This window comes from Talpa europaea (assembly GCF_964194135.1).
Source record: "Talpa europaea genome assembly, chromosome: 7".
Lineage (NCBI taxonomy): Eukaryota > Metazoa > Chordata > Mammalia > Eulipotyphla > Talpidae > Talpa > Talpa europaea.
Genome location: NC_140074.1, coordinates 81,427,431 through 81,499,519, shown reverse-complemented (window position 1 = coordinate 81,499,519; position 72,089 = coordinate 81,427,431). Strand labels below are relative to the sequence as shown.

At 37.8% G+C, this 72,089-nt stretch overlaps 1 protein-coding gene across 6 annotated transcripts; it reads left to right on the top strand.

The window, feature by feature from the left end:
* Positions 1-12,344: 12,344 nt before the first annotated feature.
* RHOT1 (ras homolog family member T1) lies at positions 12,345-70,278 on the top strand (the record flags this gene model as incomplete). Of its 6 annotated transcripts, XM_084236805.1 has the most annotated exons (22): positions 12,345-12,420; positions 28,778-28,836; positions 30,456-30,537; positions 33,056-33,099; positions 33,326-33,379; positions 33,534-33,586; positions 36,525-36,633; positions 36,944-37,045; positions 43,395-43,493; positions 43,999-44,107; positions 44,868-44,988; positions 47,580-47,664; positions 47,987-48,132; positions 50,335-50,435; positions 52,878-53,008; positions 53,714-53,797; positions 54,499-54,618; positions 56,292-56,494; positions 57,533-57,628; positions 59,278-59,400; positions 68,643-68,786; positions 70,161-70,278. In XM_084236805.1, the coding sequence occupies 22 exons, from the start codon at positions 12,345-12,347 to the stop codon at positions 70,276-70,278; spliced, it is 2,259 nt and encodes a 752-aa protein (XP_084092931.1). The 6 variants fall into 6 exon arrangements, with proteins under 6 accessions (XP_084092931.1, XP_084092932.1, XP_084092933.1 ...); XM_084236806.1 differs by lacking the exon at positions 57,533-57,628; XM_084236807.1 differs by lacking the exon at positions 68,643-68,786.
* Between the last annotated feature and the right edge of the window lie 1,811 nt (positions 70,279-72,089).

Sequence of the window (72,089 nt, the reverse complement as noted above, 5' to 3'; positions counted from 1 at the left end):
GTAGCAGACCTCTTCTGCCTCACCAGCTGCTCCCCTCAGCAGTGCACATCAGTCAGTCTGCCTGTTCTGTTCCCCACTCTGTCTCTGGTGAATCCTCTCACTCCCCACACCTCTGGCCCATACCCCAGTTCTTGTATGCATAATTAAATAAAATCTTAAAAAAAAAAAAAAAGGCTTGGCTGAGTTCTGTGAATCCTTCCAGATAATCACTGAACCCAAAAGTGATTTTAGGGCTCCCCAAATGCAAGAGACATGTTAGCAATCACTGTGTATTATTATCACATACTTTGTAGTTTCAAAACACATAAATTTATTATCTCATAGTTTCTGTGAGCAGGAATCAGAGCACAGTTTACCTGAGGCTTCTGCTCTGGGGTCTCACGACCTAGAATCAAGGTACAAGTTGGGGCCATGATGACATCTGGAGGAAGGATCCGACTGGGGAAGGATCTGCTTCCAAGCACGCATGATGTTGGCTGCATTCAGTTCCTTGTGGGTTCCTTGGGGGACTGAGGGAATCAGTTTCTTGCTGGCTATCAGCTGGGGCCCATCCTCAGCTCCTTATCCCACAGGCCTCTGCAGCATAGCTACTATTCTTCAAAGCCAACAAGGGAGTGATAATCTCTTAGCTAGAGGGACATTAAATCTGTTTTTTAAATATGTCCTTTATGTCCTTTTTTTTCATTTTTATTTATATATTTTTACATCGTTGTTCATTTTTATACAATGTTTGATTTCTCCTCTCAGGTGGAATGCCCATAAAATTCCTACTACCAAAGTCACCTGTGGTGTCACCATAGTCTCTTGTGCTCTTCCCTCCCTTTTTGACCCCTCACCTCTCCTCCCCTGGTGAATGTCTCTGATTTAAAGATTGCCTGCTAGTTTTGTCTTTTTTTCCCGTGATCCCTTGTATGGTTTCCCTATGCTTAGAGGGACATTAAATCTTACAAAATGTAATCACATAAAATGAAATCACATGCCTCCTGTCTTCTCTCTTATTGTAATCTCTCTCTAATGTGCAAATCTGTTAAAGTTGGTGGCTGAAGTTATTCAGTAGTATCACCTGAAGTTCCTCCACACAGAAGCAGTAAAGGAAACAAAAAAGAGTAAAGGAACCAATTTCACCATTAGAGTCCACGTATGCACAGGCATGTGTGTATTTGTGCTTACACATACGTTTCTCTTAGTCCATTGAGATTATACATTGTGCAAGAACATACAAGTATATGATTACTTCTCACTTTCCATAGTGACCTCTTTTTTTTTAATTTATAGATTTATTTATTTTATGCATAAAAAAACTGTGGTGTAGGCCAGAGGTGTAGGGTGGTGGTGAGAGGATTCACTGGAGACAGAGTGAGGAACAGAACAGGCAGATTAACTGAAATACACTGCTGAAGGGAGCAGCAGGTGAGTAAGGAGAGATCTGCTGTGCCATGTGGGTTACCTCCCTGGCCGGGGATCGAACTCGTGCTGCAGTGGCTGTGGATAGCTTCATAGTGCTGCATCTTAACCCCTTTGCCACCAGAGACCACCACTAGGTGACCTTTTATATAGCCTCCTGGACTTCTGTTGAACCCTATAGATCTTACCCATAGAAGGCCTTGACATGGTTCAGATTACCACTTTATTTAATTTAGATTTAAGAGTACACATTCTCCAAGATAAAAATAATCTCTCAATCATTTTTTTCTTACTAAGTGTTCACAGCTACGTTATGCTGTGGTATATATCAGAGGTTACAGAAAGAATTGTCATACACTTTAGCAGTTGATAATTAGCAATATGCTTTTAAATTTCCTAATCTACCTTACCTTTCTTTTCCTTACAATTCATTTGTAAGGAATGTAAGACCTCAGGTGGGATTAGCATCTCTTTTGAAGATGTAGAAATTTCAACTCACTTAAAACGGGTTGAGCAGAAAGCCTTGTGATACAAACCAGCCAGGCAACCTTTGACAATACATTTAATTTGACTCTCTCCCCTGTAAAATGGAAGTGATTATTATCTTCCCTTCTTTACTTTCCTCAAAGGGTTGTTGAAAGAATGAAATAAAGTAATAGGTAAGGACGTTATGTGAATGGTCTATATCAAAAAGTCAGAAAATAATAACTGTTGGTGAGAACGTGAGGGGGAAGGAACACTCATTCACTGTTGGTAGAAATGTAAACTGGTACGTTTAGAAGATAGTATGGAGAATCCTTAAAAAACTCAAAATGGAAATACCATAGAATCCAGCAATACTAGACCTAAGCATTCACCCAAAGAATATGTAAACACTAACATGAAGACTTACACACTCCTGTGTTCATAGCAGTGCTGATCACAACAGCCAAGTCATGGAACCATCACCAGATAACTGGATAAAGAAGTAAACATATATACCTTTACTCAATAGTCAATGGAATTCCCTTCAGCTATTAAGCAGTGTTTTTTGGGACAAAATGGATGGATTTTGAGGTGACTGTGAATTGACATAAGTAAGAAAGTAAAAGACAATTACTGGATATTTTCACTCATTTGTGGAATACAAATAATGAAAAAAAAAAAATCCTGGCAAAACACAACAAAAATAGGGCCTCCCTGGTGGCGCAAGGGGTTAAGATGCAGCACTATGGAACTGCCCCCAGCCTCTGCAGCATGAATTCGATACCCAGCCAGGGAGCAACCCACATGGCGCAACAGACCTCTCCTAACTCTCCCGCTGCTACCCTCAGCAGTGTATTTCAGTGAATCTGCCTGTTCTGTTCCCCACTCTGACTCTGTTGAATCCTCTTGCCCCCAACACCAGTTCTTCTTGTATGCATAAATGAATCTTTGAGGAAAAAAAAATCAAAAGATAAAAATCTTTATCAAAAAAGATAAAATCTTTTGAGAAAAAAAAAACCAAAAACAACTCTTAGACTGTGAATAATACAGTGGTTACCCAGAGGGCCAGGGGGAGGAAGGAGGGCTGGGGGTGGTGTGACAGTGTCATGGCACTGGAGCTTGGGGACAGTGAGGAAAGCATGTGCACATGTGTTGACATGTGGCGTTGTACTCCCTGAATATAATCCTGTGAGTGAATGAAAATTACTTAAAGGTTGGTTTAAAAAAAGTAAAGGGTGAGGAAATTGGAAGAATTCTGGGGTGATTATAACCACACAAACAGTGACAGAGTGACATTTTACTTCTATGCACCTTGGCTTCTAACATCTTGAGGTTTATACTTTGTTTCCATACACAAGTCTCAGCAACAGGGGCAAGCGGAATCCTTCTGCACCATCTACTAATTTGTACTTTGAGCCTCAAGACCACATGATAGGAATAGTATTTTCCTGGCAACATACAAGAAGTAGAGGCCTAAACAGGTTTAGTGGTTTGTCCACGTGAGTTAGCTGATTCAATTATCTGTCCTTTGCGTCTCCATTCTCAAATACATTTTTTTTTTCTGGAAAAGTTTGACGTGAATACTTTTTTTCCCTAGCTGATTTTAGAAAATAACCTTAAAATCAAATAATCTGCTCTCTGGGCACCAAACCCTCTTGTTCTGGTTGAAGATGTCCCTTCTTCAGGGGCACTTGGGGTATCTTCTTTTGTGTATGTTCAGCTTCATCCTTTGCTGACCCCTCAGTCCCAGTCCAAATTCAGCATTTGTAGCTGCTCAAAATCCCCATCACTGCATGACTGTTGTCCATCCAGGGAATTGAAGTCTTTTTAAATCACACTTAGGGTATGAAGATTTCTTTTGATTTGGCATTTCCCTTCATAACTAGCTATATATATATACATATATATATTTTTTTAAGATTTATTTATCCATCGAAGAACTGAAGTATAGGCCAGAGGTATGGGGGGGGTGGGGTGGTGAGAGGATTCTTCAGAGACAGAGTGGGGAGCAGAACAGGCAGATTGACTGAAATACACTGCTGAGGGGAGCAGCAGGCAAGTCAGGAGAGGTCTGCTGCGGGCATGTGGGTTAGCTCTCTGGCCAGAGATCCAACTCATGCTGCAGTGGCTGCGGATTGCTTCATTGTACTGAGAACTTAACCCCTTGTTCCACCAGGGAGGCCCTAAGCTATAGATTTTAAAGACAGGGTTTCCCAAACTTTAGCCTTTCCTAACTCATGATTCTTGTTTCATCTGCATATCTCGTGTATATGTCTGTCTGTCTCTTTCTTTCTCTTTCTCTGTGTGTATGTGATTTTTTTTCTAAACTGACTTATTGTCCCTCAAGTACATTTATTTCCAAATAAACTTTTTAAAAATCATGTAAATGCAGACCAGGAACAGTCTCTTAAAATAAAGGGATAATCCCTAAATATATGTTTTGAGGGAAAACAAAACAAAGGTACTATCCTCTAAGACTGAACTTGAGGCTTGCTCTGCCTCACAGTCTCTCTCTCTCTCTCTCTCAATGAGATTATCAGGTGTTAGAAGAATTTACTAAGGCTTTCACCTTGACTTAATCAGGACAGAAAGATAATAGCAAAATGTTCTGGCCACACAAGTCACTGTTTGTCTCTGTCCCATTTACTTACCTCATGTTCCCCCACTTTGGAAAACAAGATTCTGAGAGATTGATCTGGTGCAGCATAGAAGAGTATGTTTTTTTCCTGGTACAATAAAATAGTTTCACTTTTCCAAAATAAATGCTTGAAGGAGAAAACCTTATGGCTTTGATCAGTGACAATCTCTAAGACAAAAGAGTCATCGCAGGATCTTTTCTCTTATCACCTTTCTCCTACAACTGGTCCCCAAGTTCTGAATTTGATTCAGCCTTCTCAAATCATCTGAATTCCTGTCCTTCCTCTTCCCCTTGCATCTAGGCTCCAGTGCAGACTTTCATTTCTTTCCCAGATTGTCTTAACTAGAGCCTCTCTATCTCCAGTCAGAACTCTCTTCTCATTCATTGTCCTCATACTGCTAACATGAACTTTCCAAAGTATTGATCAAATCATTTCGCCTGTTGGCTTCAATACTCACCATTCTCCCCAGTGCCTAAGGCAGTTCCACATCCTATCTCTGCTCTTACCTACTTCTAGCCAGACCCTTCTTCCCGTCACCTCCCACATACACCGGCCATCCCAGCCACCCTGTTTTACTTCACGTAATTACTTTTGCACATCCAGTTGGCTTTGCCTCTTCTCTCTTACCCAGACGGAAGTCAGAGTTCCCAGAGTGGACACGCAGATGTGGTTTCCGCCAGAGAGACTGGAGTCTTTTACTGTCTTGTCACTGCTAATGTGACAATATGTGCCCAGTGGGTTTAGCTTGGATCTAAGTAGACTTGCTAATATTGGAGCAGTTACAGGAAGGCCCCTCAGGCTAAAACCATGGTCATTTCCCTAGGAGTTTTCTGGGGTTATTTGTGTTTCTGCGGGGCCTAGGCATTGTGTTACCTGGAAGGGCATCTGCTCACAAAATCATGCAGGAAGAGCAGACTGCTAGAAGGAATGGGACAGAATCACACAAGTCTAGCTGGTTTTGGTTAGCAGTGGAGTGGGGAGAAGGTGGTAGAGAGACTGAGAGAGATTGATGCCACCCTCTCAGGGAAGCTTTTGGAAGGGGCAGATTGGGCAGGTAGATAATGATTTGGAGGGTCCGGTGAAAAGAAAGATGGATGGCTAAAGCCAAGCTGCCCTGTCCACAGCTGTCTTTAGGCAGGAGAACAAACTGTCATTTATTATGGCATCCCTAGCACCAGCACAGAGCCTTCCACGTGGTGGAAACAGTAAATACTTGTTAAACAACTTAATAGACATGATATCCTAGGGGCTTCCCTAGTAGCCTAGGGGTTTAGTCTCAGCCCTATTACTACTAAGGCTTGAGTTCCACCCCTAGCCAGGGAGCTACCCACATGACACAGCAGATTTCTCCTGGCTCTCCTGCTGCTCCCCTCAGCAGTGTATTTCAGTCAGTCTGCCTGTTCTGTTCCCCACTCTGTCTCTGGTGAATCATCTCACCCCCCACACCTCTGGCCTGCACCCCAGTTCTTCTACTAAATAAATAAATGGAAAAAAAATGATATCCTACACTAATGTCTCATGTAAAGCAGTTATTCTTCTAAATAATTCTATTAATTTAATTTCAAAGCTATAATTATTAAGTTTGACATTTTACTAAAGATGATTGTACTAAAAATTCATCCATTATCTTTATCACATCTTTTCTATTTTTTGCACTCTCATCTAATATTTATATACATCCATTAACTTTTAATTATTCAATGAACACATTTGCATACTTGTAGAAGATCAAAATTGCAAAAGTATAACAAATAAAAGTTGCATAAATGAGTATATCAGACTTACTTTTTATAGAGTTGTAAATGTATATATGACTTTATATTTCTGTTTTTCACTTATTTTGTAAATATTTTTTTTTCAAACAAAGCTTCCACATATTTATTACTGAGTCAGCTTAGTAGTGCAGAAGTTGACAGGGAGAAAAATAATTTCCTAAACAAACATGTCCAACTAGTAGCGATATTTGTCAGCATAACATAGCACAATACTAGTCGTCTCGATCAGCATAAATGTGTACCATCCCACAAACTATTCCCCTTAATCACCCAACTTGGTTCTCCAGTGTCACCTTTGGGAGTTGCACCTGTTTTCATTCTAATCCATTGGGGAATCAGACAATTCTGCTTTTGCTTCTTGGCCAGAAATCACTGGATCCTGAAAGTCTCTTGAGAAGACACAGCGAGAAACAGTCAACCATACACAACATGATGGAGGAGAAAAGGAGAGAAAGTTCCATATCTTGCATAGTTAGTAGTTTTATTATTTATTTATTCATTCATTCATTCATTCATTCATTCATTCATTTATTTATAAAGATTTATTTATTTATTTACACAAGCACTGGGTACAGTCAGAAGCACAGGAAGGTGAGAAAATGCACCGGAGCCAGAGCAGGGAGCAGAACAGACAGACCCACGAAGTACACTGCTGAGGGGAGCAGCAAGCGCAGCAGGAGAGGTCTGTGGCACCATCTGGGACTCTCGCCAGAGGCCGGGGATCAAAACAGCGCTGCAGAGCCTGCGGGCAGCTTCGCAGCCCAGCACTTAACCGCTGCGCCACCAGGAAGGCCCACTTAGTAGTTTTAATTACTACAAAAATCCCAGTGTTGTCATACTTAATTTAGCTATTTCCATATAATTGTACATTTTCCCATTTTTTACTACTGTATAATGTTGCTACATTCAGAGCATATTTGTATATATATGTCTCCCTTTGAATTATTGAGATATATTTAATTGTGGTGATTTTTTTGTAGAGATAAACAGAAACTATGAATTTAAAATTCTGTGGAACTTTCTGTTTTGCAGAAATGGCCAGTGGCTTAAATTTTTTTCAGTATCACAGTTTGGTATATATAATAAGTTGCCAAAAATTTTAATGTCCTTATAGCGATTAAAATTTATGTTCAATGCACTTTTGACTTTCAGAGTTTACAATTTGGATGGTCAGACTAATGAATTCACCCTTGGAAAGACAACACAATTCAGTAAATAAAATTCAAATTTCAAATTTCAATTGCTGAGAGTACTATGTGAACATGTACTATGTGTTAAGCAATGTGATAAATGTTTTGCCTGTATTATTATTTAGTTCTCAAAAAGCCCAATGAGATAACTCCATTTTATAGACAAGATTTATGTTCTTCGGAGAGGTTATATAACTTGTTCAATGTTGCACAGGTAGCAAAGTATTGGAAAGAGCATAAATACAGCAAAGAGATGGAATATAGAATCCAGATTCCCAATTTCTTCACCAAATGGAAGAAAAGGAAATTCAGGCCACTAGAGAAGAAAGATGGTCCCAAAGCCATCTCAGTGTTAATTCTCACTTTTAATTGAGGGTATTTGTTTTATAATATGTGTCTGAAAGGAACTTGAGGAAACTAAAATAAAATTGAATACAACCTAATCAATAAATGAGGCTCTTGTCTGGAAACTTTCCTTTAACAGTATTAGTTATAATCTAATGCCTTTTAATAAGTAATTGTGCTAAGTGATGCACCTTCTGGCCAACTCATGCAAACAGGATCTGTGTCCTCTAGAGTCCTATCATGTGACTATGCAAAGGACATGGATGTTTGAACATTGAACCACGAACAAGTACATTTAAAGTCAAGATAAAATATTTACCCTATATCAAGGTATTGGACTTTTCTGCTCCACCAGGTTAGATGTGGCAGGAAAACAAAGTCTTCCTGGAAGGAATGGTAGAAAGTGAAGTGAAGAATGGGAGATAATGATAGAGGCTACTTTGGGTTTAACTTGAGAAGCCAAAGATAGATGAGTCTGAAGAGTGGGATTGAAGCCAACGCATGCTTTTGGCCTCCTGCCCAGGACTGTGTCTAACTCACCAATCAGAGACCAGCCTCTAGCTCCACCCAATGTCACTCATTTAACACATGTGATATATCCTCTACCCAGCAGGCCTGCCCACTGGACCGGATGTCCACTGTCTCAGAGAGAGGCTGTGTTGTAAGTTAGGATAGGCATAAAAGTTGGCTCCTCATAACTCCTGACAGAAGTGCTTTATTTAGATCTCCCAATGTACCCTGCACAGTTGAGGAGACCTGCAGTTGGTCATGTGAAAGTAGACCTAGAGGAAAATGCCATTGGTGCTGTCTAGATACTTATCTGTCCTCTTGGCTTTATCCATGCTACCAAATAGACAGTAATCAATCTGCAATGTCCCACAAATCCATTCTCTGGTTTATGTCTCACTGCAGTATATTATCCTGTGGCAACATCCTCAGCCTCAGAGAGGTTCAAGAAGTCTCTTTCCTCATGATTTATGTAACTTCCCTAACATTTATATATCACTGACCAGATCACATACTGGGCATTAAGTGGTTTTGATTGCTTCATTTACTCATTTAGTCTTCATAGTAATCCCACATGGTATGATTCCCATTTGGCAAATGTGGCCCAGGTTAAGCAATTTGCCCAATGGTGCAGTTAGTAATTGGCAAAGCTAGGTTCAGACCCAGGCAGGACAACTCCAGAGTTCCTGCTCTTAACCAGGGAGCTGTTCTGTCTCCAGGAGAAGCACAGAGTGACCCCTGATGGATCACTAACATCATGAGAAGGGCACAGAGCTCAAGGAAAGGCAGGTCAGAATTTCAGAAGAATCGCTGTTCAGGAGCTGAGGAGAGATTCTACAAATGAATTTATATGCCTGGGAGGCTCTCTCTAGCAAGTCAGACTGCCCCAGCCCACTGTAATGAGTGGTGGTGTCTGTGGACCAAATCATTAGTCACCGCCAACTGAAGTTACTTGCTGCTTGCCTCCTTTCTGCAGCCTTTGAGTCTGGATTTTTATTTTATTTACTCCTTTACTTAAGGAATTTGCAATATGATCTCGGTGATATTCTCCCAACATAAACTTTTCCTCCTAGTTCCCCTTGTCTCTTCTCCCACTCCTGGAGAAGACTGACAGAAAAAACATGGTCATTAACTGGCAATGCTAATGCAGAGCTCCTGGGGTCAAGATTTTCTACACAATGTTGCTTGGAGCAAGTAGCACCCTAAAGAGTTTACTCTCCTATAAAGGGTCTTTGTCTTTTGTCCTGATAGTTGTGTGATTTATTTTTTTAAATAAAAGATTTTTACATGCAATATATTATTTCATGGGATTCTCCACACAACTCCATGAGGCAGGAGGCTGGAAAGAAATGATCTTCTTCCTTGGTAGAGGAAGCTGAGGCACAGAGAAGCGATGTGACTTGGCCAGAAAACCAGAGCTGTGTCAGTTGTGCTGCCTTTAACAGTTCACCATGTCTCTCCTGACCTTTTCTTACCCACAGAGGAAAGGGATTGAAATAGGTGTTCTGTAAGAGCCCTTCCAACTCAGCATTTTGTAATATTAAAATTTGGAGGACTACTTTTCTCCTGAAAGATCAGGTAATCAAGACTCCTGATGTTCACACTTCCATCCATCTTATATTTATCCAGCATCCATCCTGGAATTTGACTTCATTATCTCCCAGTGAGTAAGGAATATCTTTCCTGTCTTTCTCCTTATATCACAGGGAATATTTTTTGGAAGGGTTTCCTCCCTTGTACACCTTAGGGACATCATATACTGATGACATACCACTATAAACGTAATGTATTTGCCTCAAAACCTGTGGATTACAACTATTCAGTGAACTTTCTGATAATGATAGCTGAGATCAGTAGATCAGAGCTGTGAATCTGGCACTGTACCAAATGTTTGCCATTTATTGCTTTATTTATTCTTTATAGCCATTTGAATAATAATTCATTATTGCCATGTGTAGCGGCAGGAAGGGACGGAGCAGGATCTCTATGATTGGAGATGAGTGAGGGAGAGTCCTGGAGCCCTTGGTGGCTTTTGCAGGCTTTATTGGGATTTTACCCAGTTCACTGCAGGTGGGGGGGGGGAGAGAGGGGGGCTAAGCAGGAGGCTGGCTGGCCTCCCAGCTCCCCACAAGTCTTCACTCTTTCTGGGCTTTCCAGAGTTCTCTTGTGGCCTTGCTTCTCTGCTGTTCCGTTCTTTCGTACTTTTTCGCTCTGCTGTTCTCATGGTTCTGCTGTTCTGCTTTCTCTGCTCTTCCTCTCTTCTGCTGGCGTCCCCATGACGCTGCCCTTATAAGCCCAGTCTCTCAGCCCAGGTGTATCCACCTACGCATGCCCACACCCCACTCCAACTGCCCACCATCAGGCATGCATTCAGGACCACAGGGATCCATCACCAATCCTAATGGTGGGAGGGCAGAAAAGGCTTACAATTATTTACCCTACACCATGTTACAGAAGACGGGGTAGGTATGGAGAAGTAAAAGGACTCATTCAGGGTCACCTAACTATTAGGTAATGGAATCTGGATTAAAACCCAAACATTTGCCAGCATTTCTCATCTATTACACTAGATCACAAAGCTTCTCCTAGGAGAAAGGGGGTTGGTGTTATGCATATTTTATTTCCTTTAAACTTTCATTATGTAATATTTAAGATAGAAAAAAGGCACATCATGCAGTTAGTGTTTCATTTGTTCTATCTGTGCATCCATCCATCCATCCATTCATCTATCCACCCACAATTCATTTATGTGTCTAATATCTATCTATCTCCCTCCCACTGTGTGCCAAGCACCATTCTAGTATTAGGAATGTAGCAGCAGCCATTCCTCCAGATGGAAAGGATGAGAAGGAAACTATGTTAGAATAATCAGTGAGTTTATTATCACCTGTGTGACCAGCATCACTTAGGACAAGTCTGAGTAAAGTGAAAGGCCCTGTATGAGGGTTTAAAGTATGAGAAGAAGGCCTCCCTGGTGGCGCAAGGGGTTAAGCACCGCACTATGAAGCAATTGGCAGCCTCTGCAGCCCGAGTTCAATCCCCAGCCGGCCGGGGAGCAACCCGAGTGGCGCAGCAGACCTCTCCTGTCTCGCCCCCTGCTCCCCTCAGCAGTGTATTTCAGTCAATCTGCCTGTTCTGTTCCCTGCCCCTGCTCTGTCTCTGGTAAATCCTTTCTTCCTCCCCCCCACCCCCATCTCTGGCCCGTACCCCAGCTCTTGTATGCATAAATAAATAAATCTTTAAAAAAATAAAATAAAGTATGAGAAGACCCTGCCAGAAGTAAACCACATGAAGATAGAGGAAAGCCACTTAGTTTGGCAACAAAGAAATGAATCTATTTACACAGACAATGTAAAAAAGAACCTCATTATTTAGAATCATATTTTATAAGCATCACAGGCAAAAAAAAAAAAAAACCGTTAAGGTGGTGGGCTTTGGGTAGTGGAAAGTGCTTGATTCTGAGAATCTCTCATTGTTTACTCAGAGCATTTTCTGAGGGCTACAGTCCAGTAAGGTGGGGGCTCTCGGCCTCCTGGAGTTTATCATCTGATGAGTCGCCCTGAGTCACTGCCAAGCTCTAGCTGCGTGACCTTGGCAAGGAACTTCTGCCTCTATTCTGTAAAACAACCGGGGCCAGACTGGCGAATCTGCCGCTCTCGATTCCGGATCCAAAGCATTTCCGCGATCCCTGCGCCCGGAGGAGGGTGGGCGAGGCGCTCTGGCGCTGCGATGCCCCGAGCGGGCCGCTGGGGGCGCTGCTCAGGGGCGGAGAGCGTTCGCGTTCCGACAACGCTTGTCCCTCGTGACGACCCGTCGGCCCCGCCGCCGCCCGCCGAGCCGGAGGAGGCGGAGCTGGCGCTGTCCGGGCTCTGAGCGGGCAAAGCAGCGGGGGAGGCGGCGCCGCGGACCTGGGCGGCCGAGGCTCGGGCGGGGCGGCGGGGGAGGCTGGCAGGCAGCGCCGGCAGCGCGGGGCGAGCGGCACCGTGGGGTGGGCGCTCCCGGCGAGAGGAGTCCGCTCCATGCGTGCGGGCCGGGCCCGGCCCCAGCGAGCAGCCGACATGAAGAAAGACGTGCGGATCCTGCTGGTGGGAGAACGTGAGTCCGCGCGCCGGGGGACGGAGGCCACCGCAGCCCGGCCGCCTGGGCCTGCTCGCCCCTCGCGGTGCGGCTGCCCTCTCTCCACGCCCCGAGGCCTCCCAGCCCCTGCGCCCTTCCCCTGGCCGCCGGCAGACCACCCTCACCCGCTCACCGCCCCCGGGCCCCGCTGAGGCCGTGCGCCCCGCCGCCTCCAAGCCTAAGCCCCATTAGCTTCCGACCACCGGCCTCATCCCTGCAGAGATCCTCTCCTTTCCCTCTTCGAATCCTTTCCTGCTGGGCCACAGTGTTTCTGAGGCCGCCTTCTTTCAGACCCTCTCGTCTTGCGTGGAGATCCCCTTGTCACTGCCAGGCAGGTGCCGGAACAGGCTGACTGACCCCTGGGGATGGCGTGAGCCGGCTGCCGGCGAGCTAGGGGGAGGGGTGCACAACTATTCGGCTTGCGAGCAAGGTCAGGTTTCTGCATTTTTTGCGCTTGCACTCTTCCTTTCCTCCAGGCTCTGTCACTAAGGTAGGAAGCGTTTCATAGCGGTTTTTATAGGTTGCGGTGAAATAGCTCCAGGTACACTCGGTATTTCCTCAAAAATATATTCTGAAGTTATGCAAGTGCCCTGTGAATGAATAATTACTTGGGGGAGGGTCCTTAAATTGAGAAAATTGTTACTCGAATGCCTATTTCCCTCGCTTCTTTTTAGCTTTATTTATTCCTCCAGAGCTACTTGGTAATAAATAACAACAGGAACACTTGAGACCCAAACTTACACGTACATATGAGGCTCCTCCTAGAGATTCTTAGGTTTCACCTTTTGAAGACATAATAAAAGGAGAAATGCCTTCTGTTCACTGACTTGGGGGCCAGAACAGGAGTGACTTCTTGATGTCTCTGTTCAAGTTAGGTGACTCAGTCCGTGGGACTAAAATAAGAAGAAAGTGGGCTGGGGAGGACTGGATTGTTTGTTTTAAAGTACAATTAGTTAATACTCTGCAAACGCTCTTTTGAAGCATTCTATTCTAAACTCCGTAGAGTAACCCCTCCTGGTCACTGTGATGAACTTCCAAGGAAGAAAGCTAACAAATTTTCAACCTCTTCTGTAGTGTTCTGTCATGTTCATTGAAAACTGTCCACTTGCTATTTGGAGAAATCATTCTTTTGAATCAGAATTTAGAAGTGCACGTGTCCAGCCACAGTTTGCTTTTTGTTTTGCAGTTGTGAATTTTAGTCTTTAGTTATAACTGTCTTAATCTGCATTTTGAATGGACTTCCTTGACAAAGTTCAGGAAGGTATTATTTTACATAGGATTCATACTGTTGCATTTGGAGCAAGATAGGGAAAGTGAGTCAGTGATCCATATGTAACTGTATCATAAAGTAGGTTTGTAATATAGTAACTTCGAATAACTTTTTTCAAGCCAAAAAAAATATGTTTTGGCTTTAATTTTGAAGATCGGAAGCAATCACATGATTATTCTGTAAAACATGTAAAGAGAAATGCAATTCAGAGATAAGATATATTGTCAAGCTTAGACCACTTAAGTTAAAAAGTTAACAGTATTACTTTTGGGGGAATATGTAAAATAATTCAACGTTTGTAAAGCCTATTCTTTATTCATTACTTCAGAATGTTTTGTTGTCAGCTTTTGTCACTGAATCATGCAGCAGCAACTTCATTCTCTGAATCTCCAAAACAGTTGTGAATAGTTTCAACATTCCGTTAACTAAACCTGTATTTCACACTTCAGTAAAGTGGGTCTTTTTTTGACCTACTTCTTCTGATCCAGCCTGACTTTAATGTTTTTAATGATTTTTCAATCATTAATCAATTAATCCTTAAAAATGCCACCACATAAAACTTAGTTTTTTTGGTTATTATTGTTCATGATCACATTTGTTGGGAAGAATTTTGTTTTTAATTAGATTTGCATTGGTATGTTTTCCAAATGTTCTTGTTGCAATAAAATCACTAAGAGCCTTATATCCTTTCATTTAATTTATGTAGCTACATTAAAAAGCACAAGAGTTTAAGTTTTAGTGAAGTCTTATTTTTTTAAATTAAAATGAGATATATTTGTCTTTTGTTCAAATTCATTGAGAAAGTGGAACTGTTCTCTTTCTTTAGGAGAATCCCGTAGCTGTTTGTCTAAATACAGTTAGTTTTGTCATTGAACACTTTGACAAACTTGTTCAAACTTCTGTTGACTCTGGCCTGGACTTTTGTAATCTCTCTTTAACTGGTCTCCCTGTGTCTAATTTCGTCCATTTTCCATGTAATACATAGACTCATCTTTAGAAAATATCTTGGATCCTGTTACCCATTTAAAAAATTCTTCTATGATTTCTGTTTTACCTGAAAATATAATTCAAACATTTTAATACAGGCCTACAAGGTCCTTCACAATCTGGCCCTTATTTCACTCTTCACTGCTGTCTCCTTCACTGCTTTTTCTATGAGAAGCCCCTGACCCAGGCATTATCCCTACTGCTCTGAAAATTTGTTCACTTTTTTTATTGTCATGTGGGTTAAAAAGCAGACTTCATGAGGGCACAGGATTCATTGCTGTATCTCCAGTGCCTAGAAAAGGCCTGGTGAAAAGTAGGCACTTAAGTATTTGTTGACAGAATGAAGAGTTCAAGCCAGTTTTTGTTTATTTAGACTTCTCTTATTTCCAGTCCACTTCTCTCAGTCATAGAAATGTAATCACTCTCTTTTCTTGAATTTAGTGTGATGTAGTTATTGTTAAATTTGAACAGGCAGCATTCATCTAGTTTCTTATTCCACATATCCAGCTAATTTTGTCCTGGACATTCCTGTATTCTGTCATAAAGTAGACCAGTGACTGTGATGACAGTGCCTTGTCTGTTTCATGCCTTGACTACCAGGAATTATAGTCCTTGTCAAAAGAGGCCAGCATCTCCTTGAAACACCAGACACCATCTTAAAGGTTTGCAGGGGTTGAGGAAAGATTGGTCAGGTATAAGCTAGCATTTGCTTTAGAAAGAAATTTCTGTGTTCCTTTTAAAACCATATTGCTCTCCATTCTGGTCTTTATTGGCATGGTATATGAAGTTTAATCATTCCAGGCCCAATAATACTGTGTTCAATACCTGGGTTCAAGCATCCTTGGCCATAGAGAGCTACATACTCTATTCTGTTCATATGGAGTCTGTTCTACATAATCATCTCATAGGTACTGAAACCTGCTTCTCAATGCCTTTTTGGTGCCTCTGGTCCCAGGAGGCACTGGATTGAAGAAGGATAGACTTTACATTTGTTCTGTGGTCCACATCTGTGTGTGGTCAGTGCAATTTTCCTTTGAAACAATGCTCAACTATTTCCATAAATGCTAAAGTTTTACAGTAAAAAATACATCTCCATATGTATTTTAATTATCTTAACTTAGGAAGAGCTTACAAAACTTTATAATAAAGAAGCAAATAAAGGGCCTCCCCGTGGCGCAGCGGTTGAGCGCTGGGTTATGAAGCTGCCCGCGGCCTCCAGCGCTGGTTCGATCCCCGGCTGCTCCCCGGCCACCGGAGGAGGGTCCCACATGGCGCGCAGACCTCTCCTGCCGCCCGCTGCTCCCCTCAGCAGTGTACTTCGGTCCTTCTGCCTGCTCTGCTCCCCGCTCTGGCTCTGGTGAATTCTCTCACCCTCCAGCGCTTCTGACTGTACCCAGTGCTTGTATAAATAAATAAATAAATAAATAAATAAATCTTTTTAAAAAAAAAAAAGAAGCAAATAAAAATGAGGAGCAAGGACCTCCCTGGGGGGCGCAAGGGGTTGAGCATAGCACTGTGGGGCGGTCTGCGACCTCTGCAGAAGGAGTTCGGTCCCCGGCTGGCCAGGGAGCAACCCACATAGCAAGGCAGACCTCTCCTGTCTTGCCCACTGCTCCCCTCAGCAGTGTATTTCAGTCAGTCTGCCTGTTCTTTTCCCCACTCTGTCTCTGGTGTATCCTCTCCCCTCCCGCATCTCTGGCCTGTACCTCAGCTCTTGTATACATAAATAAATAAATCTTTAAAAAAAAAATGAGGAGCAGGTCCCTTTGCCATTTGATGGCTCACAGGGTGATAGTTAGAATCAGAAAATATTTTGCTTTATAAATATTATGAATTTACTATCACTTAGAACGAGATGTGATGAAAAGACAAAGAACTCCTCGCCTGGATAAATCTAGATAATTTGCACCATAGAGATGAACTATGTTTCCCATGGATGACCTACTTAGAAGCATGGAATCTTAGACACACTGTGGCATGTTGTATTGCACTGAATCAGAAGGCCTCTGTCGTTGGGAATAATTGTCCCCATGCCTTTTGTTTTTATAGATTACTACAATATTTCTCTGGCAAAACAGGAAATATAGACCAGTAGATGACTGGCTCACAAAGGATCATTTTTTTTGTCCTTCATGTGTATATTAATTGTATTTATATTTTGTGTAATTTTTATTAAATTTATTATAAAATTACATATACCTACACTATGTAAATGTATAATTGTTCTAATAGAGAAAAGCTTGGGATTTTATTCCTTTATGAGATAATTTTTATTTTTTGGAGTGGTTAAAGATATGTAGAGTTTATATTCACATCTGCCACTGTTAAGGGACCTTTTTGATTATAGGCTTATTTAAATAGTTGTTAAAATGTAGTATTCTAAAATATTTTCCTTTCCTATAAAGCACTCAAATTTGTCAATTAAAATTAGCTTGGAAGTGGCTAATTTTAATTTTAAGCCTACTGCTTCACTATGTTTTCGATAGTTTCACTCAAGGGTGAATAGGTAGGGCTTGAGGGAAGCAAAAGGCCCTGCTTTAGACTTACTGGTGCCTTTCTTAACTAAATCATATCTGTTTAATCTTTATTAAAGTAGCTACCATATCACTGCTTTTCAAGAAGGAAACCCAAAATGATACTAATGAAAATGTGCTCATTTTCTCCCATGTTCACTTTAATCAGTCCCTCTTGCTCTAATTTTGAACTTTTTTAAAAAAGAAAATCACTCTTGAACTTTTATGTGGAAGAGTCTCTGATTTTTAAAAGGCTGTTTATGATACAATTGCTTCAGAAACTAGATGTAATTATTTTATTGTAGTAAGTGCTAAACTGTCTCAAACTCTTTAACAGATGAGACTAGATATAAATGAATAAATAACAGATCACATTCTAAAAGTTAGTGTTAGTGTAAATCATTTAAACAGAATTGTTCCCACTGTTTGCTACCACTGCCCTGTAAGTCTGCGTATTCAAGCAAGTAAAGCTCTTTAGTTGTTGCGGTTTTTACAATGCTTCCTGCCGCACAAGGTGTGTCCTTTCTTGTCTCCAAGCTTGCCTCACTGGAATAGACCTGGTGGCAGATTTGTACTTTGGTAGGAGCCTGCTGCTGCACAGACAGCCACAACTGCCCTGGTGACTGAGCTGTGAAGAAATCTGAATTTCCTCAATGTTGATCTTTCTCTTCTGAAAATATCACTGGGTGTGTTGGAGGCCCATGAGAAAAGGAGAAAAGGACTATAGCCCAGTAAAGGGTTGTGCTAATGAATTTTAAGAAGAACGAATTGTAAGGGTTTGTGTGTGTGTGTGTGTGTGTGTGTGTGTGTGTCTTAGTGTCTTACAGGTGGCATGAAACACCTGCTGAAGGCCTGCGTTTTGCAAAGGGATCCCGAATGTTTGTGATCAGGTTTAAGGTTAAGTTGCTTCAGGTTTTTAACTTTTCGGATACTATTAGGCCTTTTATTGTTGGTAGTTGGCTTATTTTTGTTTAATAATATGAGCTATGGATTAATGAGGTTGCTTTCTCCTGAATTTAGTAAATGTACAGCCATTGGATCTTCTAAAGACTTATTTTGAGTACCTGGGAGTTATGTAACTACTAAAATAAATTATGTCAAGTACAGGACCCAGTGACTTGATTGAATGTCATAGCAGAGGCATTTTTCTGTCTGGTGACCTACAGAGAGCCCTGCTGTGTTGTCTTTTATCATATAACTATTCTTTTTTTTTTTTTTTTTTTTTTTAATTTATACAAGCACTGGGCACAGTCAGAAGCGTGGGAGGGTGCGAGAATTCACCAGAGCCAGAGTGGGGAGCAGAGCAGGCAGAAGGACCGAAGCACACTGCTGAGCAGCGTGCGGCAGGAGAGGTCTGCGCGCCATGTGGGACCCTCCTCCAGTGGCCGGGGAGCAGCCGGGGATCGAACCGGTGGTGCAGAGGCTGCGGGCAGCTTTGCAATCCAGTGCTCAACTGCTGCGCCACCAGGGAGGCCCAACATAACTATTCTTTACAAGGAAACTTATTAGGGCTCTCCCAAATGTATCCTTTTTGCTCTGCACTATCAGTTGCCAAGAATATAAATTAGGCAGTCCAAGTTGTAGGTTTCTTGATGCTGAAGTAAGAGGATGGTGACTTGACTTATTTTAAGGAAACTCTTTTGCCTCCATTGGGCATAAGCATAAAGAATTAGAATGGACTGATGTGGATGTTGAGATGATACTAACTTGAGTTAACTGAATTTTTGGGGGTACTAAACAAGGCCATGATGAAAGGAGTTATTTAAGGAAAATGATTAACACGTTAGGTCAGCAAGTTACAGAAATTCCTGGACACCATATTGACTTGATAAGTCCCATTTTGTTCATATAGGTATATGAATGTTCCTGCCAAATCAGTTTCCCATACATAATGAAAATAGATAACAGATAAAACGTCGGAATCTATCTGTCATTTTTAGGGCAGTATATCTTTTCTAATGTAATGTGCACTTCTGTCACAGGTCTGTTTTTTAGGTGTGCTACATGGTTAATCATAGAATATAAGCATTGATAGCAACTAGTCCAATCTTTTCTTTCTTTAATTGTTTTGACCTGATGAGATGGAGCCCCTCAGAGTCCATGATCATGCAGGGTCATACTGTTAATGACAAAGCTGGTTCCAAATCCAAATTTTCTGGCCTGTCCAGTACTTAACTCCTTTAATTCAAATTCAGCAGCAGCATCAAAAACAGTGACCTTTTGTGTACTTACTGTGTGCCAGGTATTGTCCTAAGCATTTTATACATGCTATTTTAATGAATCCTTTTACCAAATCTATGAAGCTGTTCTGCACCATTCTTTATAGATTAACAAACTAAACTTGATGACTTGCCCAGGAAACACAGCTGGTAAGCACTGGCACTAAGAGTTCACTACAGTTCTGATTTCAAAGCCTGTATATTTTTCTCTTTTTTTTTGTGAAATATTTATATTTGAGGATAAAGAATAACATAACAAATGCCCATCACCCAGGTAAAGTAATATAAATCAGTTCTAGTCAATTGTAGCTCTCTTCCCATTGCATTTTCCTCAAAAGTAACCAACCACTTTCCTCAATTTCAAATATGTTGTGAGTCAATAAGCAGTACAGCTGCATTTCCTGAGTCCTATTATTTGCTGGGAGCTAGAGATTGAACAGTAAAGAAGACCTGTTCTTTCCCTTATGGTGTTTCTGTAGGTAATAGTGAAATACTTGTTCCTTAGTCTTTTTTTTTTTTTTTTTTTTTGCTTCCCCTGACCCTTGTTCCTAGGTCTCTCTGGAGATGCTCAGTAGCTGGAAGGAAATGTCAGGTTTTTACCTAGGAAGTCCTTCTGGAGACTGCTGATCATATGCTAGGAGATAGTCTATGTATCACACAGGCACAATACTGTCTTCAGAAAGCGCATGTTTAATTGATTATTGATCTTTTCCTCCTAGAGCATAAGCATAGGCTTCTCCTGAGCTTTTTGATTTCTTTTTTGAGCTATGTTTTGAGACTTCTGCGAGAAGTTGATATTCCCTTCTCTTTGCCCTTCCTTATCCTTCCTTTTTTAAAATACTGATTGAACATAGCACTTAATCCATACCTGTTTTATCTATCTTGTCTAATACATTTTTCATATTATCCCCAAATAGTATCTAAGACTCAATTTTGTATTTAGAAGACAATCATCAGGTAAATATTTATCAAATGAACTAAGAGTAGAATTCTGCACAGGAAAAATGGGTCATGTAGAAGCATAAGATGAAACTCTACAATCTTTTAGTGTTTTCTGTAGTTTGGTATAGGTAGGGGCAAATGTGTCTGAGTGGAGCTCCCACTCTTGGGTAGAAAATCTGTTATTTATATAGTGTTTCTCCATTTTTTGAGTCATCACTTCTTTTTATAAACATAAAACTCTCATGCCCTCTGTGTTCTGACAATTCTCAGACTAACTGGGTGTCCTACAATTCAGTTCATTTTTTTTTTCAAGATTTATTTATTTTTATACAAGAGCTGGAGTACAAACCATTTGTGTGGGGGGTGAGAGGATTCACCAGAGACAGAGTGGGGAGCAGAACAGGCAGACAACCGAAATATACTGCTGAAGGGAACAGCGGGTGTGACAGGAGCGGTCTGCGTCATGTGGGTATCTCCCTGGCCAGCCGGGAATCGAACCCGCGCTATAGGGGCTGTGAACAGCTTCACAGCCCTGCACTCAACCCACTGCATCACCAGGGAGGCCCTCAGCTCAGTTTTGATGCTACCTGGAGTTAGCATCAGATCCCATAGCATCAGGGATAGGGACAGTGTCCATAAAACTTGTGTTTGTGGAGTTTGTTCAGGACATCCTTTCCCCTGCCCCAACAATTTCCCCCTTTCCCTTTATGTCACCATTTCTATGGTGATGCAGGTCAAATGTGTGGATGCTGGGGTGCAGCCCCAGCTGACAGTTTTTTCAGGGTTCCAGTTTGGATGAAAAACAACAGTCAGTCACCAGGCATTGTCCATTGTGGCAAACAAACAGGTTGGCCCAAAGCAAGGTCCGAAAGCCTGTCACAAGTCTAAAGCACATTTTAGTGGGGACCCATAGAAAAGAGACAGAAACAACCAGAAAAGTCTGGAAGGAAAAGAGCAAAATCAAGATCAAACCCTGCCATTGTTAACCTCTCCATGGCCTCTCACCCACATCTGTTTTAACCAGCCCAGGACCAAGAAGCAAGTGCAGCTTCTTCACATGTCTCTCTGCTCCATGTGCCTCCACCAGGTCTCCTTCTTGCTCTCCATCCTGCTTCCTTCCTTTTCCAGTCTCCTCTCCAGCTTCATTTCCACCCGGTTCAGCTCCACCCTCCCTTAGGCCAGGCAGGGAACCTGGAACCATCCCTTTTCCTGGGGACTATCCTGTTACAGATTCAGTTTGTTATACAAGTATTTGAAAACATTTGCTACTTAATATCCAAGTGTTAATCTAGGCTTATAAGTATTAAGTATGTATCTTACATTCATAACAATTTGATGTCAGTTATGTGGAACAAAAAGAAGTCAAAGAGGAAGGGGAGTGCCATAATAGCCCTGAGATGTCTTTAGGGGTAGAGTGGAATTTGAAAGATGGTTAATATTTGTAAAAGAGATGATACTATTTTAGATGAAGAAAACCATGTAAGGGGGGGGGGTCAGGATTTATCCTTTTGTGCTTCTGTAGAGCATAATGGCCTTCTTTAAGTAAACTATGTCTGTGGGGAATGCCGAAAAATGAGATTAGATAGATGAGTTGGGGTTAAATTATGTATGATTTTCAAAGGTCGGCAAAATTGTTTTCACCTTGATGTGGTAGATAATTAAAAGTCAAAGAAGGCTTTCGATCTAGTGAATTACAAAATGCAAAATGTAAGAAGGATGGGCCAGCATTTATATTGTTCATAGATAAAGAAGAGAGATTGGAGAAGGGGCACAAAGGAGTAGAAAGTTGAGAACTAAGAGGGTGGTCACAGTAAAAGTACCACAATTTTGGGGGGTGGGTAGGAACACAGGAAAATAATGAGCATTTAAAATTTGCAAAGAAATTCTGTTGTAGAGCAACCTGATACAAAACGGGGTGCCTGACTGTGGGTCCTCACCCGCGCGCTTAAAAGGACTTATCAGTGCTCTACTGCAGGCACACGTGAAAGGTTAATAAAAGGTTTATTTACAAGGGAAGGGGAAATGAGGAAATGTACAGCTCTGGGAGAAAAGTGGGAGACAAAGTTTTAAATGAGTCCTACCCAATCCGCCAATCAGGAATCCCAAAATGGCGGTCTCAGAGTTGGCCGCCAGCCAGGAGTGGTGAAACTGTTGTAGAGCAACCCCGATACAAAACGGGGTGCCTGACTGTGGGTCCTCACCCGCGCGCTTAAAAGGACTTATCAATGCTCTACTGCAGGCACACGTGAAAGGTTAATAAAAGGTTTATTTACAAGGGAAGGGGAAATGAGGAAATATACAGCTCTGGGAGAAAAGCGGGAGACAAAGTTTTAAATGAGTCCTACCCGATCCGCTGATCAGGAACCCCAAAATGGCGCTCTGAGAGCTGGCCGCCAGCCAGGAGCGGTGAAGCCGGGAGGCGAGCGATCGCGAGCCAGAGAGAGCCCTAGGCCCACGTGTTTGGTTTTTTATATCCAACCTGGCTGCCCAACTCCACCCTCAGGTCCCAGCCACCCTCCCCTTGGTGGTGATGGGATTTGTCTTCCCCAATGTCCTGATGGTTTTAGTCTGGAGTGGGGGTGGAGTCCACAAAGCCTGTATGGGATTAACTCAGGACATCACTTCCCCCTAACAAAGCCAGGAGGCGAGCGATCACGAGCCAGAGAGAGAGCAAGGCCCACGTGTTTGGTTTTTATATCCAACCTGGCTGCCCAACTCCACCCTCAGGTCCCAGCCACCCTCCCCTTGGTGGTGATGGGATTTGTCTTTCCCAATGTCCTGATGGCTTTAGTCTAGAGTGGGGGTGGAGTCCACAAAGCCTGTATGAGATTATCTCAGGACATCCTTTCCCCCTAACAATTCAACTATTTGAATGCTAAACACAGAGAAGATAAATCAAAAGTGGCTAGTTTTTTAAATTTTTACTTTTTATAATGCTGTGTAGAAAGAGTGTTCTTTATTGATGAAAATTTCATAAATCCTTTGGAATATAATCTCCAGCAAAGTAAAAGTAGGAAAGACCTAGAGCCTTTGGAATAGTGTTTGGAATGTAGACGTATTCAATGTATTATATCTGGGGAAGGGGTGAAAGATGCATTTAACATTCAACTTTTAGGTAAATTTCAGTTGTTCCCTATATTCAGAACAGGCCAATTTTTACCATCAGAAATGAATTTTAAAATGGTACTTCTTGACCTTTTCTAGTAGCAAACATTATATACTTTTATTGTAGAAAATTTGGAAACATCTTTCTATTTATAAATACATAATTATAAAATGGGATTATAGTATATACTCTGATTTATACCTGCATGAATGTCATTTGGAAAGTAAACTGGAGCAATTTACTGGAGCTTTCAAATAATGACAACAGATTATAACTCTAGGGAGGCAAATGTCTTCCTCTCCAAAATAAGTCTTTTTGGCAAAAGATTAATTTAGTGAGAGAGGCTCTGAAGGCAGGGTGGTGGTTGGCTTCTAAAAAAAAATTTACTTGTAAACACTGTAAGGGTGTGTACCCAGAAGACCTACTCCCTTTATTTCTTTTCAATAGAGAAAGCAGAACTTAATCTACATATCTTTTGTCTATTGTGCCTTCTCCTGAACACCCTAAGTAACTTTTCTTTTCTCCTCTCACCCCTTCCCATAAACCCCTTCTTAGTTAAAATATTTGAGAAGCACTGTTGAGAAGTCATGTTGGGTCTCTCCCATGTATACAGGAGGTATACATGGTTATAGAATTCTTTTTGGCTTCTCTTATCAGTCTAGTTGATGCTTGTTTATTTGCCAGTCTAGAAGAACCCCAAAGAGTACTTGTGCCCTCCCATAACCCATAAGATAATATAAGAATCTCTGAGATAACACTAATACGAATCTGAAGGAAATGTTTCTTGTTTTTTTTTTTTTTTTAAGGATTTATTTATTTATGCATACAAGAACCAGGGTACAGGCCAGAGGTGCGGAGGTGAGAGGATTCACCAGAGACAGAGTGGGAAACAGAACAGGCAGATCGACTGAAATACACTGCTGAGGGGAGCAGTGGGCAAGTCAGGAGAGGTCTGCTGTGCCATGTGGGTAGCTCCCTGGCAGGGGATTGAACTCTTGCTGCAGTGGCTGCAGATAGCTTCATAGGTTGCGTCTTAACCCCTTTGCACCACGAAGGAGGCCCTGAGGGAATGTTTTTCCTTACAGTACAATGCAAAATAACAGAGAATTGACAGAAATGGAAAATCAAGGCCTTCCTTGGTCTTGCTGGGGTTAAAGTATGGCAGTATCAAGCTATCGCTAGCCACTGCAACAGGAGTTCAATCACAGGCCTGGGAGCTGACCCACATGGCGCAGCAGACCCCTCCTGTCTGGTCTGCTCCTCCCCTCAGCCATATATTTCAGTAGATCTGCCTGTTCTACTCCCCACTCTGTCTCTGGAGAATCCTCTCACCCCTCTCCCCACACACACCTCTGGCCTACACCCCAGTTCTTGTATGCATAAATAAATAATAAATCTTTTAAAAAAAAAAAGGGAAATGGAAAATCACCATCTAGCAACCACTGCAGCAGTACAGGTATCAGATACAAATCAGGAATGGGTGCTGAAACAAGTAGGCAAAAGTTTGAAGAGAAATAAGATATTTATGTTGGCTGAAAGTGTCTCCTCACAAGATGCTATTAATTACAAAGTAAAAAAATCTTAAATTTACAGTGGGAAAACCTGGCAGATGCCACCTCCTCTGAGTGAAGACAGCTAACATCACCAGTAGTGGGAGACATTAACACCATCTCCCTTCTGCTAGGATGCACTGGGAAGGACACAATATCACTGCTGGTATATTCCTGTCAAAAAATTTAAAACCTGAAATTATGAGATAACATGATATAAACCCAATTGAGGGATATTTACAAATTGAATGGCTTGTATTCTTCAAAAATGTCTAGGTTGTGAAAGATTAAAAAGATTGAGGAACTCTTCCAAATTGATGAGACTAAAGATGCATAACAACCAAATGCAACATTTTGTTTTCTATAAAGGATAATAATAGTCTTACAAATAAGGAGATGTGAATAAGTCTACAGATTAGACTTTCTGTAATATTGTAATATTGTTTAGATAATATTGTTTAGTATTAATCCTGATTTTGAAAATCCACTGCATTCTTATCTAAGAATGATCTTGTTTTATACATATATCTTAAGTAAATACTATGGGTGCTTAAGGATAAAGGGGCATCATGTCTACAACTTATTTTCAAAGGACTTTTTAAAATTGTGTGAGTGTGTGTAGAGAGTGAGCGAGAGAATGAATGAATAATACTGCAAGCATGGTAAATTGTTAACATTGGGGGATTCTGGTTAAAGGATAGACAGTCCTTTGTATAATTTTTGCAGTTTCTTTTTGTAAGTGACGTTTTGTCAAAATAAGCTAAAAAAGTGAGCCAGAGCTGCTGGATTAATCACCAGTGAGTCAGTGAATACTTTTTTTTTTTTTAAAGATTTATTTTTATTTATACAAGAAACGGGGTACAGGCCAGATGTGTGGGAGGGTGAGAGGATTCACCAGAGACAGAGCGGGAAACAGAACAGGCAGGCAGACCAAAAGCACTGCTGAGGAGAGCAGTGGGCAAGGCAGGAGAGGTCTGCTGTCCATGTGGGTTGCTCCGAGGCCGGTGGGGATCGAACCCACGGTGGGCAGCTTCATAGCGCTGCGCACAGCACTGCGCTCAACCCTGAACCACCAGGGAGGCCCAGTCAGTGAATACTTTTAATGTACATAGTGCTGTGTATGCAGTGGTTGTTGACTTCAGTGGTTACCATTCCTTTTTTTGTATCAACTTGTGTTAATATTTTTTTAAAGCATGGCATAAGAGAGCAAACACTGACTAGGCATCAAGAGATAGGCTATTTGCATAGATCTGCAGCTAATCTATTAGGGGAGGCCTTGAGAAAAATCACTGTCTCAGAGACCCAGGTTTTTGATCTGAAGTTCTTTTGTTATGGATGTTGGATGAGCTGCCATTGATGAAGAGGTTCCAGCAGTCTGTAATGGGCTCTGAATTCTCTGACATAGTCAGAATTCAGAGAAATAACATCTTACTGTCAACTACTTGAAAAAGGCCCATGCCTTCTCATACAAGTCAATTGAAAAGCAATCAGCTTGAAGACATCTGTTACACTGTCTGATCTATCCCTCCACCAGCAGTACTCCCTTTGTCTGCAGTACACCCCCAAAATTGTTTTTACCAGTACTCCTTTCTAGCCTTTCCTTGTTTTTCCAGAGACTATGTAACAGAGGCATCTCCATAAAAGGAGGAGGTACCATGTTGCCTGCCTTTGTTTACATGCTGCTGCTTCGGATTAGTTACTGGGAACCTAGGGTATGGAACTGAGTGCCCAGGTGAAGCTATATAACAAGGAATGCAGATGGGCTGAAAAGGAGACAGGTGGAAAAGAGCTTGCTTGCTTCTTGGCTTTTGACTTTTACCAGAGACTTGGGGCACTTGGATGGAGACTCTTGTGGAGACAGTTGAAAGAGACACGTGGGTGAGGGACATGTGCAGAGTCCAGTGGCAGCCATTACCTTGATTCGTACTTTGATTTTGCTTCTTTTGTCCTAGACTCGCTTGGCAGTAACTTTTCCTAACTTAAAAAATTTTCAATTCTTTTGTAATTCTTTTATAATTAGAGTCTACTTTTGCAAACTAAAATGTGTGGTTATGGCAGAAGTAGTAGGCAAATGGACTGTTTTTTCTGTACAGGAATTTAGTTGTAAGCAGTTGAATGTCCAACAACAGTAATTACATGATTTGTGATGGGAACAGAAGTCAAATTTCAAAATGGAAAAAAATTTAAGTTTGTGCGTTAAAATTTAACTAGATTAGCAAATGTAACCAGAAAGTTGCTTTGTCCTTACTAACACTTTATGATATCCTAGGGTCTCCCCTGGTGGCGCAGCGGTAGAGCACTGGGCTGCGAAGCTGCCTGCAGCCTCTGCAGCGCCGGTTCGATCCCCAGCCACCGCGAGGTGCGACAGACCTCTCCTGCTGCGCCTGCTGTTCCCCTCAGCAGTGTATTTCGTCACTCTGCCTGTTCTGTCCCCCACACTGGCTCTGGTGAATTCTCTCACCCTCCCGCACTTCTGACTGTACCCAGTGCTTGTATAAATAAATAAATAAATCTTTAAAATAAATAAATAAATAAATATGATATCCTAAAAAAGAAAGAATGTAAGGACGTATATAGAAATAGACATTCTGATCTTCTGTTGGTGAGATTTTAAGTTAGTTTATTCTTTTTTGGAAGTAATTTAACAGTATCTAGTAAAAACAAGGGATCCTACATGAGAATTTCAATTTCACTTCTGGGGATTTGTCCTGTAGAAACACTCATTGCAGCATTGTTTATAAAAAGGAAAATGAGCAAAGTTCATTAAGAGATGACAATAATAACTTATGGCATCATGGGCCTCCCTGGTGTGGCGCAAGGGGTTAAGCACAGCACTGTGAAGCTATCCGCAGCTTCTGCAGCACAGGTTCTATCCCTGGTTGGCCAGGGAGCTACCCACATGACCAGCAGGCCTCTCCTGTCTCTCCTGCTGCTCCCTTCAGCAGTGTATTTCAGGCAGTCTGCCTGTTCTGTTTTCCCACTCTGTCTCTGGTGAATCCTCTCACATCCCCACCCCCACCCCCGGCACCTCTGGCCTGTACCCCAGTTCTTGTGTGCATAAATAAATCTTTTTTGGAAAAAAAAAAAAACAACTTACGGCATCGTACAACAATTCTTATCAGTCATCAAAGACAATGTAAGAGACAGTCAATGCTAGTTTTTAAAATGCAATAAAATATATAAAACGTAATATTTAACATTTTAACCATTTGTTAAGTATGCAATTCAGGGGCATTAAATACATTCACAAGGTTGAGTAATCATCACTTTCTGTATCTAAACTTTTTAACATCCCAACAAATCTTTGTGTCCATTAAACAATAACTTTCCCTTCCCCTCTCTTGGGGATTTTATATATTAATGAATACTGTCCAAATACATAGTTAAGTGGTAAGGAAGGAAAATAATGTGAATACTATGATTCCACTGTGGTATATCATAAGTGTAGGAAAATCAAGGGGACTATATATATATATATATATAGAGAGAGAGAGAGAGAGAGAAAGCTCTTCGTGGAAGATATTTTTGGAAATTTTTTAAATTTAGTATTATATTTAATATATTTTGGTAGTTTTTTGCTTTAAGCAATGGTATATGAAACTTTTCTAAGCAGAAAATGTATACTTTAATTATTATACTAAAACTTTATAATTTGGATGCCTCTATAGACTTTGCTATGTAGTTGAATTTTCAGCTAATATAGACCCTAAACATTTTATTAAAGTGATCTTTTTCTTCCCCCTCCACAGCTAGAGTTGGGAAGACATCACTGATTATGTCTCTGGTCAGTGAAGAATTCCCAGAAGAGGTAAACATTTTGATCTTTTGTTTTCTTAAAAAAATTATCAAATTGTGTTAAATTCTTCCCTTTTTTGCATGTTTTCCTTTCTGATAGTTATGACTTTCTAAAAGTTTAGTTTATATAATATATCAGTTTGTATAAATACAGTGTAGGAGAAAGACTCAAAATAGATGAGTTCACCTGCCTACTTTGCATTTTCTACTTTTGAACTTTGTCATCTTTATACCTTAGTTGTCTCACCTGTGAAATGAAAATTGAAAGGGCTGTTAGCTATCATGTAAGCTGTATAATTCTTTTTATAAAACAAAATTTTACTTATCAGCCAAAAATTCAAAACAGATGATCCTCTCAATAAAGTTAGGGTGAAAGGTCTAGATCTCATTTGCCTTCCATCTGACACATCCCAGTCTTCAAGGGATTAGAACCACTAGGATTGTGACACACATATCTGAAAGTCTGCAGCCTACCCACCTCCATCATTTTACAGATGAAGACAATAATTCATTCCACCTTTGCTTACCTCAAAAGATTGTTGTAGATCTCAAATAAGATAAGCTTAATAATGGTAGAGTGCCTCCAAATGTAAGGTGGTTTTATTATTACTGGCAATATATTTATTTGCATTTTGGAAGTTACACCTGGCATGTTGGCTAACTTTATTTTTTATATTTTTGCTAGCTAAGGTTTTATAAAGTTAAGATATTATTGTGTAGAATGGGATCAGTATAAATGTGATGAAAATTATCTTTTATTCTCTTAACATAGTAGATATTGCTAATTCCACATTTATCTCTTTACTCTTTTAGATAGGAATATCTATATAATTTCTTTATTCGCACAGGAATTTGATGTGTAATGAGGCAGTTACAACTGCAATATGAGCATTCTTTGTTTTTCTTGCCTTTTTTTCCCTCTTAAATAAGATGGGTAAATAAGTAATTATTTTTGTGAAATGTGTATTTTCATGTGTGACTTGTGGAATCACTCAATATAATAATACCTAAAAGTTTTCTCTGATAGCTTAACTTGTTTTAAAATTGTCATTTTAGTACTGACCTCCTGAGTGTGGTTAGGGATTTTTCACTAACTTAAAAAATCATGCAGTGTTTCTTAAAAAAAAAGGAACTATTAAGCATAAGGCTTTATGTAGCTAACCAGTTAACATCTTTAAGAAATTAATATTAATAATTTATTTTTTTATTTGAGGGTTGTTTTGGATTAACATACTTCATTTGTAGAATGTCTTAAAGCCTTCAACAAAATAGAATGAAAACCACATATTTTAAAAATCTAGTGTTTGAAAAACCAAATTAACTTAAGGATTATTTTAGTTATTGTGAGATCTGAAGTGTCAATAATATTTCCTGTGCACATATAAGTAAAAATGTGTATTTTAAAAAAAGAAGATGTTAAAAAAAATTTAAAAATTAAAAAAGTAGATGTTTCATATCTTTGGTATATATTTGCATCTATGGTAAAGCACAAAAATAACCATTTGAAATCATCGGACCTTAAAGATAGGAATGGTTGAAAGGGGCTAACTTACAGATAAATTTACCTAAGCCATTAACAAGTTTGATTGATAAACATCTAAAGGTTTCTCCTTTTCTATGTTTGCAACAAAGGTTCCTCCCCGGGCAGAAGAAATCACCATTCCAGCTGATGTCACCCCTGAGAGAGTTCCGACACATATCGTAGATTACTCAGGTAATGTCCTCTTATAGGTGAAGCTGTAGGGTTAATTTACTAGTCCTCAAAAAAGGTATTAAGTTTTAAAAAAAGTGATCCTTTTTATCTAGCAATTAATGATCAATTACTATTCTCGTCTCATATCTCTCTGCCAGCCCACACTCCACCTAAAAGATCCATCTTGCAGTTCTCTTCCCCTAGTTAACCAGGTTGGCTTCTGTAATAATGAAAAGGAAGAAGAAATGGTTAATGACTAGTAGAGAAATCATTACCCTCCTTGAACTGGCGTGTTTGCAGAGAGAAGTTCTGAGTTAATTTTGCGCAGGCATGCTCTGATGATTTAGAAGGAGTTTTGAATTTGAGAATTTGTTGAGTTTAAAATTTGTTTAATTTGTCAATCTTTTTCCCAAATAAAACACCAGCTAGCTTACATTATATGGTAATAAAAGCACATCTGTATTGCTTTTGCTAATTAAAAATTTTTTCTACACACTGCTTTTTAATCTTTGGATTATTTTGCTTTGTTCTAGGACTTCTATTAGAAAGGGATCATTTGTAATTGTAGTTGATATACCGTGCTGATGATAAATGTTTCTAATGAAGGAAACTATGTGGGGGCAGGAGGTGTATGGGGAAACTGTATCTTTAGCTCAGTTTTGCTGCAAACCTAAAATTGCTCTAAAAAATAAAATCTGCTTTCCAAAATGGATTGAAATGCATTGGTAATACTTTGTTTTGCTACACTGGCATTATTCCTCCATATATTCTGAAAATGAAGTAGTAGAACAGTGCAGTCCAATATATGTAAGTGTATTACAGACTTAAAATGTGACTACTCTAAGTATAAAATACAAGAGGATTTAGACTTAGAATGAAAACAATTTTTAACTTTTTTGTTGAGTAAATGTTGAATTATTAATATTTTTGACGTATTGAATTTAAAAATGGATTTTTATCTATTCCTTATTTCTTTTTTTAAGGTGATTTACAGAAAGTTTAAAATTATGTATATGGTTTGTATTATATTTCTACTGGACAGCACTGCACTAAAAGCTGAGGGGAGTAGATATGTTCTGCTACATCTCATAACAAGCTCTATTTAAAAAACTTCTTTTTTCAACATGTGTGACCACCTATTTAGATTCACTTCAGTATTATTGACGCCATTACCCATTGATTCCTCACATATGAAAAGATATTAAAAATATAATTTAGCATAATAACTATTGGGTTGTTGGAAAAGTTATGATGCATATTATTTTTAAGATATTAAGATGCATATTTTGTTTATTTATGCATACAAGAACTGGGGTACAGGCCAGAAGTGTGGGGTGGTGAGAGGATTCACCAGAGACAGAACAGGTGGATGTACTGAAATACACTGCTGAGGGGAGTAGTGGGTGAGGAGAGGTCTGCTGCGCCATGTGAGTAGCTCCCTGGCCAGGAATCGAACTCGTGCTGCAGTGGCTGGGGATCGCTTCAAAGGTTGTGTCTTAACCCCTTGCACTACCAGGGAGTCCCTGCATATTTTTTTAAAATAAAGATTTATTTTTTATTTATGCATACAAGAATTGGGGTACAGGCCCAATTCAGTGAGTGGATTCACCAGAAACAAGGTGGGAAGCAGAATAGGCAGATCTACTGAAACACACTGCTGAGGGGAGCAGCAGGCAAGACAGGAGAGGTCTGTTGTGCCATGTGGGTTAGGTCCCTGGCCGGGCATCAGACTCATGGGGCAGTGGCTGGAAAGCTGAGACTTTAACCTCTGCACCACCAGGGAGGCCCCATGATGCATTTTTGCTTGGAAAACAGAAAAATATGTCATGACTTTTCTGACAACCCAACACCATTGTACTTATTTATGATAGTAATTTTTATGTCAGAAATAACAGGCACTTGTTTGAGAAACAGTTATTGTAAGGAATTTAAATTAATATGTCTATGTTTGCTTTGTTCTTTATTTTAGTTAAATATTTCCTGCACCTGTGGGACTTATAGTCCCATCCACCCACTGACATCCAGTTCTTGCCAGAGATATGTACTAAAGAGGGAATTCTATACTCTTCATTATCATGCTCCAGTTTTGCTTCTGGTGCCTGGTTAATGTTACTCGTATCTGCTATCTAGATCTTAAACTGTGTTGCTCAGTATCTCTCCTGACCTTTTGATCCTGTGTTTATAGATTCTGTGCAGGTCTTTGACTCTTCAACATCCAGTCTTCTCGCTTGGGTTTCTAATCTCTTTTGCCAGACCCTTTTCAACTCAGGATCAGATGCTAACCTAGATTTACCACACAATGCCTTCTGCTCTTCCAATCTTGAGTTACCCTCTTGTAGACTTTTCTTTCCATGCCAGCCACCTTCCTTATCATAGTTTCACATTTCCCTTCTCTTTGCTTGCCCTTGTCTCTGCCCTTTAGTTTAGCACTGCACCATGTAAATGACCAAGGAATATTTTAAGGGATATTAGGTGGTGGCCCTTAGTTTTTCTGGAACTGTTTAAATATGAAACCTTTTTTTGACTTTGTCATTTGTAGAAGCAGAACAGAGTGATGAACAGCTTCATCAAGAAATATCACAGGTGAGTTTAAAAATTGTGGTTTTTTGGTAGGAAAACAGTCCTGTGAATCTGCCGTTTTCATTCTCTCATAGGAACTTTTTCCCTTAGAGGCTCGCCAAGTTTTGTTTGTTTGTTTTCCAAATTTGTTCTTCCTTTGATCCAACTATATTGACTAGTTGGTAATAAAATATCACTGTTTACATTTTTATTATTTAAAAATAACATTAATTTGTTAATTTTTTTGTAGGCTAATGTTATCTGCATAGTATATGCTGTCAACAACAAGCACTCTATTGATAAGGTATGAATGTGTTACTTTTTTTCACTATAGTTAATTAAAATTCAATGTAGGCACTCTCAGAATTGATCCTTAATTTAGAATTTAGTGCTTCAACAGCAGTATTTTTCATAGAAGGTCCTTATCATGGCTTAGCTCTTGCTAATTTTCATTTTAGGTAACAAGTCGATGGATTCCTCTCATAAATGAAAGAACAGATAAAGACAGCAGGTACTTTTTTTCCTCTCAAATATTGGATGTTTAAAAATTTCAAACTTATAGAAGTGTTGCAGGAAATATAGTACAATGAACATCTCTGAACTTTTCATTTAGGTCTACCAGTTGTTAACATTTGCCACATTTGCTTTATCTGTAGTTTTATCTCTCTGTTTGTACATCTAACCCCTTTTTTGGAGGAATTATTTGAGGCAGCACATATATTTGAGAACAAAACAAATAATTTTATTTTGTGATCTATATACATGCATATAATCTAATAATTACATGAACTTTGTGATGCATATTAACTCTTCAGGTTGATGATTCTTATTCCTGGGATAGATGACCAGAAGTAGGTTTCTGGATCATATGATAGTTCTGTTTTTAAATTTTTGAGGAGGATCTACTTCCAAAATGATTGCATCATTTACATTGCCATCAGCAGTATAAGGGTTTCTTTTTCTCCACATCCTCACCAGCACCTGTTGTTAGCAGGGTTTTTTTTTTTTTATGTAAACCATACTCACAAGTGTAAAATGATAGGTCATTGGGGTTTTGATTTGTGTTTTCCTAATAAGAAGTGACGGTGAACATTTTTTCATGTCTGTTGGCCACCTGTATGTCTGCCTTGGAAAAGTGTCTGTTCACACCTTCTAACCATTTTTATATTTGGTTTGTTTTTCTGTTGTTGCTAAACTGGATGAGATCGTTATAGATCTTGATTATTAACCCCTTATGGAATATGTGAGGTGCAAATATCTTTTCCCATTCAGTAGGCTGTCCCTTTAATCTTCTGATATTTTATTTCCCTATGCAAAAACTTTTTAATTTGATGTATTTAATTTGTTTTTGCTTTCATGTCCCTTGCCCTTGGAGTCAAATACCCCATTCCTCCTGTGTTTTCTTCAATGTATTTTATGGTTTTAGTTTTTACATTCTACACTTTAATCCATTTTGAATTTATGTTTGTATGCAGAGGTAGCAGGTGATCGGTTTCATTCTTTCATGTGTGGTGGCCCAGTTTTCCCAACACCAATTATTGAAGAGATTTTCTTTTCTCCAATGTATGGTTATGGCTCTTTTGTCATCAGTTAGGTTGATATGTGTATGGATTTGTTTTTGGATTCTTGATTCTGTTCCATTGATTTGTGTGCTATTTTTATTCTAATAACATAGTGTTTTAATTACTGTTGCTTTCTAATACAGTTTAAATTCTGATAACATGATGCCTCCAGTTTTTTTTTTTTTCCTGCAGAATTGCTTTAGCTATTCAGGATCTTTTGTGGTTCCGTGTACACTCAGTTTTTTTGTTTGTTTTATTTTCTTCAAAAATATAGGAATTTTAATAGGGATTGCATTGACTCTCCATATTACTTTTCGCTGGATTTTTTTTTTTTTTTGACTAGATTAATTCTCCCTATCCAAGAACATGGGGTAGCTTTCCATCTCTTTGTGTGTTGTTCTGTATCTCTTAAGAGTGTCTTACAGTTTTCCTTGTGTAGCTCTTTCACCTTCTTTGTTAAATTTATTCATAGGTATTTAATTCTTTTTCATACAATTGTAAATGGGATTGTTTTCTAATTTCTTTTACTTGTTATTTGTATATAGGAATGCAACAGATTTTTGTTAATTTATTTTGTAGCCTGCTAGTTTACTGAACTTACTTATTGTTCCTAGTTAGTGGAATCTTTAGGGTTTTCTATTTTTATCATTATATCATCTGCAGATTATAATAATTTCACTTCTTTTCCAATCTGAATTCATTTTATTTCTTGTTGTCTCATTGCTAAGACCTCTAATGCTAAATTAAATAAAAGTGGTGAAAATGGACATCCTTGCTTTGTCCTGATCTTAAGAGTTTTCAGTTTTTCACCATTGAGTCTGATGTTGACTCTGGGTTTCTAACATATGGCTTTTATAATCTTGAGCTATGTTATATACCCATTTTGTTAAGAATTTTTTTTATCCTAAATTGGGTACAATGTGTCAAATACTTTCTTTATATCTATTAATATAATAATGATTTTTGTCCTTTTGTCAATGTAATGTATGATAAGTATTTGATTTGCATATATTAAACTATCCTTGAATCCCTAGAATAAATCTCATTTGGTCACAGTGTGTGATTCTTTCAATGTGTTGTTGCGTTCTGTATGCTAGTACTTTGTTGAGAATTTTTACATCTATTTTCAGAAATATTAGTCTGTATTCTACTTTTTAAAATATAGTAACAAGAGACTACATTTAAAAATGACAATTAAATCATGTCATTCCCCTACTTACCATCTTTCTGTGACTTCCCATTTTAAACTTGCCTATATAATGTGGTTTTCTTACTCAGCTCTAAGTCCATGTGTGTTTGGCCTGTTTTCCCTTCTCCAGCCTCCTTTTCATACATCGTCCCCTTTGCTCAGTACTCTCTAACCACTCTGGCAAGAACACCAGAATGTTTTGTTCAAGGTGGGACCTTTCCACATGCTGTCCCTTCTCAGCCAGCTCTTTCCTGACTTTTCACATGGCGGATACCATTTCACCTTCATTCCAGAGCTCAAATGCCACCTTGTCAGAGATTTTTCTCTGATTACCATATTTAATTAGCCCATTCCAGTACTCTATCCCATACCCCCCTACTCATTTCCTTCATAATACTTACAAAGTTGCAAATTGCTTTATTTGTTTATTATTGTCTATTTTCTAACTTTCACTTTTGGGGGGAAAGGGGCAGGCATCTTCTGTACTTTGTTCTTAATTCTTAGAACATTACCAGGCTTCTAACAGCCAAATATTTGTTGAGTATGAACATGCTCTTAAGGGGGCTAAAACTAATTATAGTAGTTCATGTTGGGGAGATTAAGTTTGTTGGTTGGAATGGGTTATGATGTATACATTAAAATATAAATCTAATGAATTTTGCTTTCCTTACTGTTACAATGTGTCCCATTTTCTTCAGATTGCCTTTGATATTGGTTGGGAACAAATCTGATCTGGTGGAATATAGTAGTATGGAGACTATTCTTCCTATTATGAACCAGTACACAGAAATAGAAACCTGTGTGGAGGTATGTCTTATCATTTGGTTTTGAAGTTTAATCTTGGTGAAACCTCACTAAACTGAGGTTTAGAATAAGAGGTAGGAAGATGGGACAGAAAATAGTTTCTGTCATTTGTGAAATTATAGAAACTAGATAAAATAAGACTTGAAGTTAACATCTGAATTCTCTATAGACATTAGTATTGTGATATCCACTAAGAAAAATGCATTTTTCAGTTACTTCAGAGACTCTCACTACCTCAAATTGATCATTTAAAAATTGATTTTAGCTCTCATAATTGTTTTCAGAATATAAAAATTTTAACTTTTTTTTTCAGTGTTCAGCAAAAAACCTGAAGAACATATCAGAGCTCTTTTATTATGCACAGAAAGCTGTACTTCATCCTACAGGGCCACTGTACTGCCCAGAGGAGAAAGAGGTAAACTGTTTCTCTCCCCCCATCCTCAAAACTATGTTAATAGGAGTTGGATGTTTAGGTAGTAATTCCAGTATGGTAGTGATTTTTAATAACTCTTAAATATTCTTGGGCCTCCCTGTAGGCGCAGGAGGTTGAGCGTAGTGCTGTGAAGCTGTTCACAGCCTCTGCAGCACCGGTTCAATCCCCGGCCACTGGCGAGGTTCCCACATGGCGCACAGACCTATCCTGCAGTGCCCAGTGCTCCCCTCAGCAGTGTACTTCGGTCCTTCTGCCTGTTCTGCTCCCCGCTCTGGCTCTGGTGAAGTCTCTCACCCTCCTGCGCTTCTGACTATATGCAGTGCTTGTATAAATAAATCTTTAAAAAAAACAAAACAAAAAACACACAGACAAAAACCTTGTATAGTTATTTGACATGGGTACAACATGTAATATAATTTGATTGCTCCCTTTTGTTTCATAACTGAGGAACACAGTAATTCCTTAATGAAATAACTAAAATATAACACTTTTCCATACACTTGTAAAATTATTTTTTTATTGAGATATAACTCACATAACATGAAATTCACCCCTTTAAAGTGTACAGTTCAGGTCTTTAGTACATTCACAGAATTGTGCATCCATCATCACTGTCTAATTTCAGAATATCTGAATACCTCATCTCTCTAGAAAGAAAGTCTTGCACATTAGCAGTTACTCACTTTTGTGAACAACTTTTTTTTTTTTTAAAGATTTATTTATTTATTTATACAAGAACCGGGGTACAGGCCAGATGCGCGGAGGGTAAGAGGATTCACCAGAGACAGAGCGGGGAACAGAACAGGCAGAAGGACCGAAGTACACTGCTGAGGGGTGCAGCGGGCACAACAGGAGAGGTCTGTTGTACCATGTGGGACTCTCGCCGGCCAGCTGGGATCGAACCGGTGCTGCAGAGGCTGTAGGCAGCTTCACAGCGCTGCGCTCAACCCCCTGCACCACCAGGGGAGGGCCTGTGAACCACTTTTGTGAACCACTAATTTTTTTTTTCTTTCTGTTTCTATGGACTTGCCTATTCTGCATATTTTATTATGTTAGAAAAATCATGACATATTCTTTCTGTTTTTCAAGCAAAAATGCATCATGACTTTTCTGACAACCCAATATATTTGGAATAATAATTTATATATGCTATTATCCAATATGTGGTTATGTGGTGTTTTGTGACTGGCATGTTTTCAAGGTACATTGGGTATTTTACTTCTTTTTATGGCCAAATAATACTGAATTACATGGCTAATACTACATTTGTTTATCTGTTTGCCTGTTGGTGAACATTTGGTTGCTTCTGCCTTTTTTTTTTTTTTTACTATTTTAGACAGTTCTCAATACAGTTTTTTTTTTAAAGATTTATTTATTTATACAAGAACTGGGGTATATGTCAGAGGCACAGGAGGATAAGAGGATTCACCAGACACAGAGCAGGGAGCAGAATAGGCACACGGACCGAAAGCACTGCTGAGGGTAGCAGCGGGCAAGACAGGAGAGGTCTGCCACGCCATGTGGGTATCTCCCTGGCCGGCCAGGAATTGAAACCACGCTGCAGAGGCTGCGGACAGCTTCACAGTGCTGCGCTCAACCCGCTGCGCCACCAAGGAGGCCCTGCTTCTGCTTTTTAACTGTTGCTAATAATGCTGCCATGAACAGTCACACACACTTGAACATTTGCTTTCAGTATTTTTTTTAAATATTTATTTATGCATACAAGAACTGTGGCACAGGCCACAGGGTGTGTGTGGGGTGGGGTGAGGGAGGGAGTGAGAGGACTCACTAGAGACAGAGTGGGAAACAAAACAGATTGACAGAAATACACTGCTGAGGGGAGCAGCAGGTAAGACAGGAGAGGTCTGCTGTGCCATATTGGTAGCTCCCTGGCTGGGGATCGAACTCGTGCTGCAGAGGCTGCGGATTGCTTCACAGTGTGGTGCTTAACCCCTTGCGCCACCAGGGAGGCCTGAGATTTATTTTTACTTATTTATACATATGAGAACTGGGGTATAGCCCTGGGGTGGCCTGGGGTGAGAGGATTCACCAGAGACAGAGTAGGGAGTAGAACAGGTGGATTGACTGAAATACATTGCTGAGGGGAGCAGCAGGTGAGGCAGGAGAGGTCTGCTGCACCATGTGGGTTAGCTCCCTGGCCAGGGATCCAACTCATGCAGCAGTGGCTAGTGATAGCTTTATAGCGCTGAGACTTAACACCTTCGCCACCAGGGAGGCCCTTTTTTTGTCCATTTCTTAATTGAGTTTTTTGTCTTTCTATTGTGCTTTTAATAAGTGAAAAATAGATTTTTTTTTTCAGAATTTTTTCTGAAATGTTTTTAGTGTAGGTGAGTGGTTTGCAAACTTTGACCCATAGGCCAGATTTGGCCTGCCACTTGTTTTTGTACAGCTTGTGAGCTCAGAATACATTTTTCCTTTTTTAGTGATTGTATAAAGTTTCAAAGAAAAAATATTTTATGATATGGGAAAATTAAGATAATCAGATTTCATTGTTCATAAGTAAAGTTATACTGTAGCACAGCCACTCTTATTCCTTTATTTGCATTGACTGCTTTTGCTCTACAACGCAGAGCTGAGTAGTTGTAACAGCGCGTATGCACTGCTCTCATCTCTTTCACTGGTGTTACGTGCACAGCTGCATACACTGGCACAGTTTTTGGCAGCACTCCACCATATGTATTATTGCACTGTAACATTTAGTGTTTTTTTTTTTTTTTATTTTCAGTACATTATCTATCATGTTGAAACAAGGAGGAGGCAAAATGGAAATTTTTTTTTTTTTTTTTTTTGTGGGACCCTCGCCAGCAGCCGTGGAACCAACCGGTGCTGCAGAGGCTGCGGGCAGCCTCGCAGCCCAGCGCTCAACCGCTGCGTCACCAGGGGAGGCCCTAAAATGGATTTTTAGATGACAAAAACATGTATTTTTTGAGCTTAGATTACAGTTCTAGCATTTTTTTTTTTATCCTGATGCAGGTGCAAAAGAAATTTCATAATCTGTCTGACAGTGTATTTGAGGATCTTCTGCCTAACCTTCAGTTGAACTAACTGTCATTACAACTGCAGTGTATTGACATGCTAGCAGGCCACATATCAAGAAAAGAATCTAATATAGTTCTGTAAATGCCTTATAAGCAAATGAGTGTGTTCAAATAAAAACATACGTTTATGTATTATGTATCAATATTGGTGGTATATGTATACAAAACGACATTTTCAAAGATGAAATGTATAAAATCTCACTAACAATAAGCCTTACAGATTAACTTTTGCTATCAGTTTTCATGATGGAGAACATTAACTTTGAACCCCAATTAAGCAAAATGTTACCTCTCTAAAGAGAATTCCATTCTTCAAATTAGTATATCTATATATGCTTTTAACGCAGTTATTACTATATTTTGAATTTTGTCAATAATTTGATCTTATGTAACTTTTTTGTGGAAATTTGATTCTCATTTCTGTTTACCTTCATATCCTGGATTTTACCTATTTGCTCACAGAAGCTAAAATATTTGCTATGTTCTCCTTTGCAGAAAAAGTGCTGACCCCACGTATAAGTTGACAATGTGTATTATCCCTTAATCTGATCCTCATTTACTCTTCCTTAATCATCCTGACTTACTGTTCTTTAACTGAAATGCTTCTTTCTAACTACTCTTCATCCAACATTTCCCAAACTTGCCTCATAATAGTTGCTATATGTACCTATTAAAAACATAGATTCTAATTTGACTCCTATATCTTATGATTAAGGAAATTTGGGAGCCAATCTTATAGAATTTGCCTCTGTCCTTAGCCTAGTGGTACATTAATTCCCCTTATTAGTTTATTCTTGATTCATCAATTGCTATTTTTTCCTTAGGTGTATTATTAGTTCTGCTCATCTGCTAATCACCCCCACCCCTTCTCCAATCCCATAAAGCATCTGCCACCAACTGATATTTGTTTCTTAGATATTCTTGCCTGAGGTAAAATCCATAACTTAAATTCTATGCCTTGCTTTAGACAAGTACAAATGTTGAGTCTAAGCTTAAACTGGATCTCTCATTTAAAAAAAAAAAATTTTAATGCAGATATGGAGTAGAATCATCAAAAAGATCATATTAAAAGCTAAAGCTTGAACTGTAAATATGTTTCCAAGGAGGAAGTAAATGTTTCCAGTGATCCTTGGAGTTGTCTGACCTAATACTGAAAGAAATGTAACTCTTAGGTGATTATAATGTTTACTGTGTGAGGATTTAGATTGCTTACATTTGCACATTACTTACATTGGCTTATTACTATAAAATTTTTTTAAAGATTTATTTATTTATGTATACAAGAGCTGGGTACAGGCCAGAGGTGTGGGGGATGAGAGGATTCACCAGAGACAAAGTGGGGAACAGAACAGGCAGATTGACCAAAGTACACTGCTGGAGGGGAGCAGCAGGCAAGGCAGGAGGGGTCTGCTGCACCATGTGGGTTGCTCCCTGGCTGGGATCGAACTTGTGCTGCGGAGGCTGCGGATAGCCTCAGGTTGCATCTTATAACCCCTTGCGTCACCAGGGAGGCCCCATTTATACTATAAAATTTATAGTTTTATTGCGGTATTTAAAAAGTAGTCATTTTTCATGTTGTATTTTGAGATGGTTAATATTTACATATCACATTGAACAAATGCCTTAGAGCACTTTAGCTTTTGATGTACATCAACCCTTAATGAAAATGCATTACTTTATTTTTCTCCAAGTTACCTTTTTCATGTAACTTTTGTGATGTGAAGAAAACCACTTGCACAAGATATAAAGGCATTCTTCAATTCTGTTTTTTATTTAGTCTTTTGCTACATTTTGAAACACTTTGATTATTAAATAACAGATTTTTTTAAAGGAGGGTAAACAAATATAATCTTTATTCATCTTGAATATCTACTATTGGAATCACATTTGTCATTCTTTATATAAAAATAGCTTATAGTCCATTTAGTACTTTTTTATGAGGACATTCTGTCCAATGTTCTCTAAATGTTTGACTTACCTTTTGCACTTCTTTCTAATCTCTTTATATTTTAGATTTTATCTCCTTTTTTAAATGCCAGATTGCTCTCTTATAGACCCCACTTAACACACAAAAAGAATGGATTGTCTGTATATTTCAGAAGGCAATGGTTTCCTGTTTTGAAAAGAATTTCTTTTCTCCATTTGAGTTTGATCAAAACTCATCATTACTAGATGCTCTGGAGGCCTGCTGATTAATGAGTACATATATCTAGACTTTGTCATCTCATTTTCCTGATTCAGATATGTCCATAAGAGATCTACCTCCAGATAATCATCCTGAAAGCTTTATTTTCTCAAAATTGTTAGCAGTGATTATCCTATCACAATTAGTTGAAGCATGTGAGCCTTATTTTTAAATAGTCAGATATTTGAAATATTTATTTTACCCATTATAAATACTAAAGCAAAAAAAAATTTTTTTAAGATTTATTATTTATTTATACAAGTGCTGTGGTACAGGCCAGAGGCGCGGGAGGATGAGAGGATTCACCAGAGACAGAGTGGAGAGCAGAACAGGCAGATGGACTGAAAGCACTGCTGAGGGGAGCAGCGGGAGAGATAGGAGAGGTCTGCCACGACATGTGGATATCTCCCTGGCCGGCCGGGAATCAGACCCACACTGCTGCGCTACCGGGGAGGCCCTAAAACAAAAATTTAAGGAAATTATCAAAGTACATTCCCTGCAACATTACTTATAAAAGTTTCAGTCACAGAAGGCCAATTTTTTTTAATGTGGGAATTCTTCTTGTAATAGGAAGTTAGTAAAAAAAAAAGGGGGCTTTTGCATTTGCAACCAGAACTGTTTTGACACATGTTTGGGAATAAGCATTTTATCAATATACCCCGCCTTTGACTAGTACACACATGGTGACAGATGAGGACATTTAGTCCCATTCTGCTACCAGAAGATGGATGTTCAAAATTCAGAAGTTGGGAAGGAAAGCCCAATTTAGCTCCAAGTTTATATGGAATGAGAGAGGGCATAAATAAATAATAATTCTTTGTGTGACTGTAAGGATGAATCATACCTGAAGATGAACTTCTCTTTTGCCCATCCTCTACGATGATGAAGGGAGACATCACATTCCAATAATCAGTCGAGTAAAATATTTTCTCTTTTACTTAAAAGTCTTGAGTTCATTTTTCATGTTGACTGTATTATTAGACAGTGAAAACAATGAGAATTATTCTGAACATTACTTAGGAAAATCTTATTTTAGAATCCCAACAACTTTAATTGCAATAGTTGTTTTTTTCTCAATAATTTATAGATGAAACCAGCCTGCATAAAAGCCCTTACTCGTATATTTAAAATATCTGATCAAGATAATGACGGTACTCTCAATGATGCTGAACTCAACTTCTTTCAGGTAGCTGTTTTATATTAGATATTTGCATATCTTGGTCTTGTGTGTGAAAAAAGCTGTACAAAAATCTACTAGCCTAAGCAGTGATATGTTGATAATTGTGTCTCTGTCTTTCACATTAAGCTATTTAGGTTATAACACTCTTATGCATAGAAATTGAGAGGACTCTCTGTTAATGTTATTTTATGGTATACAGTGGGTATATTAAGAATGACTTGAAGTCTGAACTGTCAGTCTGAACTGAATTGTTTTTCTTTCTTGGTTTTGTATAATATAAGTACACAAAGAACTCAGTGTTTTAGGAACACAGTGGGGAAAGTTTATTCTAAGTATGACGTGTTTTACTTAAATAATGCAAAGCAGAAACTGTCCTAATTTAGAATTTGTTCCTTTTGGTTGCAACTTGTTTATTTAATGTTGCCTTATAGAGTAATGTGTTATATTATTTGTGTTTTTAATGCTGATTTGTTTTTCATTTATTTATTTATTTATTCATTTATTTTGCTAGAGAATTTGTTTTAACACTCCATTAGCTCCTCAAGCTCTAGAAGATGTTAAGAATGTCGTCAGAAAACATATAAGTGATGGTGTAGCTGACAGTGGATTGACATTGAAAGGTGAGCGAGTGAGGTTTTTCCTTGTTTGAGCTTAGTATTTTCAAAACTTGGCTGAAAGTGAAGTTCTTTTAACATTATTTATACTTTAAGGAAATGTTGATATTTACTAATATGCCTGAAATCTAACTAGATGTCTAAGAATTGAAAGAGACAGATCATTGATGAGGATAATAATTCTTACTGTGAACACAAATTAGAGGTAAGGAAACTGATTGGATCCCAGGAATTCAGAGATCCATCTAAGGAAAAAGATTTCTGGAACAAACAGATTGATGTTAAAATTCTTCTTACTCATAAGCATTCTTTAAAAATAGAAATTATTTTTAGTGAAGACGTTTTGTCTACCAGTCAAATTTACCAAGTACAGAATGTTCCCTGTAGAATATGTTATAGAGCATAATGAAATAAAAAGTAAAATTGAAAAACAGAGTTTTTCTTTATAGAAATAAATGCAAAGATCTGTAAAACAATTTCATTTACTTTCATCATAACTGTGTTACTGTATTCCTTGAGGTGTGTTTTTGGCCTTTTCATCTGGTGCAATCTCTTTCTAATCTAAATATATAGGTGAAGTGATCCTGAAATTGGTTGTTTCATTGAGACACTTGTGAAGTTTGCTTTGGTTTAACCTTAGTATTCAGAACGAGTATACCGTATGTTCATGTATGTGACTCTTGCTGTTATGTGTTGCATGCTTTTCGTCCATTTTACTCTGTACCTTTTTCACACCAGTTGTATTTACTGAATAATTTTATTTCAGGTTTTCTTTTTTTACACACACTTTTTATCCAGAGAGGGAGACATGAAACTACTTGGACTGTGCTTCGACGATTTGGTTATGATGATGACCTGGATTTGACACCTGAATATTTATTCCCCTTGTATGTACCTTTGACTTCCTAACTGATTTCACTTGCCAAGCATTGTAAAATTTCATTAAGCACATTGGTAGGTAGGCTTTGAGCTGCTCAGGAAAAATACAGATTTATACAGAAGTTTATAGTAGGGTTTCTCAACATCATTTTGGACAAGATAATTATTGTAGAGTCTGTCCCATTACAGGATGTTTCATATATCCTTACATGACAATAGCACCTCTCCCCTCTCGCCCCCATCCTGACTATTGAAAATGTCTCTGGAAATTGCCGGATGTTTAGGAGCAAAATCATCCCCAGGTGAGTCACTGATTTATAGCATAGCTCAAACTTTCCCTCCTCCTCTTATGAAGAACACAAGTATCTTTTTAAATTTATTTTGCTGAGGAAGTGAATAGAAGATGTTAGACAAATTTGTTTTTTGAAGTTAAATTATAAAGAAAAAGAAAAAAGAAATAATAAATTTTTTTTTAAAGATTTATTTATTTATGCATACAAGAGCTGGGGTAGAGGCCAGAGGTACGGGGGCATGAGAGGAATCACCAGAGACAGAGTGGGGAACAGAATAGGCAGAGTGACTGAAGTACACTGCTGAGGGGAGCAGCGGGCAAGTCAGAAGAGGTCTGCTGTGCAATGTGGGTAGCTCCATGGCTGGGGATCGAACTCATGCTGCTACAGATAACTTCATAGGTTGTGTTTTAACCCCTTGCACTACCAGGGAGGCCCAGAAATTATAAATATATTGGTTCACACTTTTATTTTTATGAATTCTATATCCTATTCTTACCCTTGGATAAAAAGCTTTTTTCCTAAATAACCAATCTATTTGTAGTTATTTTCCTTTAGATAATGCTGTTTAAGAACTGTTTAATATCAGATGGTGTCACTTATATGTATAATATAGAAAAACCAAACAAAGGGTCAGACAAAGACAAATTTTAAAATCAACCCTTAAAAACTGACCATAGATCTAAGATTTTCAAAGGGGGAGGGGTGAGGAAGGAGATGGTAGAATACAGCGGACTATGGTGGAGGAGTGCTCTGGTTACTACATCGAAGGAGGGAAATTCTGTACTCAAAATGCTAGCAAGGATGTCAAACAATGGTACTTCATTAATAATTTTTTTTAAAAAGATGGCCCCAGTGTCACCCTGAAACAGCCTGCCTTGCCAGAGAATGAATCCACCCCAAGGAAATGGGCTTTTCAGGGAAGTGACTTCCTGAGATCTGGCCTTTGAGGCTTCAACCTTTCTTTTTCACCCTTTTATTGGTATATTCTCTTCATGTTGTCCTTTTTTATTTTAGTATAGAACCTCAGTCCATAAGGGTTCAGAATGACTTTGTTGTTTTTTTCTTCCCCATTATTCTTTTTTGCTTGGATTTTTTTTTTTTTATTTAAACAAAGGCGGGAGGGATCTTTTTTTTTTTTTTTCCTTAAGATATATTTATTTATTTATTTATGCAAGCACTGGGTACAGTCAGAAGCGCTGGAGGGTGAGAGAATTCACCAGAGCCAGAGCGGAGAGTAGAACAGGCAGACCGACCAAGTACACTGCTGAGGGGAGCAGCGGGCGGCAGGAGAGGTCTGCAGGGGCTGCGGGCAGCTTTGCAACCCAGCACTCAACCACTGCGCCACCAGGGAGGCCCTTTGCTTGGATTCTTGACCCATTAATCACTTCTAAGTTGAAATGTACCTTGCCAAAGTTATTAAATTTTGGCTTGAGTAATTTCCCAGATTTTTCAGTAAATACATATTGAATGAATGGATTTTTCCCAGGACCTTATCATTGAATTTTCTCTTCTGTGCCATTTAGGCAGCTAAATAAATTTTATAGGAGGTTATTTTTATAGCCTACCAGTCATACATTATTTCCTCCTCCAGCCTTTTGTCCATGTGTTTTCACTCTTCTCCCTACTTTTCCTGACTGAGCCTAATTGATGCCTCATATCCCTCAAGTCTCAGTTCAGGTAACAGTGTCCTCAGTAGTGCTGATACCCTTCTACTACCAGGCCAGAGATGTTCCCTTTCATGTGGGTTCCCAGCATCCTTAGCGTACCCATGCTCAGCACTTGCCTCATTCTGTTGAGATAGCAAGGTTATCTGTTTGTGGTCAGTCTCCCATGTGGTTCCGTAGTGATAGAGAACGTCTCTTGGTTTTGCATCCCTAGTATACCTAACTCAGTGCATTTGATAAATGTTTATTGACCTGAATTTATGGTGGGTCAAAAAGATAAATCAGGCAGAAATAACATCTCTTCACGTAATTTTCAACTCATTACAATGTTGACATTGTGTAAAGCCCATAATTATGGCTTATGATTTGTAGAAAGAACACACCCATTATAATTTAATCAGTATTTGTAAAATTTTTGTTTTAGTCTGCCCTTCAGATATTTTTGAAAACTTTGTCACCTTGGAATGAGCATTATATTGACCCTTCAGAGTATTCCATACCACTCCAGTCTAATGGCACCAGTAAGGATATTCTATAAATCATGTCATCTAGCAAAAAGACTTTTTGCAGTTCTATATTCATTTCTTAAATGTTAATTTTTGATTAATGATTTATTTTACTCTTAAATTTTTTCATCAACAGACTGAAAATACCCCCTGATTGCACCACTGAATTAAATCATCATGCATATTTGTTTCTCCAAAGCACCTTTGACAAACATGACTTGGTAAGCTTTTAGTTGCAATTTTCTGTGACATATGGTAAAATGTTTTTCTGTGAATGTGTTAATTTCCTTTAGTGTTGGGGTGCTCAAATAGTCAAAAATTGCTCAAACTCTCTTAAATTAGCAAAATAATTTATTTTTTAAATTTTTTCTCAAGTGAAAAAATAGTTTTTGATAGACTCAGGTTCTCTTATATAAATATAAGGAATTTTCTTGGTAAAATTTTGTTTTTAGAAACATGCTTTACTAGACTGTGGGCTTGTATGTTTAGGAATTATTTTTTTAGATATCTAAACATTATGTTTACTTCCTTGTGTATTTTCAGGATAGAGACTGTGCTTTGTCACCTGATGAACTTAAAGATTTGTTTAAAGTTTTTCCTTACATACCTTGGGGGCCTGATGTGAATAACACAGTTTGTACTAATGAGAGAGGCTGGATAACATACCAGGGGTTCCTTTCCCAGTGGACGTGAGTACAGAGTTCACCTCTTTCCTCTAGAGTTACAGCTGGTTTTAAAATTATGGTGCATTGTATTCATCATTTTACAAATTTGTCAGATCTTACAGAATGTTTCAGTCATCACTTACCTGTAAGCAGGATTTTTAGTCCTGCTGTTCTGTCTAAGATGAACTTTAGATATTCTATAAATTTGCCAGGAAGGGATGTGTTTAGTTTTGGATGATTTACAGGGAAACAGTAAAAAGTCTTACATCAAAACTGAATGAAATTTTAGTACTTTTTTGAGTAAAGGAGTTGGAATCATTGTTATTACATGTGATTCAGAATATGTGGAGGCATATTTTACTTGATACTGAGAACTTATTTTGAGATTTTCTGTATTGTCATTTTTAATACACTCTTAGATTTAGTGGGGGTTTATTCTACATGTAGTTACAACATGATTGACATTGTATCTAGTCTGCTAAGGAAATCCTCTGGTCTTGCATAATGACATAATTACTTTGGTTTTGATGAGACTACCTTTCTCAACACTAAGATCTAGTGTTCTTTTAATCATAAGAATAACTAATTTCAAGTACCTTTTAATTATCTTTGCACCTTTTGCAAACTTTTAAAAATTTAATTGTCATTAGATTCTCCAATAGCCAATGTTTGCAATACACTATGTAACTTGAGAAGCAAATAATACAATATTCCTGCTCTAGATTTTACCAACATTTACTGCTCATCTATATGGCCTTGCTCTCTCTGGGCAGATAGAGTAAATATAGGAATTTCCCTCCCACCGTATTGCATTTTTCTCCCTTTTGTCTCTGCTTCAAGAGTGGCACTGTAGGTCCAGACACTATGGAAAGCGCTTTGGAGGTTCCTCAGAACACTAAAAATGGGTCTATCAGATGATCCAGTGATCCCACTCCTAGGAATATAACCACAGGACACAAAAACACTAATTCTAAAGAAAAACCTCCACTCCTATGTTTATTGCAGCACTGCTTACAAAAGCCAAGATATGGAAACAACCCATAGATGGATGGCTATGGAATATTACTCAGTGATCAAAAAGACAAACTCATGCCATTTGTGGCAATGAGGATGGAACTGGAAATGATAATGCTAGCTGAAATTAGTGAGAAGGAAAAAGATAAATAACGGCTGGGCTCATTTACATGTAGAATATAGAGAAACCAAATGAAAGATCAAGAAAAAGTCAAAACTAGCAAGCTGTCTGGGCCTCCCCTGATGGCACAGTGGTTGAACGCTGGGTTGCAAAGCTGCCCACAGCCTCTGTAGCGTCAGTTCAATACCCGGCGGCTGGGCGAGGGTTCCACATGGTGCACAGACCTCTCCTGCCATGCCCGCTGCTCCCCTCAGCAGTGTACTTTGTCAGTCTGCCTGCTCTGCTCTCCCCTCTGGCTCTGGTGAATTCTCTCACCCTCCCGCGCTTTTGACTATACCCAGTGCTTGTATAAATAAATAAATAAATAAATAAATAAAGCCTTGTATTTAAAAAAAAGAAAAAAAAAACTAGCAAACTGTCATAGAACTGAGGCATACAGCAAAGGAAGGGGTGGGAAGGGGAGACAATGGGAGGGAAGAGCATAAGGGAATATGGTGATGGTTCACGGGTGATACGGTGGCAGAACTATGGGGACTACAATGATATAAGAAAAACATTTTAATTTAAAAAAGAATGGCAGGATCAAGAAGATGTGGTACATATATACCATGGAATATTACTCAGCATTCAAAAAAGATAAAAACATGCAATTTGCAGCAACATGGATGGCGCTGGAAGGGATCATGCTCAGCGAAATAAGCCAAAAAGAAAAAGAAAAATACCGGATGGTCTCACTCATAGCAGGAATCTAGAGAACTTAAATAAGGGACCAGGAAAATGAATATAAGAAAGTGAAAATCAAAATCAACAGAAAACTATGAACCAGAGACAGTGTTTGGGGGGTGGGGGGCGGGAGGGGAAGGATTGGGGTCAGAATGGGGCGTTTGCAATTGTATGGGGGAATATAAAAATAAAATTTATTATTTAAAAAAAAATAAATAAATAAAAAAGAATGGCAGTATAAGAGGAAAACCACAGTTGGATATTTGGGAAATTAAGTCTTTAAAAATGATCTGGGTCTTTTTGTGAAATTATTTGAACTTTTGGACTTTTTTTCGATAAATGTTTACTCAGGACATTCTCTTTTCCAGACTCACAACCTATTTAGATGTACAGCGGTGCCTGGAGTATCTGGGTTATCTAGGCTATTCAATACTGACTGAACAGGAGTCGCAAGCTTCAGCCATTACAGGTACAAATCTGAGTACTGTTCAGTTGATGATTAGAAATATTTTTTATGATTTCAGTTTCATGTATTAAAGAGTAAAAACAAATTCATCTTCATTAGTCTTCCATGTCTACACTTTTTATTTCCCTTTTGAGTTAAGATGCTCAATTTTGTTGTTTATCAAAAAAGAAAGTATGGGTTTACTTTTGTTTTACCCCTGAGTATATCCTGCCAATGAAAGTCAGAAAGACTGTGGGTATTAAAAGCCTTTACTTTCTTTAGTTTAGCTTTCTTTAAATGTTAAAATAATGCCTACATTCTTTTCACAAATCTTTTCCCTTTGCAAAATAGGAGTGGCAGCTCTCCTGTCCACCTGTGACTATGCAAGTGCTCTCTTTTTCTTAATAAACCTGTCTTTTCAAAATGTAAAAAAATAAAACAATGCCTGTTAAACGTGATCCGGATATTGAACTAATTGTACATTTCTTGACTTTGTAACCATTTTCCACATTAATAAGTCTTTTGCAGATCTTGTAATAGTAACCAGGCTTTCTTGCCAAGCAGTGTGCTCCCCTTCAAACCCATAGGTATAGGAATAACAAATTAGGGAACAATCGATTCAAAAGCTTCTTCCATCCTAATTGTGAGGGGAAATGCCATATCTTACAGGAAGCTTCAGGCAAGAAGGCCTATCTAAAATTCACAGAACAAGTACCCTTAAAGTGCTTATTAATCAATTATACAGCATTTAATTCAAATAATAAGAAACTAATGTACAAAGAATAGGAAACTAATTGCTAGACAGCTTGAGGTTCTTTCATACAGTACAATATTGTGGATATCCTTCTGTATAAATAAGTATACTTCTGTGTATCTTTAATATTAAATAATGTGTCATTATATAGATGTTCTATAACTTATTTAATTGTCCCATAATGATTGTATTTTTTGTCATCTTTTTAGCTTTTTTGCTACTATAAATCATGCCTCCAGTGAGCTTTGTTTGTTGTAGTCGAATCTTTGGGTCCAGCTTAAGGACTCTGTACCTCAGGAAGGGATAGATGCCCCACTGCTCTGCTGATACAGCTTTGTCTCCTGGCCTGCATCTTTTACTGATTTACATTTGAAAGGCCAGTTTACCACCAGAGTACAGATCCCTTTTCCATTTATAGATCCAAGAATAGCATCTTTTAGTTTGTAATTTGTTAAGGCAACTTATCACAGAGGGAAAAAAAACAAAAGACGGATATAATAGTTCATTATTCATTGTAATTTTCATTCACTTTTATCATTTTCCTTATGAAAATATGCTACTTATTTTTTTTTTTAAGATTTATATATTTATTGGGCCTCCCCAGTGGCGCAGCGGTTGAGCGCTGGGTTGCGAAGCTGCCCGCGGCCTCAGCAGCGCCGGTTCGATCCCCGGCTGCTCCCCGGCCACCGGAGGAGGGTCCCACATGGCGCGCAGACCTCTCCTGCCGCCTGCTGCTCCCCTCAGCAGTGTACATCGGTCCTTCTGCCTGCTCTGCTCCCCGCTCTGGCTCTGGTGAATTCTCTCACCCTCCCGCGTTTCTGACTGTACCCAGTGCATGTATAAAACAAAAACAAACAAACAAACAAATAAATAAAAGATTTATATATTTATTTATTTATACAAGCACTGGGTACAGTCAGAAGCACAGGAGGGTGAGTAAATTCACCAGAGCCAAAGCGGGGAGCAGAGCAGGCAGAAGGACCGAGGTACACTGCTGAGGGGAGCAGCGGGCAGCAGGAGAGGTCTGCGCGCCATGTGGGACCCTCCTCCGGTGGCCGGGGAGCAGCCGGGGATCGAACCGGCGCTGCGGAGGCTGTGGGCAGCTTCGCAACCCAGCGCTCAACCGCTGTGCCACCGGGGAGGCCCTGAAAATATGATACTTATTTTTAGATGAAATAGTTATCTGGGTCCTAGAAGCTCACTTTACAGCCAACTTTCAACAGTGTATCTTTTCCACTGAGGCCTGTTGGTGTTATATCTAGTACTTTATTTTTTTTTTTTTAAGATTTATTTATTATTTATACAAACACTGGGTACAGTCAGAAGCGCGGGAGGGTGAGAGAATTCACCAGAGCCAGCAGAGAGCAGAACAGGCAGAAGGACCGAAGTACACTGCTGAGGGGAGCAGCGGGCGGCAGGAGAGGTCTGCGCGCCTTGTGGGACCCTCCTCCGGTGGCCGGGGAGCAGCCGGGGATCGAACCGGTGCTGCAGAGGCTGCGGGCACGTTCGCAACCCGGCACTCAACCGCTGCGCCACCAGGGAGGCCCTATATCTAGTACTTTAATTCACAAATCTCTTGTCATATAGTTTATCAAACACTTCATAAAAGTCATAAATAGCACCATCCTATTGTAAAAACAGTGAAACAGGCTGAGTGTGTCTAAGCGGTGCATAATTAGTTCTTTTTCTTTTTTCTTTTTTTTTTTTTTTAGTAACAAGAGATAAAAAGATAGACCTTCAGAAAAAACAAACTCAAAGAAATGTGTTCAGATGTAATGTAATAGGGATGAAAAACTGTGGAAAAAGTGGCGTTCTTCAGGCTCTTCTTGGAAGAAACTTAATGGTGAGAGTTCTCAGAAAATAGAACTTTAACAAATTTTTATAGTCACAAGTTACATAATTTTTCAGAGCTATCAACTATGATTATTAGAACTCTGATCTATGTATGTTAGCAGAGTATTATTCAGGTATTGTTATATCTGAAGAATAACAATAATCTGTTGAATTGACTTTGTTTCATTGATATTAGCTACCATTTGTCCCTTTTTTTAAACTTTGTTTAGGTGGGGATTAAATGAATACACATTTGAAAGCACCTAATATAGATATTATCTTAAAGTAAATGTACAGTAAATATTTCAAATACTCAAATATTACTGATGCTCTAATTCTGACCACTTACTGCCTTGAGTAAGGAGATTGACTTATTACATAAGGAGAAAGGCTCCTTACAAGCCTCTTATCAGACCAAATTTTAGTATATTGAGAATTGCCAGTAGGTGGCTCTGGAATATGCCTTCAGCAATATTGTTTACTTCCCTTTCAGCTACTGCTTTCACTTTATGCAAAGCAAATGCATCTTTTCTCTTAGACCTTAAGAACTCGGAAACAAAAAAATAAGTATCCTCTTTGTACCAACAGAGAATACATAATATAGACAGGAATACCCTTTTCGTTATGACATGCCCACTTATGTACACAAAGTGCTTATGAAAACTGGTTGCTGTAATTTCTTACTGTAAATATTGAGATTTTGGGTTATTTTCAGAGGCAGAAGAAAATTCGTGATGATCATAAATCCTACTATGCAATAAACACTGTTTATGTATATGGACAAGAGAAATACTTGTTGGTAAGAACTTCTCTGGCATATAAAGATTATAAATTTTTAGTACATTTTAAAATGGCTCTTTGAAAGCAGTTGCGTTTAATTTAATGGCTCTGTATAGAACTTATGTGATTTTTTTTTTCACTTGGTTTATTGATTGGGATTAATTGTAATTCTCTATCTCTGTGGTGATTACATGAGTATAGATAAAAAGTAAAAATTTGTGTGCATAATTATATGTTTTATACCACAATAAGAAAGTAATATGAAAGATATAACTCCCCTTTATTCTTTTCTCCATTCTTAGTTTTAAAAATTATATCTCTTCTGTTGACTAGAAATTAATATAGGTAGTATAGGTAGTTTGTAATCTGCATCAAGTTTTACCTGTTTTAGCACAGAGGAATATCGTTAATAAAGGTGTTAATCTAAAAAACAAAAATGAATGAGAGAAGGGTGTGACTGAAAAGATAGATGTAGAGAATGTATGTAAAGACTTTCTTTTTATATGCATCATTACATGTTAGCTTCTGTAGAAATTTAGTCACCATTTTTAATCCACTAAATCAAAAATTACTTGCTTAACTACACTTTCTACATCTGAAAATGGTCTCAAGAGTTATCCTTAACTAGTATTTTTTTATTACAAAGTTAGATAGGAAGACATCATGACTTTATATTCAATATTATACTTAAGTTTCTCATTCTGGTTTTCATTTTACAAGTTGCATGATATCTCAGAATCGGAATTTCTAACTGAAGCTGAGATCATTTGTGATGTTGTGTGCCTGGTGTATGACGTCAGTAATCCCAAATCCTTTGAATACTGTGCCAGGATTTTTAAGGTTTGTGCTCTTTTTGGTCTTTAAGTTTAAATTTCATGGCGTTTAATGAAATTGAAATGGTTTTTCTAACCAGGGAAATGCAAGAAAATCATTCGGGGAGCTTTTAAAGATGCATGCATTTGTGTCCTATCCCATTCTAAGATGGTAGACATCTGACATCTGTATTTTTTTAAATATTTTCCCTCCACATATGACTGATTTGCAGTCTTGATTAAGAACCTCTACATTGCTGGAATGTCTTCTTGACTCTTAGTAATATATATGGATTATATTTTGCCTGTTACACCAAAAATAGTAATAACCAGAGAAGGGTCTCAGTCAGAGTTGAATAGTTATCAGTCACTTTGAAATTATCAACAAGATTCAATGGAAGTAAAGGAATTTATTCTAGCATTGTTTTTCATACCAAACAGACTGTAAATAATCCATTTGTCTAAAAATACCAAATTAAGATGAAATAATCCAGCCACCATTTAAAATAATGGTCTTGGGCCTCCCCTGGTGGCACAGAGGTTGAGTGCTGGGCTGCGAAGCTGCCCTCAGCCTCTGCAGTACTGGTTCGATCCCCGGCCGCCAGCGAGAGTCCCACATGGCGTGACAGACCTCTCCTGCCGCACCTGCTGCTCCCTTCATCAGTGTGTTTCGTCAGTCTACCTGTTCTGTTCCCCACTCTGGCTCTGGTGAATTCTCTCATCCTCCCACGATTCTGACTGTACCCAGTGCTTATATAAATAAATAAATAAATAAATAAATAAATAAATCTTTAAAAAAAAAAAAAAAGGTCTTGAATTCTGAAAACATGGAAGATTCAGTATTTTTTTTTTAAGAATTTTTTTTTTTAAAGATTTATTTATTTATTTATACAAGCACTGGGTATAGTCAGAAGCGCGGGAGGGTGAGAGAATTCACCAGAGCACGAGCAGGGAGCAGAGCAGGCAGAAGGACCGAAGTACACTGCTGAAGGGAGCAGCGGGCGGCAGGAGAGGTCCGTGCGCGCCATGTGGGACCCCCCTCCGGTGACCAGGGAGCAGCCGGGGATCGAACCGGACTGAAAAGCTGCTGGCAGCTTCGCAACCCAGCGCTCAACCGCTGCGCCACCATCTGCAGCATGAGTTCAATCTCCAGCCTGCCAGGGAGAAACCCACATGGCAAGGCAGACCTCTCCTGTCCTGCCCGCTTCTCCCCTCAGCAGTGTATTTCAGTCAGTCTGCCTGTTCTGTTCCCTACTCTGTCTCTGGTGAGTCCTCTCACCACCCCCAACGCCTCTGGCCTGTACCCCAGTTCTTGTATGCATAAGTAAAATTTTTTTTTTAAAAAAAATATTTTTTTTAAAAAAATATTTTTTTTTAAAAAAATAGTGTGCTAGGATAGAGGAGTTTAAGTGGATTTCTCTTTATTTCAGGTATTATGTCTTTTAATGAAAAATACATTATTTTTCAAATTGTAGTGAATCTGAAAAATCACAGTTTGTGTTATTATCATTGTTAGGAAAGTAGGAAACTAATGCTTGTCTCATTATGAGACTGATCTGAACTATCGCCAATCTTTGCTGCTTTGTTCCGTTGCATTTTGAAGCTAATTTGATGCTTTGCCTATCCAGAGAAAATTTTTAGTGCACGTTTAATAAAATTTGAACTTGTTGTCATATTATGATCTCATTTTTTATTCCACAGCAACACTTTATGGACAGCAGAATACCTTGCTTAATCATAGCTGCAAAGTCAGACCTGCATGAAGTTAAACAAGAATATAGTATTTCACCTACTGATTTCTGCAGGAAACACAAAATGCCTCCACCACAAGCCTTCACTTGCAATACTGCTGATGCACCCAGTAAAGATATCTTTGTTAAATTGACGACAATGGCCATGTACCCGTAAGTACTTGCTCTGCCATCGTGTTTATGTTGCATGGTTCATAACCACATTGCATGCCATTATTAGCCATGAGGGTGGAATCTTTGTCACATATAAGTTGTTCAGCAACAGAAAGAGACTTTGTAATGAGAAGGAGCAAATTTGAGCTGATACAAGTTTGGTTGGGTGATAGAAAGAAATTATTTAAACAGTGCTTCTGACAATATTGGTATTTTTTTGAGCAGGTTATAACTGTCTTAATGAGACTAGTACAAAGGAACTCAGCCCCTCACCCAGCATTAAAAAAATAGTCTTGCCGCAATAAAATGGGATTGGCATCATGTTATTTCATACTTACAGGGCATTTCCATATGAACAAAAAGTTCATTTTAACAATTTTTTGGTTGATTAATCGACCTTGAATATGTGAAGGATTCTAAAACCTTTTATTTAATTGACATTTAAATATAGGTATTTTGAGTTCTGCATATAATGTCTTTAAGTTCTTTAAAAGGTAGATGTAATTGGAATTCCTACTATGTAAATGTTTTACATTAAGTGTTATGAACCACAATTTTATGTACATTTATTATATATCTACACATACATTTGCACAAGCACATAACTGTGGATATATTCATAGTGTATTAACTGCCTTAAAATTGCATGGTTCTTAATGGCATTCTCAAATACTATGTTTGTATAAATGCTGTTTCGTAACAAGGTAGTTTTTCAGGCAGTGCGTTTCTTAGAACTTTATAGTTTATTATGTTATCAGGTTAGTCTATAAATTATTTTTATTATGAAAACTACAATATAAAATAGTAATAGACATTGCTATAAATTGAGGTTTTTCAGAAAAGTATTAATTTGTACAGGTTTTTCAAGTCAGAGCTAATTTTACTGCTATTCCATTGACATACTTTTTTTTTAAAATGCAGCACACCCTTGAAATCCTGTTTTTATTAGAAGAGAAGTCATTCCTATTACAATAAGATAAGCAAAACCATATTTATGTTTTACCTTTGCTTTAAAACTCTCATGTATGTTATCTACAGAGAGGATCATTACAGAGACAGACTCTCCCGAGACATGGGCAACACTGATAGAATAGAGAATTTGAGAAAAATCTGGGTCTTTCTAAAAACTGCTTTGTAAGTTACTTTTTCTTTATGACTTCTGTGGGAATTTGTTGACATTTTCTTACAGGATAACCAAATCTCCTCTCTTGCCATAATTAATATTTCATAATTATCCAGAAACGCACTGCTTGGTCAGGCTTACTGCCTAACTGTATATTATGGTTTTTGTTTTTGGTTTTTTTATTATGTGAATGTACTGTTTTAATTTTATAAATAATGGCAATTGTGTTTTAGATTTGCACCTTTAAAACGCTGTACTGCAATTCTTGTGTGTGTGTATATGTGTGTGTGTGTATATGATAAATGTACATACATGGACACTTGTTTATATAGTCAATCCCAAACTACTTCTCATGAAGCATCTCCCTGTTGCTAAGCATACTTTGCATCCCTCCTTTTTGGTGGGTGGAGCCTGTGTATGTTGAAGAGTCAGGTTCAATTTATAAAATAACAGATGGATTCCAGTATGACAGCTGCAGTGACTTATGTGATATGTTTATCACAAGTCAAGTTTTAAAAAAGGAATGTCTTGAGCCAATATGATGAGTTTTTTAAAAAAATTAATCCTTGTTTTTCTTCATGTTGGGAATTAGGCCTTATTGGTATGCTGCTAATCTCCACAACCATGTCACCTTATGCTGTGGTGTCACCAGATCTCACAAGCTAAGCCAAGTCAGATTGGGTCACTTCTTTGAGAAGCCTCTAAAAAAATGTTCAGGTGTTAAAGGAAGTGATGGCATTGATTCATCAGGTGGCGCCCTTCTGAGTTGGTTCTGCGCTAGTAGCTCTTCAGGGGTGGTGTGATGGCTTTGTATATCTGAGTGGCTCTGACCACTGAGCAGTCATTGGAGACCCCCTATTTTTGTTGTTAGGGTGAAGGTGAGGTGGGTGGCCCCATGTGTCTTTAACAACTAGAACAACTCCACTCAACCAGAAAGGAGTCAGAAAGCCTCCCTAAATTTCTTACCTGATATCAATTGGATCCATTGTTGATGATTTTTACGTCCTTACCCAGAGCTTCCATACAATCATACTTAGCTGCTGTGTTTTAGTAGCAGATAAAATTGTATTTTGTTCCAGTGGAAATTTATGAAGCACTTTGATTTCCTTTGGGAGCCAGGGTGCTTGATGAATTAAAGACGATGTTGTTCATATCTTCTCAGGGTTGAATATACTCGTCTTTTATTCTTTTGTGTATTTGTCACTCTTCTCCTTCCTGGTTTTCAGGCATGTGTGTGTGCTGAGGGAGGAGGAGGGAATGGCATTTAAATGCTAGTAAACTTTGTCCTTTTGATGGGTGCTATGGCTTACTCAGTTTTTCTTTTTTATTAATTTAGATGAGGGTGCCATCTATTGCTGTGCATATTTATTCCACTAAAACTCTTGTGATGATAATTCCATCCCCCCTCCAAAAAAAAAAAAAAAAAGCAAAAGCGTTAGCTAATTTTCCTTAGATTTTCTATAGGGAGGGAGGAGGGAGCTATTGCTTTTTATTACATTTTTGGTAAATGTGGAATTCTGCACAACTTTAGCATGCCCCACACTATCCTTTTCCTTAGTGTTGCTTATGCCTAAATCTTTTTTTTTAAGTTGGCACACCCTGACTTGTGCCATATTTGTAAGTAAGAACTCAACACCTGTCCTTCTGTGTGTTTTCGCAGCCATGCCCGGTTACGCTGTATGTGCACCTGCAACAGGTGTACATTTTGCATCTGTCAGAACTTCCTCAACTCAGACTTGCTGCAATCTGTAAAGAACAAAATCTTCACTGCAGTTCTTAACAGGTTCTTAACTTTATTTACTGGGTACCAGGCATTCTGTTAAAATACAAAAGAAAAAAGTGGATAACTATTATACAGATACTATAAAGACAACAAGCTGACCAATACCCAACTAACTTCCACTAAAATTCTCACTATGGTGACAGTGTTTAGTTTTGGAATCATCCTAGAGTTTTTAAATTTAATAGATATATTTAGGGAACTATAAAATAACATTTTGGATCTTTTTCCTTAAGGAAGTTGAAGTACCTCATTTTAGAGAATAGTATGTGTTAGGAAGATTAAAATCTTTTGGCTGAGTTATAGAAATAAACAAGGATTTGTCATATAGTAAGGAAAAGACATTGATCCCAAATGTTATGTAGTACTCAACTTACATTTAAATCAACTTATGGAAACCATATTGATGTGAGCAATATTTTGGGTTTGAAATGTTCCTGTATTATTGGAATCCCCTTCTAATCATGATTTACTTTTATTTTTAAGTACCTGGAATGTTTTTTGAAGGAACATGGTTTCTAGAAATGAGTATAACAGCTACCTTTAAGGACTTAAAGAAATACATAAAAGAAAAGATCTGTTGTTCTAGTTTTTGAGGTCTTTATAATAGAGTCCAAAACATGAAATATCTCTAGAAAGTAGTAGGTTTTTCTAAAAAAGAAAGAAAAACAAAACAAAAAAAAAAACCCTCAAAACAATGAACTCGGAAGGTTATGTTCTTATTCTGGTCATGTTTCCTTTGTTCAAATTGATTTTATATTTTGTGAGCACTTGATTTAATGTAAAATTCAATGTGTCTAAGGATGAATTGGGTTTTTTAAATCATTCAGATGTCAGTGGAAGCTGAGCTTGATTAAGACAAATGATCAGGTTCTGTAATAAATTTTGAGTACAGCTGGGTCAGTTATTTGGCTTGCTATTGGTCTGTCTCCAAGGGTGAGGTGCAGACTACCAAGTGAGTAGGATATTTTATGTTTACCAGAAATATAGTAGAGAACGCTATAAAAAAATGAGACTCTTAGGTGAATCAGAAACTTTGAAGGCATTCCAGAAGAGTTTCAGTGATGTTTTGAGCACCATGCTCTGGAATAAGAATGCAGACATTTAAGATGACTGCTTTGAAGGAATCACCATACTCACTTGGTGGTAAAGTTCTACCTCTATTCTTTGACCGACATTTTATAAAACAGGAACACAGACAGATATTCTCATGATGACTGCCTGAGAAAGTGCAAGACTAGTTTAAACTAAACAAGATTTAGGAGCTTTGGTATTGGAAATGTTAGAGCTGGGTGAGATCCTGGAATTCAGCCTGCTAACCTCCCATTAGAATGCCTTCCTGCAAGCCTTCCTGAAAGTGCTGTTTATCTGCTCATGACTTTCCTCATTGGAGAGGGTTTTTGCTCTTGCTTTTTATTATTTTTTAACTAAAATGATTTCCCTATAACTTTCTCTCCTTTAGTTTTAGTTCTGCCCTTTAGAACAACACACGACTATTCTACTCCCTCTTCAACATAGCAATCCTTCAGACATTTGAAGACGGCCATCATGTCTTCCCTAATTTTCTCTTCTCCAGGTAGAACATCCCCATTTCTTTCAGCCTGTTCTTAAATTAGATGGTTTAGTAACCTCACCTTTCCTGGTTGTCCTCATCTGTTAGCCCCTTAGGGTTTCAGAGTACCTCTTTAAAGGTACCACTGAGAATGGAGAACAGTGCTCCCAGGTGTGATCTGACTAGTCCAGCACAGTGGGCTGTCATGTTCCACAGTTAGGGCAGCACCTGCCCACAGCATGTAAACTTTTTAGCAGCCCACTCCACTAATGATGCATATTAATCTTGGGGTTAATTAAAATCAGATATTTTTTATTTGCAGTCTGTTAAGGCAGTGACCCCTTCTCTCTAGTTATGTATTTGACAGTTTAGTTGACTCTTTAATACAAATACTTATGTATCTTTTTCAATTGTCATATTCTTCCTTTTGATCCATTTGTTCTAGCTCAGTCATTTCAAACATTATTTCTGTCATTTGTCCCATTGGTATCTCTTTCAGCACAGTGTTACTTGCAAATTTGGTAGATAGGTCTTTATCTTTCAAGTTATTGATTAAAAAAACGTTAATTTCCCTGAAATTAGAAAACGCTAAATAAAGTGAGTAAGCCCTTCATAATCCACTAGAGAACTCTTTCCCAGTGACACAGGTTCAGAATTCTTCAAGAAAGATTATTCTGTCAATTAAAAATATTTTATTACACAGCCCATATTTTCTTATCTTACAGGAGATTTCATGGAGGGCTTTTTGAAATCAGTACATAACTTCTGCCACATTCCTCTGTTCTACCAACATAATAATTTTATCTAAATAGGAAGTGACATCTATTTGATATCTTATTCATAGTGAATCTGCCTTGGCTACTAATATTGCTTATTATAAACCATCAGTTTTATTTATTCTGAAAGCTCTTGATTATCCATAAATTGTCTGTATCTTTAGTGACAGTTTTATTCTTAGGTTGGTTTAGTTGCTCCGTGCTCACTCATAGTAAATTAGTCTGTACAATAATCCTTGAAGAGAAATTACTACATGTTATCATATGTATAAGCTTGAAGTAATTTAATGGTAATGTCAGCATACATCACTGACATCTGGTAATCAAGAGTGGAAAGAATGAAAAAGATGAGGAAAACCAATGTGCCTTTCAAAGAGCTTCTTCCTCTTTCCTGTTAGTATTTTAATAATTTATTTTAAAGAAGTACAGTGGAAATAGAGGAATTTCTGATGAAGTTTCTTCTAGCTTATAAAAGGATATAGATCAGAGAGGTGGGTGTAGGAGCCTAAAGCCTAAGTGCCTATGGGATCTGGAAGAATGAGGGTGACCAGATAAAAAATAAGAAGGGATTCTGACTGGCCCGGCTTAAAGAAACAGCCACCATTCAGCTCTGGCCATTTGTTGTCCAGGCCTGGTATAGCCATGTCTTCCGGTTGATGAGCCACTAGAATTCATTGGTTTTATACGAAATTTCCTGTTATTTAAATAATGGCAATTAAATTTAAATAATTTTACATTTTAATCTAATCAGAATAAATAGTGTGTTTACAGGCTACTAGTTTGCAACCTCACAGCCTAGAGTTGTGAAAATGCAGGTGTGGGGAAATATAAGGAATGAAAATATCTTTTATTTATCCCCTACTCCCAAATTTACTCCTCATGAAAAATTTATAAAAGTTACAGGGTAACAGGCAAGAATGGAATCACCTTTCCTTACTCTTTCTCAGGTTTTGGCACCGTTGGTGGCTGGTCACTGCAGCTATATCTTAAGGTTATATAAGTAGAAAAGGAATTGGTTTAGCAAAAGTCATTTGAGAATTTTCACTCTAGTTTAGTAAGAGAGGAGTCTCACTCAGCACTATATCTGATGTTTTTAGAAATCTGCCTGGTATTTGATTTAGAACTGTGAAAGAGCAGTTTTAAATTTTTTATTTAAGCAAAAAGCTTCATTAAGTGTCTGCAAAGAAATTAATATACAAACATTGATACGTGTATGTTGGTCTCAAATTAGTGCATTGTTTAGTGTGCTTGTAAAACTTTTGGTCAAAGAAATTGAAATTACTTCCAGAAGTAATTCTGGTTTGAGGCTACATTCTCCCCTTTGCTCATTATACCCCTTACTTTGATGTATTCATTCAATTCCTTGATTTAAGTACCTGCTTTAGGTAGCATCCTCCAGTTAACTGGGGCAAAATAAGATGAAATGGATGTAGATCGTCCATTAAGTGTCTTTCTATGTATTATGTTGTTAATTTTTTTTAAATGTTGGCTATATTCTCAGTAACCTTAGTCCCTCATGCTCAAAAAGTACTATAATTTATGATCATAAGAGGATGGAAGCCTAGTGAATTAATTTGTAATAAGACAGTTTCAACATATTTCATTTTTGAAAAGGTCCTTCTCCTTAACTATCTGTTTTTAACCAGAAAAGATGTCTTTTTTAAGTTTATTTACAGACACTATATGTTTGAAGTAAAAAGTAGTGATAAATTTTTTTCTTTCCAATTGAATGTATATAGATTTCAACATAATAGACTTACATATCTGACATGTAACACTGTTCTTTGGTAATTATGATCTCACTCTTCTGATCTGGACAGTTTTTGTTTTTCTTTAGAATAATTTACAAGTTACTATTTTAATTTAAATACATTTGGAAGATGATTAACTTGTGATCAGATGACTTTAACTTGGGGGGTTACTTTGATTTCAGATAATGTAATGAAATAGTGTAGTGGTACTCGGGAAAAAATGCCACATGATTATATTTTAAATTTTAAGTATCTGTTTAAATCTGGAAGTGTTAAAATGATTAGAGAGGAGTGAGCTTGATTGTTGGTTTGAACTACCCAGGATTTTTATTAAATACTTAAATTTCTCACTTCAAAACACACTTTCTTTGCATAAGGATGCTGTAATACTGTAGTGTGGTATGAAATTTGTCCTTTCCTTCAGTTGTTCATTTTCATTTGTTTATCTGTGGCCCTTAGTCATTTTTTTAAATTCCTCTAAATCCCTTCCCATCTAGATTTCTGTGTATAATCTTCCCACTTCTCCTAACCTATAATTTAACCAGTTATTTATTTTACAATTTTATTATTTTGGTGTGATTTTCTTTGATGTAAATAATTTGATTTTAGGATTTCTTTCATCCTATTTTATTATTAGCATAAGACATATAAACTGTGTTGCTTCTTAAGTTGGTGCAGCATTTTACTTTAGCATGGTTCATATTGAGTATTTATAGGGACCCAAATATATGGTGGACAATCACAGAGCCATTGTTTTTTTTTTTTACACTATTTTTATGTTTTTTTTACATTGGTTGTATGTGATGTTTCTTTTAGTCATTTGTTAATGACTTAACTTCATTCACTCATTTAGCCTTAATAGATCACATAAAATCCTCTTTTATATAGTTTAAAATCATGTTGCTTTTTTTAATATACTTAATAAAATCCTTGAGGGAGGATTTTATCATTGTCAGACCAAAATGAACTGCTTTTTCATAGGCTTGCCTTACAAAAAGGATAGTTTCCCAGATGTCTTATTATTATAGAGATCCTGTAAGAATTCTACATATTCATAGGATATTATGTATTAGTTAAGTACTGTGTCAGAGGAAGTTCATCCTTTGTTTCATTTCATATGAAACTTGTGTTTGTTTGACTGAAGGTCCTTATAAGGCTTTTCTTTGAGTTTAAATACATAGTAATATACTTAAAATTACACAAGAGCTTGTGTTATACATTTTCATTAAGCTGATTATAATTTAAAAATGTTTTGGTTAGTATATTGAAGAACACAACAAGGTGGAATTTGTCTATTCTATTCCTTAAGTATTAGTCCTAACATATGGATAATGGAGTATTTCCCATGTATCTGCCATCATCTAAGTTTTGATTCTTTTAATGTTTGATGAAACTTGGTGACATTAATACACACCTTTGTCCTTTTCCAAAGTATGTCCTATTTAGGCATGCTCAGTTAACAGTGTTCTTATGATTTGTTTTGCATTCATCTTTGTTGGACACTATGTTTTGATTTCTTAACCTATTTTGAGCAATATTTTACTAAAATATTCCCTACTTACTAGGTCAAATAGAATTGCCATTATTAAAATTGTTAGCAGTAACAGCATTATTATTAAAAATAATATTTTAAAATACTTCACCAGGCAGAAATATTGAAAGGATGAAAGCAGGGAGGTTTAGAAGACAAAGTAAATTTTTTTTTTAAGATTTATTTATTTATACAAGCACTGGGTACAGTCAGACGCCAGGGAGGGTGAGAGAATTCACCAGAGCCAGAGCGGGGAGCAGAACAGGCAGAAGGACCGAAGTACACTGCTGAGGGGAGCAGTGGGCGGCAGGAGAGGTCTGCACGCCATGTGGGACCCTCGCTGTTGGCCAGGGATCGAACCAGCGCTGCAGAGGCTGCAGGCAGCTTCGCAGCCCAGCGCTCCACCACTGCGCCACCAGGGGAGGCCCCAAAGTAGAATATTTTTAAACAGAAAACTTAAATACAATTTTGATGACCTCAGTTTAATTTTCAACCTTAGATCTATGTTTGCAAATAGGAAAAAGCTATATGTGATATGAACACTAGTAACTTTAAGTATTTTATTATAGTTAAATAGGCTATTTCAAAATATTAACGTAAAAATTTATATCCGAAATACATATATGGATAGAATTATAAAGCTATAAGCATTCATATTCATAACTTTGTATACCTGTGAGGTGTTTGGAAAGGATAAAATGGTGAAATGAGAAGAATGAAAAAAATAGGAATTTCAAATTTGTTTCAAAGAAGTTTTACAAGAGGAGTAATTGAATTGAGTGGAACTACTTTTCCTACAGTCTCTTAGCTTTGCTGCTTTTGATTATGTTCTACTGAACTTATCTTTCCTTTGTATAATAGGCTGTAATTTAAGCCAAGGTTAATTGATACTTGGACATTTCTGAATTCTCCCCCTTTCTCAAATCCTAATATTTACAAACTTTTAGGTCTCTGTAGTATAATTAATTTATCCCTGCTATAAAGCCCTATACAGGTTATGAACAGTAGTATTAAAAATACCCTATTTCGGATTAACTAGAATTTCAGTGAGTCCTTTAGAATTTGATTATTTTATGTTTCTAAATATTGTATTTGGTGATATTTCCTTTATTGATTATTGGGTAAATACACTGAATACATAAAAAGATTTTAGTTCATTTTTTTTAGAGTCATCATAAATTGCAGAGTTAATCAAAACCTTCCTAGAATGCCTTCTTTAAGGCATTCTGTGCAGAGATACATAGGAATTTTGTTAAAGGCCCTGTTACAGACCTTGCATGATTGTTTACACAAGTAGCTGTTAATTTAACTTTTTATTGCCTGAATTTGGGGACATTTCTTATTTTTACCTTATTAAGTAGCAGCCTTAATAAGACTCAAGTCCAAACATGTTGTTCAACTTCCACCTATATCAAGAAGCACTTGTCATCTGATAGATATATGGGCCCTCAGTACTTTTTAAGCCAAAAAGCCGGTATCCCACACTCATGAATTTTCTCCCTAAGAATGTAAAAGCACTGACAAGCTTCAAATGATTAATTAAGGTTATATTTCAGCATTTAGTCATTATTTCTTATGTTCTCAAAAGAATACTGCTGAGCTAAACTGTTTTAATCCACATAGATAAGAAAATGTGTTTCTAGTATAGCAGTTTATATTTTTAAAAAGAACCTTTAGGGCCTCCCTGGTGGCGCAGGGGTTAAGACAGCACTATGAAGCTATCCGCAGGCACTGCAGCAGCCACTGCAGCAACCACTAAAGCACGAGTTCAATCCCTGACCAGGGAGCTGACCCACATGGTGTAGCAGACCTCTCCTGTCTTGCCTACTGCTCCCCTCAGCAGTGTATTTCAGTACATAAGCCTGTTCTGTCTCTGGTGAATCCTCTCACCCCCTGTACCTCTGGCCTGTACCCCAGTTCTTGTATGCATAAATAAATCTTAAAATAAATAAATAAATAGAACCTTTATACATGCATACACACACACACATACAACACCATAAAATTCTCTATCTTTGAAAAACTATCTTAAATATAGAGAAAAGTCTTATATAATACAGAAAGATATTCATCACTTTAGTTATAGTCAGCACTAGAGATAGCCTTGTCTAAAAGACAAGAACCACATTTTTAATTAGTTACCTTATGTGATAGGACTGTAGGTGATTTTTTTTCTTCCTGTTTTTCTTTATTTTCCACATCTTAGTGTGCATATACTACCTTAATAGTCAAAAGAAAAACTTTAAGGAGAAAAAGTATGAAATAAGATTATAATTTATTCTGAAATGATATTTTATGAGTCAGTTTGAAAAATACACTTTTGAATTTGTAAAATAATTATTTTGCTTGAGTTTAGAAATGAGTTCAGAAGCGGCTTTATGAGACTGTTAGTCTGCTCCTTCTTGAGACCTGAAGTGACAAACATGGCTCAGTTCTTAATACTCAGGGAATACAATTAATATTGCACTTACTCGCTGTTTAGGTGTTGTGAGCTAACAAAGCAATGATGGATGAATGTGCCAACCATTATAAATGCATTCTCTTTTTTTTAAATAGAGTCTGGTTAGTGCAGCTTTTTAAATGAACATGGTCAAAGCATAAAATAGTTCTCTAAATAGTTTCCACCAAAAAAAAAAAAAAAAGTGTCTTAAACAACCTGTAACACTAATGGAGCCATTGAAATAAATTTTGAGTTAATAGTTACCATGTTTTTAATTAGCTATATTTTGAGCATGTTGTTTCTCATAAATATGAACTGTTTTACCTATTGAAGGCTATAGCTTGGGGAAAACAGTTAATAACTTAAAATGTAAAAGAAAACTAAGCAATAGAGTCAGCCAGAACGCATTTCATGAATGGTGGGACTTTCTTAAAATATAACAAAGGGAGCTATGTGGAAGATTCCATGGCTGAAGAATATGCAAAATAGTTTTGACTGATTTTAATATGGTTACAGCTAGCTTTAACCATAACCATTTTTCCCCATTGGAAAACTAAAATGTAAAAAAAAAAAAAAAAAAATGTATTCTCCATCAGTGAAGATGCATGAAACAGACTAAAATCGAAGCAAAAGCTCTAATGTACTTTTAGCCTGTGTTGGCACTTTAATTATATACATTTCTAATGACTTGGAGTTGTAAACTTGAAAACTCTCAACATATGTCCATGACACTTTATGAGTTTGGGATGTTGGCTTCAATTTTTCACAGATGTATATTGTAGTTTTTAGTAGTTTTAAATTAGAAGCATCTGTAAACTTCATGACTAATAATTGTTAGCCTCCTATGGTCACCACATACTGTCAAGTACTGTTATGGTTTTGCTTTCAAGGGCTTCTGTTAGTGTTTTGGATATACCAAGACCAGCCTCTGCGGGATATATAGAGAATTTTTGTAGCAGTCTTAGGTTTCCTTGCCTGGCACATGTGGCTTAAGAGTATATACAGATAGATTTTTTAAGTTTGGCAATTTGGTATAGAATATATTTGTTTTAAATAAAGAAAGCATGAGGTGCATCATATAGGGTAGCAACTCATAAATTATATGTGGGATATTTAATTGAGAGATGTTATTTTCAGTTCCCTTCTTTTTGTGAGCTCTGCTGTGAACTGCAAACTGTGTGCATGTGTATAAAAGGTTAAGAGCCCGGTTAGCTGAGTGGGGTGCCATGCTGTTAGCAGACGACGAAGGCAGTATTACTCACCAGGTGCACGCCGTCAGCTCTGTAGAAGATTCCATCTTCATGGAGTCATCCCATGGTCCACTTTTTCTTGAAGCCAGGTAACATTCCCCACAACTAGTGGGTTGACTTTGTTGGAGTTTTTCCAGTTGGAAAAACTAAAGCCACATATTCTCTCCCCTAACTCTAAAAAAAATAAAATTGCTTGTTGGAAGCACTAACTCACAAAGTGGAATGAACCTGTATTATCACTTTGCTTTGTAAAATAATAATTATGTAAGGAGTGATTAAAAAAAGAACTGGGAAAGATAAGGATTCGGAGTGCTGTGTGTTGTTTGGACATAGTGATAAGCATGGAGCACTCTGGCTTTAGGGAATGTACAGATTGCATTTTCTGATAACTAATCTGACTGTTCACTCATTGACTATTACTGAGGCAAAGCAGTTTTGTACAGTTTACATTCTTGGCTCTTAACTCTTTTGCATATGTCAGTGTCTTGGTGTTTTAATGATGTCTAACTTGCTCCAGATCTGTTTGTTTAACTTAAGTCCTAAAATATTCTCTGTAAGCTATGAATTCTGTAAGTTTTCTGTATCACTTCAATTGTGTTCACTTAACTAAAACTTCAGTGACACTTGAGTAAAATGTTCCAATCTTTGCTTTAAAGCTTTATCCTCTTCATGGTAAGCTGTCATACTTGAGACTCTTGAGGGTGCTTAGCAGTGTTATTAACTGAGCATGCTCACAAACTCAGTTTGTGGTACAGGCTGTCCCTGTTCTTGTCATGCATAATACAGCTTCTTTATGTCATTTACCTTCCAGTCCGTCATGTTCCATTATATCCTTTAGTTGATACCATTGTCACTGCTTGTCTGACTAACACCAAGGTTCGTTTTTTCATTTTGTTTCTTTCCTTGATCAGCAGTAACCAATTAATACAAACTTGGTAAATCTTCCCCTATCCCTTTGGGCTTTTTTTGGTAAATTTTTATGGGACTCAGTATTTTCAAAGTTGACTTTAAGCGTTGCTCTTGGAAAAGTATTGTCACTTGTCACTTAACTGCTTACAAGATAGCTTTCAGTTCCTGGAGACAGGAGATTGTACATTAATTTCCATGATATTGACTCTCAAAATTGGGAGATCTCAGTCTTACTTCTCATTTTGAAGGACAGTGGTGGTATTTAAAAGTGGTAGGTTGATTTGTCTCTACTTCCCATATGAAGAAAATGCATAAAATTTTAAAGGTTGTTTACTCCCAAATACTAGCTAATCGTAAAGACATTTATCTTTATTAATGTCTGCATTATATCTGAAGCTAATGATTAAGCAGTGTATACTGATGGTTTTTAGTAACATTTCTGTATGCAATTAGCCTGACAAGTGTGCTAATACTTCCCTAAAAGTAGACTGTTATGTAACTGGTATTTTCATACAAATCATGTTTTAAACATTAATTATATTTTCTGACTACAGGCACGTGACACAAGCTGACCTCAAGAGCTCCACGTTTTGGCTTCGAGCAAGTTTTGGTGCTACTGTTTTTGCAGTTTTGGGCTTTGCTATGTACAAAGCATTATTGAAACAGCGATGATTAAAAAACCACTGGCCCTACCAAAAAACAAATACTTTTATGTACATTCTGAATGCTTTAAATTCTGCTAGAAATATTGAGATATTTATACATGCAGAGTTACTTTATTAATATTTGTAATTCATGCATAAGAGTATTTTAATGATAGTTATAACTGCAGTATTGGCTAGCATATGGAAAGAAAACAGCTTAACAGCCAAACTAAAATGGCTAAATTTCAGAGGCCAAAAGGGAACATTTTGTAAATAATGTACATATTCAGGCAAGATCTGGTCTCCCAAACTGAGTTCTAGAAATGTTTCTAGACGTTTCTACATGGTATTGTTAGTGCTCAGTTGGCTCACTCTCCTAGGTTTAAGTCAGCTCAGAGATTGTATTTACTCATGGATCACTTATTTATTTCACATTTACTCAGAATGATCCTTTGGGTTAAGTATGTGAGGCACAATTTGCCATTTTCTCTCCGTTTTTAAAAACAAATGAGTGTCAGCTTACCAACACAACTTTCTTTCAGTCATTTATGGTAGGCCAGCCTTTAAGCCATTGTATAGCTGAGTGTGAGGCTCTCTTTTAAGGGAGCAATAAGCTAAAGACAACTAGCAGAGGCATTACCTATGAGATTATGTTGCTTCCTTTGTCAATATGTTGAATTTTATAGCCCTTTCAATCAAATGAGAAAAATAATTTGTATATTATCAATGTTTAAATAAACTGTCACCATTACTACTATTGAAATTCTTCCCAAAGTGTAAATCATTCTATAATGACTGTGTCTATTATAGTCTATTACAATAAATGCATGTGTCATGAAGTATTCTATATCTGCCTAGGATAACCTAGAAGCAGCACTTTTTTTAATGGTAAAATAAATCTAATAATTATAAACTCATGATATACCTATTTTTTCCATCATCAACCTTTTCAAGTATTTAAATAAATAACTGCTGTGTACTGTGATCTTGAGTTTTTTTGTCTTACAAAGTAAATATTTCTGTATTGATGTGAATGAAATTCTCTGGTTTCTATCATTTTTTACCTTGTAAATTATTTTTTGTCTAAAAATATAATAGTACTTATTAGGAGAGAAGACAAGTACGATTTGTATGTATAAGAGGAAATCTATTCTTAGAAAAGATGAATTGTTTATCCCTTTATACCTAATTAATATAGTTTCTGCTATGATTCACATTTGTTTTCTCCTTTAACATGAGTTGTTTTCCCCTTTTGCTCTTCTGAGGGGTCTTTTCTCTTAAGTTTGCACTCCTCGAGCAGCTAGTAGTGGCATAACTTACTAACTTGTAAAGTATTCTGTGTTATATTTGCTTGTGTGCTTTCCTGTTCCCCTCCCATTTTCATTCTGAATTTGAGGAAAAGGAAAAAGTAGCAAATATCTCAGCACTTCTCATTTTCTGAGTTTCCTATTTACCAAATAAATGTATCAGTTACACAGCTTCTAATGACAGTTAATTCTTTGCTTTCAAGTTCTTTCCTATTGAGACTAAAATATTTTAAATGAATATGCCCGATAGATTGTTGTTTTGTGAGAATTAGAAGAAAGAAGGTAGTTTGACAAGAATTTAAAGGTGGTGTGTTTATGTGTTTAGATTTTCTCTTACTCTTTTCATTTGAAGCTTGAGTTCTGTTTCACAAGTGGACAGAGCAGCAATTGCCTTTTTTCTCGCTTGCTCTTCAGCATCGCCCTTGCCCAGCCTGGCAGTCTTCTCAGCTGCTGTCAGTCAGGGCAACCAGGTTAGCAAAGGGAAGGCTCATCTGTTTTCTTCTCTTTAACCTACAGGCATGCAGGGATGTTT